General features: G+C 45.5%; 4 pseudogenes; all 4 read left to right on the top strand.

The window, feature by feature from the left end:
• The first annotated feature begins 8,952 nt into the window (after positions 1–8,952).
• Positions 8,953–10,129, top strand: LOC128070931 (zinc finger protein 280B-like; annotated as a pseudogene).
• A 2,094-nt stretch (positions 10,130–12,223) lies between these two features.
• Positions 12,224–24,147, top strand: LOC128070932 (melanoma antigen preferentially expressed in tumors-like; annotated as a pseudogene).
• Positions 24,148–35,962: 11,815 nt separating this feature from the next.
• On the top strand, positions 35,963–37,651 carry LOC128070889 (zinc finger protein 280A-like; annotated as a pseudogene).
• Positions 37,652–44,557: 6,906 nt separating this feature from the next.
• LOC128070933 (testis-specific Y-encoded protein 1-like) lies at positions 44,558–56,464 on the top strand (annotated as a pseudogene).
• The last annotated feature ends 15,625 nt before the right edge of the window (positions 56,465–72,089 follow it).

Consider the following 72,089-nt stretch of genomic DNA (forward strand, 5'->3'; position numbering starts at 1 on the left):
GAAAGATAAAGAGTAAAAGCACCATGGGTTTTAAGCAGTGTCGAGCTGACTCCTACCACTTGGTGAGGCTAAAATAGGGCAATGCACATATCCTAAGGTTTTAGCTACAAAATCAAAGTAATGAAGGTGTGGGAGTTCCCTGGTGGCCTGATGATTAGGATTCTGGGCTTTCATTGCAGTGATCTAGGTTCCATCTCTGGTCAGGGAATTGGGATCCCACAAGCCAAGCAGCATGGCCAAATGAATAAATGAAAAAAGTGGTTTATTCAGAGAAAATATGTTGTGATTTAACAAGTTTACATGGGATTACTTGCTTATTTCTGCACCCTTAAGGGCTTCATTTCATTAAGTAATTGAACTCTACTGGGTGGGGGCCGGGTACCATCTGAGTTCATTTCATGCCAGTAAAGAAACGCATAGGTAGCTCTATGCCCAGCAACTTGTGCCTACAGCTCTGTTGTATAGTTATCTATTCCTGGTACAGCTTTGAACTTCACAGCATATCAATGTTCCCATGTTTTGTTTTGGTCCCGCCATGTAGCTTCATAGGGTATTAGTTCCCCAACCAGGGATCAAACCCAGGATCCTGGCAGTGACAGGGCTGAGTCCTAAACACTGGACTGCCAGGCAACTCCTGTTTTTAGGTGTTTTGGTTTGTTTTGTGTTTTTAAATTTTTGCCATGTTTATAGGAGAACTCTTCTGTGTGTGTGTATGATGTAAATGATATTATAACTCGAAATGTTTGTGTTGAATATATTATCTCAAAATTGAATAGTCTGAAAGAACTTACATTTGTTATCTCTTGGCCTAGAATCCAGTTGGGTAGTTTAGCCTCAGGGTCTCTGCTGAGGTTTTAGTCAAGCTTTTACCTGGTTTGTCAACCTCTGAAGTCTTGGCTTGTTGAATCTAAGCTCTCTCACTTGACTGTACTCATGAGGCCTCAGGAGGCCTCAGTTCCTCCCTCTGTCAGCCTCTGCAAGGGGCTGCTCCTGTGTAGGCTGCTGTTTTTTTTGTTGTTGTTGTTTTTTGTGTGTGTGTGTGTTTTTTTTTTTTTCCCAGAATGAGTGATTTAGGAAAGAGCTTGCACCCATGATAAAGTGCAGAGTCTTTTCTCAGATGTTACACATCTTCATTTTTGTATTTGCTTAGTCTCACAGGTCAACCCTGTGATAGATTGAGAGAGAACTACACAGGGGTGGGAATATCAGAAGATGCAATTCACTTGGGGTCATCTTGAAGGCTGGCTACCATACCCATTAATCCACCATGCCAACCTTTCTTCGTATGATCTCACTTCTGTTACTGTGAGTGAATTATTTGGCTTGTGTACACTTCTTGTGTGCTGCTGCTGCTGCTGGTAAGTTGCTTCAGTCATGTCTGACACTGGGCGACCCCATAGACTGCAGCCTACCAGTTCCCCATCCCTGGGATTCTCTGGGTAAGAACACTGGAATGGGTTGCCATTTCCTTCTCCAGTGCCTCAAAGTGAAAAGTGAAAGTGAAGTCACCCAGTCATGTCCAACGCTTCACAACCCCATGGACTGCAGCCTACCAGGCTCCTCCGTCCAGGGGATTTTTCCAGGCAAGAGTACTGGATCTACTCAGTTCTTGTTTATTCAGTGATATTCTAACAAGTCTCTTCTTTTTCCTGGATTAAGTTTTCTGTTTATCTGGACAGGTCCCATCAGCAAACAGACTGACTGTAATGTCACCTCACATGAAAAATTATGTTTTGGTGACACATACTGCTTCTGCTTCTTTTATTTCATATTTGCTTATTATAGTCTGCTACACAGTTGTTTGTAGAATTTGTTATCTCCAATTCTTTCATTTTCCTTTAAATCCACTCTTGTCAATGTCACCAGTGAATTCCAAATGTTTAACTCAGGGGTCAATTTTTAGTTTTTATTTAATTTAATTTTTTGGCAGCCTTTATCAGAGTATTTCATTTCCTCCTCCCCGAAAAAAATGTTTCATTTGGATTACAGAATGCTTCTCTTTTCTGCTTCTCTTCTACTTAACAGTTCTCCCACATACAATGTGTGACCTTTGTGTCTGGCTTTACTCAGATATCATATTTTCTTTTAAAATATTTATTTATTTAGCTATGTGGCATGTGGGATCTTACTTTCCAGCCCAGAGATGGAAACTGTGCAGAGTCTTAAACACTGGATCTCCAGGGAAGTCCCCTAGTTTGTGTATTTTCAAGACTCATCCATTTCATGGATGTATAGCAGTGCATGTTTTGTTTTTGGTTTTTTTTTTTTTTTTTTTTTTTTTTTTGGCTAAATATGTTATATGGGTTACAAGTAGTCCATTGTGAGCATATACTGCAGTTGATTTATCCATTCATCACATAATGGGTAATATTTGGATGGTGTACTCTTTGTGGCTATTGTGAGTAATGTTTCTGTGAACATTGTTTTTTCATGGACTTAACATTTTCGTTTTTAAGGATATATAAAAAACAGTGAAATTGCTGAATCATATGGCTACTCTATATTTAATTTTTGAGGTACTGACAAACCCCTTATAGAAGTGGTCATACCTTTTTACAGCAATTACATCAACAATATATGAAGATTCCTTTTCTCCATATCCTCCACAGCACTTGTTATTATTCCTCTTTTTGATTATAGCCAAGCTAATGAGTGTGAAATAATATCTCACTGAGACTGATTTATATTCTCCTTATCATGTTAAGTAGTATTGTTTGTGATTGTTGGTCATTTGTATATCATCTTTGGTGAAATGTCTATTCAAATACTTTTCCTCATTGTTAAAAGTATTTTTTTTAAATTGTTGTAAAAATCATGTAACTAAATTTTACCGTTGTAACCATTTTTACATGCTAAGTATTTCACATACTTTCATAAGCCTTTTTGGAAAAGGAAATCACAACCCACACCAGTATTCTGTCCTGGAGAATCCATGGACAAAGGAGCTTGGTGGGTTACAGTCCATGGGGATGCAAAGAGTCAGACAGGACCGAGCCACTGATACACACACATAGTCACAGTGTTGTTTTATTGTTGTTGTCATTGTTTTAGCTGTGCTATGCAGCTTGCATGATATAGTTCTTTGGTTGGGGATCATACCCAGGCCCCTGATAGGAAACCGTGGAGTCCTAACCTCTGAACTACCAGGGAATTCCTTATCACATTGTTATGAAACAGATCTCTACACCTTTTCATCTTGCAAAATTGAAACTCTATACTCATCAGTGGCCCCTACTCCAAAAGCCTGCTCAGCAACCAAGACCCAGCATTAAAAAAAAAAAAAAAAAAAACAAATAAATTATTTTAAAAATTGTTCAAAAAATAAAAAATAAAAATAAATAAAAATAAAAAAACAACTCCTCTTTTCTTCCCTGTTTCCCTAGACCCTGGATCCATCGTTCTACTTTGCTTCCTTTCTATTACTTGACTATATTAGATATTTCATATAAGTGGAAACAGAGTACTTGTGTTTTTTATGACTGGCTTATTTCATTTAGCTTGACGTCTTGAAGGATCATGCATGTTGTAGTATGTGACAGAATTTCCTTTATATGGCTAAATGTTTCATTATATGTATATATCACATTTGATGGACATTTAGATGTTTCCATGTCTTAGTTGTTGTGATTAGTGCTGCGGTGAGCATGGCTGTGCAAATATCTCAAGACACCATGTTAACTTCTTTTGAATTTATATCCAGAAGTGGAATTGCTGATTCATTTTGTGGTAGTTCTATTTTTAATCTCTTGAGGAGCCTTTATACTATTTTCTATAGCAGTTGCACCATTTTAAAATCTAGCCATATCACACAAGGATCCAGTTTCAGTACATGCTTTCCAACAGTTGTCTTTTCCTTTCCTTCCCTTTACCTTTCCTTTCTTTCATATGTATACACACACACACACATATGCACGCACAATGTTTTTCACATCTTTTTCCATTATTGTTTATCACAAGATATAAGTATAGTTCCTTGTTCTATACAGTAGGATTTTGTTTATGTATTCTATGTATTAATACTATAGTTTGCCTCTGCTAATCACCAGCTCCCAATCTATGCATCCCCTACCCTTCCCCTCTTGGTAATCACATAGTCTGCTCTCTATGTCTGTGAGCCTCTTTCTATTTCCTAGATAAATTCATTTGTGTCATATTTTAGATTCCACACATAAGTGATACCACATGATATTTTTCTTTCTCTTTCTGACTGGACATAACTGAGCAACTGAACTGAACTGAACCGAAGTATTCTTTTTAATGCTAGTGTAGATTGAAATGTTTACTTAACTTCATTTTCAGAACATTTGTTTCCACTGTATAGAAATGTGATTGGTTTTTAAAAATATTTACCATGTATTCTTCAAGATTTTTTTTAGCTGTAATACTTGTAGTTTCATCAGGATTTTCTCTATATAAAAGTATGTTATCTTCAATATACTTTGACTTTTTTCCTTTCCATTCTGAATGCTGATTTTTTTTTTTTTTTTTTTTTTAACAACAGCAACTCCTTTTTCTTACCTGATTGCCCTGGCTATAGCACTGCCAGTATAATATTGAGCCAAAGTGTGGAATAGACATCCTTGTGTTGTTCCCAGTCTTAGAGGGAAAGCTTTCAGTTCTTCATTATTAAATAGGATGCTAGCTGTGGGTCTTTCACAGGTATCCTATGATTGACAAAGTTCTCTTCTGTTCTCAGTTATTAAGTGTTTTTTTGTTGTTGTTTTTTTTTAACCCCTATTATGAAAAGGTGCTGGTTTGGGGAAATGCTTTTTATGCAGGCAGATGTGTTTTTTGTCTTTATTCTATTAAAATGGCATAATGTTGATTGACTTTCTTCTAATGAACCAACTTTGCATACCTCCATATCCCGTGGATCATGGTGTATAATCTTTTTTATATGTTGTTAGATTTTGTTTGCCAGTATTTTTTGAGGATTCTTGCCTCTATATTCATAAGGCATATCATGTGTGTGTGTGTGTGTGTGTGTGTGTGTGTGTGTGTGTGTGTGTCTGATGTCTCTGGGTGATACTGGTATTAGAGAAATACGGGCATCACTTTGCCTGCTATGTGGGGAAGAGACATGTGGAGTAAAGGATGAAGCACTGTTGGATTTAAGTTTATTCAGGATTAGAGGGAGAAATTTAGGATATATCAGTGTGGAATTGGGGTGAGATTATCAAGAGGGTTCACTCTCAATTTGCTATCTGTCTTAAGTGCTTGACATTGAATTATGCTGTTTGTGAACTATGTATAGATACTTTATACTTTGAATTTGCTACCTATTTTCTGTATTAACATTTATGAATTATGTATTAACATTTATGAAATGTATGTGTGAATCAGTTGTAATGTGCATTTAAGATATGTTTTCTTCCAATTTTACTACAAAACAAGATGCCATTGAATAGCTGATGCTTTTTAAAAAGAGCTGTTAACCTTAAGTCTTATAAATAAGCATTTTTGTCTGTAAGATACTGAAACACATTTGAAAGTTATAAATTTGCCCCAGAAGTTGCAGATGCTGTGTGGCTAACTTAGAATTTCAGCTCAATCTTCGTTGACTCTGAAGCTAACTTAGAATCCCAGCTCAATCTTCATTGACTCTGAAGTCCATGTTTCCAAACACTGTACAATAGTGCTTTTGTAAAAATACTCGTCCTTTACATGTGATTTCACCTAATGACCAGTGTTTTTTTTTTTTTTAACCTTTCTTTTTTTAATTAGAAGAGATCAACATGGGACAAATCTATGATTCTAGAGTCATGTAGACTTGTAGTCATATGTGTTTCAGCTGTCATTTAGTCTCTTTGAAGCTCAGTGTCTTATCTGTAAGATAAGGGTGCTTATAACTACCCTAGAGTTTTGGAGATAATCAAATAGTGCATTTTTCTGTACTTAACTAATATGTAATATGTTTATACATCAGTTCCATTCAGTCACTCAGTCATGTCTGACTATTTGCAGCCCCATGAATCGCAGTGAGCCATGACTCCCAGTCCATCACCAACTCCTGGAGTTCACTCACATTCACGTCCATCGAGTTAGTGATGCTATTCAGCCATCTCATCCTCTGCCAGCCCCTTCTCTTCCTGCCCCCAATCCCTCCCAGCATCAAAGTCTTTTCCAGAGAGTCAACTCTTCGCATGAGGTGGCCAAAATACTGGAGTTTCACCTTTAGCATTATTCCTTCCAAAGAAATCCCAGGGCGGAAATAGATGGGGAAACAGTGTCAGAGTTTATTTTGGGGGGGCTCCAAAATCATTGCACATGTTGAATGCAGCCATGAAATTAAAAGACACTTACTCCTTGGAAGAAAAGATATAAGCAACCTAGATAGCATATTCAAAAGCAGAGACATTACTTTGCCGACTAAGGTCCGTCTAGTCAAGGCTATGGTTTTTCCAGTAGTCATGTATGGAAGTGAGAGTTGGACTGTGAAGAAGGTTGAGCGCTGAAGAATTGATGCGTTTAAACTGTGGTGTAGGAGAAGACTCTTGCTAGTCCCTTGGACTGCAAGGAGATCCAACCAGTCCATTCTGAAGGAGATCAACCCTGGGATTACTTTGGAAGGAATAACGCTAAAGCTGAAACTCCAATACTTTGGCCACCTCATGCGAAGAGTTGACTCATTGGAAAAGACTTTGATGCTGGGAGGGATTGGGGGCAGTAGGAGATGGGGACGACAGAGGATGAGATGGCTGGATGGCATCACTGACACAATGGACGTGAGTCTGAGTGAACTCCTGGAGTTGGTGATGGACAGGGAGGCCTGGCGTGCCGCGATTCATGGGGTCGCAAAGAGTCGGACACGACTGAGCGACTGAACTGAACTGAACTCAACTGAATGGATGTCCTTCAGAATGGATTGGTTGGGTCTCCTTGCAGTCCAAAGGACTCTGAAGAGTGTTCTCCGATACCACAATTCAAAAGCATCAATTCTTCCGCTGTCAGCCTTCTTCACTGTCCAACTCTCCCATCCATACATGACCATACTGGAAAAACTATAGCCTTGACTAGACAGAACTTAGTCGGAAAAGTAATGTCTCTGCTTTTGAATATGCTGTCTAGGTTGATCATAGCCTTCCTTCCAAGGAATAAGCATCATTTAATTTCTTGGCTGCAGTCACCAAGTGCAGTGATTTTGGAACCCCAAAAAATAAAGTCTGACACCGTTTTTACTGTTTCCCCATCTATTTCCCATGAAGTGATGGGATTGGATGCCATGATCTTCAATTTCTGAATGTTGAGCTTAAAGGCAACATTTTCACTCTCCTCTTTCCCTTCATCAAGAGGCTTTTTATTTCCTCTTCACTTTCTGCCATAAGGGTGGTGTCATCTGCATATCTGAGGTTGTTGATATTTCTCCTGGAAATCTTGATTCCAGCTTGTGTTTCTTCCAGTCCAGCATTTCTCATGATGTACTCTGCATATAAGTTAAATAAGCAGTGTGACAACATACAGCCTTGATGTACTCCTTTTCCTATTTTGAAGCAGTCTCTTGTCCCATGTCCAGTTCTAACTGTTGCTTCCTGACCTACATACAGATTTCTCAAGATGCAGGTCAGGTGGTCTGGTATTCCCATCTCTCTTAGAATTTTCCACAGTTTATTGTGATCCACACAGTCAAAGGCTTTGGCATTGTCAATAAAGCAGAAATAGATGTTTTCCTGGAACTCTCTTGCTTTTTCCACAATCCAGCAGATGCTGGCGATTTGATCTCTGGTTCCTCTGCCTTTTCTAAAACCAGCTTGAACATCAGGAAGTTCATGGTACATGTATTGCTGAGGCCGGGCTTGGAGAATTTTGAGCATTACTTTACCAGCATGTGAGATGAGTCCGGTAGTTTGAGCATTCTTTGGCATTTCCTTTCTTTGGGATTGGAATGAAAACTGACTTTTTCCAGTCCTGTGGCCACTGCTGAGTTTTCCAAATTTGCTGGCATATTGAGAGCAGCACTTTCACAGCATCATCTTTCAGGATTTGAAATAGCTCCACTGGAATTCCATCACCTCCACTAGCTTTGTTCATAGTGATGTTTTCTAAGGCCCACTTGACTTCACATTCCATGACGTCTTGCTCTAGATTAGTGATTACAACATCGTAATTATTTGGGTTGTGAAGCTCTTTTTTGGACAGTTCTTCTGTGTATTCTTGCCACCTCTTCTTAATATCTTCTGCTTCTGTTAGGTCCATACCATTTCTGTCCTTTACCGAGCCCATCTTTGCATGAAATGTTCTCTTGGTATCTTTAATTTTCTTGAAGAGATCTCTATGTTTCCCATTCTGTTATTTTCCTCTATTTATTTGCATTGATCACTGAAGAAGACTTTCTTGTCTCTTCCTGCTATTCTTTGGAATTCTGCATTCAGATGCTTATATCTTTCCTTTTCTTCTTTGCTTTTTTGCTTCTCTTCTTTCCACAGCTATTTGTAAGGCCTCCCCAGATAGCCATTTTGCTTTTTAGCATTTCTTTTCCATGGGGATGGTCTTGATCCCTCTCTCCTGTACAATTTCATAAACCTCATTCTATAGTTCATCAGGCACTCTATCTATCAGATCTAGGCCCTTAAATCTATTTCTCACTTCTGCTGTATAACCATAAGGTTTTGATTTAGGTCATACCTGAATGGTCTAGCGGTTTTCCCTACTTTCTTCTATTTAAGTCTGAATTTGGTAATAAGGAGTTCATGATCTGAGCCACAGTCAGCTCCTGGTCTTGTTTTTGTTGTCTGTATAGAGCTTCTCCATCTTTAGCTGCAAAGAATATGATCTATCTGATTTCGGTGCTCACCATCTAGTGATGTGGCAGTTTATATACAGAAATTGCTGGGAGTTGTGGCCACACTCTTCACGAATAAAAAAAGTATTTAAAATATGGAACTGCCATATATGTTATGTGAAGTACAAGAACCAGAACCACAGAGAAGCATGGGACAACCAAACAAGTAGATGATGGAAGATGCTGAACTGATCTTTCTTGAAGTGGAACATGTAAATGTAGACAGTGATGTGATCTTTGGTAGGATGACCTCAAATTCCAAACCAGTTGTTTCAAATATATAGAACAGAGTTACCCCAGGTTCATATTCAAGGAGAAAAAGGTATGGTCACTTCAGTAAGGATAATGCTCACAAACTATAGCCTGTTAGTTATGTGACTCCTACATCAGAAGCAAAGAGTGTCTTGCCAGTTTCTGACTATGAATCAACATCAACAGATAGTCCTATTACTATTGAGCCTTTGTCTGAAGCTGATTATAAAAATATTTCACCACAAATAGTGCCTAATAGCTTTTCAGAGTTATGTTCTCCTTAGATTACCGTCACAAGTTCGTTGCAGCATCCAGTAGAAACAGCAGTTTCTGCAGGAGAAATGAATAAAACTCCTCTTGTATCAAAGTGACTTTCCGCTTCCGAAACAAACAGCAAAAATCCCAAAAGGCCTAAACTCAGTGATGGAATTATAGGGGAACTCTTTAGCTTTGTCCCCTTCAGGTACTTTTCAAACAGTGACTACTCAGCAAAGCACCCCAGTCAGTGTTCATACCTCATTAAGCTATGTTCAGAATGGAGGACTTTTTCCAACAGCTTTTCCAAAGGACAGTATTCATTGCAAGCCTGTAAGTCCTTCAGGGGAAAATGGACTGACAAAAATGGACTTTCCAAGTTTAGCAAGTCAAAACAAAATTGGTGATCCCACAGAAGGAAATCTGATTGTGTTACTTAGTGGCTTCTACTATGGATAGCATATAAGAGATGGACAGCTAGAGCCAAAGACTCACACAGCCTTTAAATGCCTCAGCTGCTTGAAAGTTCTAAAAAATGTCAAGTTTATGAATCACATGAAGCACCATTTGGAAGTTGAGAGGCAGAGAGGTGACAGCTGGAAAAACCACACCACCTGCCAGCACTGCCTCCGCCAGTTTCCTACTCCCTTCCAGCTGCAGTGTCACATTGAAAGTGTCCACACTCCCCAGGGGCCCTCCGCAGTCTGTCACATCTGTGAGTTGTCCTTTGAGACAGATCAGTTTCTCTTACAGCACATGAAAGACAATCATAAGCCTGGTGAAATGCCCTATGTATGCCAGGTTTGCAATTACAAATTATCAGTCTTTGCAACAAGCTTCTAGGGGGCCTCAGCTTGCCTCCCAGGCAGGCATTAACAGCTTCCACGACGCCTCTCCAAAGTCTCACAGAGCAGGAACATGGATAATATGATCCTCCCACCCCCCATCAGGTCCCATAACCACCCGTCTTTCAGAAATGAGGCATGCTCTGCTGGCATATAGAAACTCCCTGAAACTTGTGCAAACACCGGCCATTGAAATGTTAAGGACAACTCCCTATTAAGTTCCATGACTCACTGGTGCTGGAAACATGCACGTCTGCCCATTTACCCCATCGAAGCCCTTTCAAAGTGGTTCTGTTCTCCATGTGAAAAAACTCATCCCAGCCTACCTGGTCACCCAAGCCTGTGGGTATGGGAGCAGCAAGAGGATCAAGCTAAGTCATCCATTCTATAGTCCTGATACCCAATATATGCATTCTACAAAGAGTACAAAGAGTGATACTTCAAACTGGAAGACTCTGCAGGTAGCAGGTGCTATGCTGCAGTGATGGTCCATCTCTGAAACCACACAAAAAAGTCAAGGTGTGCTCATGTTCATGGCAAAGTCAGGGAAAGAGTGCCTGGCACTTGAGGATGACGTAAACACCCTTTTATTGTTCTCCAAGGGGCTGTGGGTCACCCACCGTGGCTTTTGTGTGTCAGATTGCAGCTCGTTCTGTCTCGGATCCTCTGCACTCTCACTAGTCACCCCCAGGCACTTTCCTCCTGCCTCTCCTTTCTGCCAGGCATCCTGGGCGCACCACTGAGATTGCACTTAGAAATTACTCTCTCAGTGACATAACGGGGACCAGTACCTTGGCTTCAATGCTTTTGCTGGCCAGAGTCTATGCACCTTTCCCTGTGACCTTCATGTTTTCGCTATCTAACTTTCATCCCCTGGCTAGGTCAGTTCAGACAGCTCATACTCACTAGCATACTGGCAGGCACTTCTGCACTCACATATGCACACACACACATCTACAGACTAACATCTCTGAGAGGAAGCTTGCACATATGCAGAAGTACAAGCTTTCTTTTCCAGGAACATGAATTTTGGTAAGCACCCGACTTTATTTGTCCTGGTTAAATTCTTTCACTTGCTCATGGATCATGTCAGGTTGTACTTCTAACTCCGTAACTTATCCTCAAAGGTTACAAAAAGGCATTTGCTCCTGATAGGGACTGACCTGCAAAGCATCGGGAAGGGTTGGAAGCACTCTCCCTGGGCTGCTGAGTGGCACGCACCTGCCTTCTGCATTCTCCCATCACCTTGGACAGCTTCACAGTACCAGTCACATTGCCCTGATCTAGTGTCTGGGCATTCCTTCAGGGAACCAGAAAACAAGGACCTCTGGGTTCAGCTGACTTGGAGAACCACTTTCTCGGTGTGCACCTATCTAGGTCATTCCTTGTCAATGCTGTGCCCCTGTTGCTAGCCTACCACCCCTTAGGGCCCACAACATTCTGAGTGAGGTGCCCTTTTCTTCCTATCTGTGTAGTTTCTGTGTGCACCTGTCTGCCTGTGCCCCCCAAATGTCCCTTGGACACCCAGCTACAAGGGCCTCTTCCCACTTTCCCCACCCCACACCTCTACTCCCAATCCCACCCCACACCCCTGCCCACACCCCAGCCACCACCCCACACTCCCACCCCACCCCTACTCCACTGCCCCTCCATCCCACCCCCACCCAGCTCTACCCCCACCCTAAAGCTCCTCTCACTGCCATTCTGGTGGGCATGGCCACAGGCATCACCCCTCCTCGCCTCTTGAAATAAGCCGCTTCTGGACTCCCTGGGAGACCGCACTCATGATCCCAAGATGTCGTGAGATTTGGTCCGGGAGGAATCAGGAGCTGGGATTGGTTTGGCTGCTTGGTTTCCAGACACTGCTGAGTCACAGCCTCTCTCCTCAGCGTTTAGCAGGAACCACGTGGCGAGGTGTGGCTGCACAAACTGTAAGGTTCTGGCTTGGGTCTCCTGCTTTCCCACAAAGTGACCTTGAGCTAGTCCCTGGTTCGCCCCCACAGACCCCAAATTCTATTTGCCACACTAAAACAAGTTTTTGGGGCCGGGAGATGGACTGAAGGCCAGCACGGGTGAAGAGCCAGCCGGGGCCATGTGCTCCAGAAAGAGGATGTGGAGCTGTGGTCGCAATAATCCAGTGAACCAGGGTGTGCTGACACTTGGCACGGGACGTGGGGTCCCGGCTGGAGGTGCCTGGGCATGGTCGGCTGAGAAAGGGACCAAAATGGAGCTGCGGGCCGGTGGTCAGTGACCTTAGAGGAAGGGCCCTTATTTCCGAGCATGAGCCCTGCACCTTGTCTGCTGGTCTAGACATTGAGAAATGGCTTAGGCTTGGAGATAAGAGGAGAGTCACATTCACATGGTGGGGTTGGCTCTCCAGTTTTCACTTTATCTCCGGCTTTTTAAATACACATGTTAATATACCATCTTCTTGTTTTTGGAGCGTTTTGATTCTTGCTGTCAGGCTTGAGTGGACACAGGTGATTGAGAGAATAAGGAGACCAGGTAAACCAGGTGTTTGAGGACCTGAGGCCACTGTGAGCTGAACCAGTGCAGGTGGAAGTCATCTTCAGGTAAGTTGGTCCCCTTTGCCACCTCTGGTGCCCCCTCCATGCTAGTCATTGTGGAGCTGAGTAGCGTCTGCCGCCTGAGATCCTCAGGGCAGGAGGAGAATGAGCACCCTTTAGTTTCCCAAGTCATTTTCCTATGAGAGGTTTGGTCCTGCTATTATCTTAGAAGAAACAGCTGCAGCGTGTTCGGGACTCATTCCTGAAACCACGGTTAGGTTCAGAATCTGTGCTTGGGAGGCTGATTTCAGAACCCAGACACTCGACACCTGTGTGGTATTGGGCAAGGGCTGGGTGGTGAACCCAGGGAAGTTTTTCTTTCCATAAGTGTAGGGCCCCTAGAGGTGACATGTTCCTGGAAAGAAAGTACTCAGGCAACACAGTGAGTCTTCTGGCTGCAGCTGGAGGAGGCCAGGGAGGCCATATGGCCAGAGGTAAAATGGAGAGAGGCCCCAAGGGCAAGGACGATATTATGCACTGGGGGTCCTGGGTACCCCATTGCCACTGCTGATCCCAGCACACCTGACTGTAACCCCCAGTATCACTGCTGTCTCCAGAGCAAAATATGTGGATCCTCTGTCCCAGAGCTGTAGACTTTTGAGTGTCTGTGTCAGGACCAACTGGGGCCAGGAACCTGAAAGGAGGAAGATGTGCAAAGAGGAGACATCAAGGTCATGAATCCAGGAGAGTTCAGGGCAGAGGGAGAAAAGAGTCATCCTGGGGCTGCCAGCCAGTCCCCTTCCTGTGTAGAGTGTGGTCAGAGCCCAGGCATGATGGAGATTCCCAGAGCTCTGCTTCTGCAGTCATGGCACCGGACCAGGGTCCCCACACCCTTCATGTCTCCTGCCTCACCTGTGGGAGGGGCCTCTGTGCACAGCTGCTCCCCAGATTGTGCTGGTGACACCCCATCAGTGAATTTACCTACTTGCCCCTGTGGAGGGCATGCAGTACTGGGAGGTGTCCTCCTGGGAGATGGCCTGACCCTGATCCCATGGAGGACAGCTGTTGAATTGAGGTGAGGTGTAAATCTAGGCCTTTCTGGATTTCTCCCTGAATATTGCACTGTTTCCCCATCCTCCTGGATGATCTGGCAGTACCCACAGACCTGCTTAGTCACTAGACTGTGGTGGGTGGTATCCCCTGAAAGGAGGCTCCTGTGCTGTGCTCTAGTACCTAATTTTTTCACTTCCCTCAAACAGAGTAGGGTATTCCAGTCCTCAGAGACTTTCCTGGGCACACTGCTGTACCAGACTGGCCCAGTGATGGCTTAGGGAGACCTGCACCTGTCCAGAGTCATCATTCCCATGTCACTCTCCATGATCCCCTCTATGACACTCTCTTGAGCCCATGCCTGTGAAAAGGAAAAAGCACGGTAAGGCCCCTGCTGGCGTGATGATATTTCAGTTTTTGAGGAAGAAACTGAGATGAAGAAAGTGAAACACTTGGTGATTTAATTCTGCCAAATACGAGGTACTGTCATTTTGATTTAGAATCCATATTCAGGCTCTCACTCTCCATCCCCTGGAAAAAGTTGAATAAAGAGCATGTTTGACAAAAGAAATGAAGATGTCACAGAGGCAATGATGCCAACAAGTGTTACTTCACTTGATACTGATAAAGAAACAGTGAAAGACAGGGAATCCTGGTGTGCTAACGTTCATGGCGCCTCAAAGAGTCAGACAAGACTGAGTGAATGAAAACAACAAACATTTACAACAGTTAGTGTAACAAGGTTTCTTAACTTGAAGTATGGAGCTGTGGAAAAATATGAAATTATGCCTTAGATTATGAAGGTTGGCTTTGCAGTTTAAGTAGGAGTAGTCACCCTGGTGGCCTTGCTCCACCAAACAGATCAGGTTTGCCTGTCATTATTTTTGAGGCTTGCATGCTTTTCGTTTGTTCAGACACCTTGAGTGGAAGATGACTTTTTTGTTTTCTTTTCAGTCTTACTGAGATATTAATAGAGTTGACATATAGCCCTGTGTGAGTTTAAGGGGTTCAGCATCATGAGTCCACTTACATCCATTCTGCAGTGATGAGTACTGTAAGTCTAGTGAACATTCATCCTTTCATATGGGTATAAAATTAAATAAAGTATTTTCATTTTGATGAGAACTCATAGGGTTTATTAACTTTCATATCTAATATAAAACAACATTAGTTATACTTGCATTGTATGTCACCTAACAGAAAAGTTTTTGTTATGTTTGTGTTGCATGTCACCTCCCTCATACATACTTCTAACTAGAAGATAGTTAGATAGTTTCATGAGGTGTCCATCATGGTCACTGAGAATGATGCCCCTCCAGCCACTTTGTAAATATTAGAAACATCTCATCCCAGGCTGCCCCCACCCACTTCCCTCTGAGCCTCTCTCATCTATGTGTCCAGTCTCAGTGCTCCTTCTGTGGGCCCTTGGAATTAGGAAGGGGGAACAGCCACTGGCATCTGCCCTAGGCAAACAGAAACCAAGTGGGACCCCGTGAAACCATTAGGTGTTGTTTCCTGGGCTCCCAAGAGCTCTGACACCACAGTCTTTTATGTTTTATGATGGAACAAATAGCCCCAGGTGATTCACCTTAAAACCTACATAAATGAACAATTGGCCAAGAAGAGGTATAAAATTGGTATAAAATTTAAAGACTCAAGAGGCAGTTTTCTGTAACAGGTTCACCAGGAGTATCCTCAACTGCATATTAGTGAAGTCTCCATTATGTACAGTTGGGAAGGTACCCTGGAGTCAGAAATGATAACACACTCCAGTATTTTTGCCTAAAGAATTCCATGGACAGAGGAGCCTTCTGGGCTACAGTCCGTGGGGTCATCAAATGTCAGACATGACTGAGAGACTACTACTTAATAATAGAAAGAAAGTAGGCGAGAAGTGAAGTGCTAGAAAAGAAGTGATTTATTAGAGTAGGACGCTTGGAGGGTTCACAAGTATTATGTTGCCCTAAGTATGCAGTTACATTTTCACAATCAGAGGAAGAGGGGAGGGTGGAAAGATCTTTTTCTTGAGTAGACAGCACGTTTCCATCATCAATGCCACCCCAGTTAGGGCAGGGGAGTTTACTTGTACTGCTGTATATGGTCAAGCTAGGACTATCATAGTTCAGTTCAGTTCAGTTGCTCAGTCATATCAACTTCTTTGAAACCCCATGGACTGCAGTAAACTAGACTTCCCTGCCATATTACTTGGAAAAACTATTTTCAGGTCTCAGTACAATGCAGGTGTTTCATTTTAAAAGGTCACCTTTTCATAAGTGATTGTGTTTTGTATGCACAGAGCCTGTTTTGGGGAACCATTAGCTTGATAACCACTGGGCAGGTTATAGGTCTTGTTTTCTGCTATTATCTTATTGTTTGGGGGCACATTCTGGAAAGAAGGTGTCTTCGGGGCCAAAGAGCATGTTTTGGGGGTTATTAACTTATGGAGCTCACTAGGCAGGTTATAAGTCTCATGCCACCACTGTTGCATTGTTTTGGGCCATGTCTCATGCTTCTGTTGCATGGTTTTATTGCTAAGCAAGTAAGCTTGATTGAAGCAAGCCAACCTGGCTTTGATGCTAACTTGTTTTGCTTTATGAATTGAGCATGCCTACGTGTTTCAGAATTTTCCCATTTCTTTGTTGAATGTCATTAGTCTTATTGTGGTTTTCCAAAACCCTGTAAATTTCTTCTCTATCTACAGTTCCCTAATAGAATATCATGCTGTTTGATCATTCTGTTCTCTTATTCGGTCCTTACCACCTAGAGACACTCCCAGCCCCCAAGTGCAGGCTGCAGTGCCCTCAGTAATCCTGACACCGCTCCAGCAAGTTAGATGCAGCTCTGAAAGCCAGGAGACCAGGCCTCTAGTTCTGCTGTCATTTCCTTCCTCCCCGTTGTTCTGGGCTGCCAAGTTATGCTGTCCTACCTGCCTGGAATGGACCCTCAACCTCCAACCCCCTGCCCACTCCACCCTACTGCTACTTTGCCTTTCGAAGAACCACCCTCAGTAGTAACTGGCTAGGGTTAGAGTGACCTGGACAGCTGGCAAGTCTTCAGTGAGGAGGAAGAAAGATAGAGCCTCTTTTGTTTAGGTCTAGATGCCATTGAATCTGCCTTGCCAAGCACAGGAAGAGGCAGAGCGGACTCATAGAGAGGGTAGAATATTCTAGGGTAAGAAGAGATCTCACTCCAGACTGGAGGGAGGACAGACCTACTGGAACTCCAAGTTGAATCTTGTCTGCTGGAGGCTGGGTCCCCAGGGTTTCTTCTCAGTCTGGGGCCTCTGAGGACCAGTCAGGCTGTGGTCTTCCTCCAGATGCCAGGGATGGTCAGCTTCCAGCATTTCTAGTGCCTTTTTGGGCACAGATGCTTTCCAAAGACCCCCAGAAAGGCCCTGGGGAGCAGATGCTTTGAATTCACAGAAGGAATTCTGCCATTAGAGAGGGTGAACTCTTACCACCCCAAAACAAACTCACAGGTGGCACCAGTCTGTGCAACACAAAAACAGGTAGAACTAACCCCCAGGTTGACTCACTCCTGTGTCCTAGGAGTAGTCCTGGGCCAAACTGACACAGGCAGGAAGAACGTGTCTTCATGCAGATGAGCCCCTAGTGCTTCGGTGCCCACTGAGTCCCTTGCAAAAACAGACTCTGCAGAGCTGTAGGTGGACAGAGGCCTGTCCCCTGCCTCACTCAAAAAGACTTTTTGGCTGATACTTCCCATTTTTAGATCATTTGAAGAAAGTGGTCCCTCCCGCATCCTTAGATTTCCTGGATGCTGAGTTCCTGTGGAAACATCCCAAGCATAGACTTCTGCTGTTTCCTGTTTCCCCAAGCCCACGTGAAGTTGGCTAGTTCTTCCTAATGTTCAGTGGGGCAGATCCATTCATCCATCCATCTTTGCCCATGTGGGTCTTCCGGTTCCTCCTTTGTGGAGCATGACAGCATACTGTCTTGGCTGTTTTGCATTAACCAGGCTGGAAGGGAAACCAGGGGTAAACTTCAGCTTCTCTCTTAAAGTTATTTGAGATGTGGGTGGAAAGTACTGATGTCATCATGGCTGCTCCCTAATCAGGGACTTGATGATTATTTTTCTTGAGAATTCTGAGCTACTGCAGCTGATTGCTCAAGGTGATTGCCAGAAGTGAAAATGCCCACAATGCACATTCCAGCTTAACCCTATTTTAGGGTTTTAACTCTATTTAAGGGACACCCACGTCTATGGCTGCTGATGGGGATGGTAGGAATTTGAGTATCCTTCAGGAGAGGCCACCTTCTCGCCCTCCAAATAGAAGAACGATTAGGGCATCACAATGCCAAGGGTGGAGCATTTATGTCCATCTGTGTTCTGAGGCCGTAGGAGAACCAGCGTGTCAGCCAGGCCAGCAGAGACTTCAACCCAAACCCTTAGATGCAGGCTTTGCACCTACTCAGGGAGAAAGTCCATGCGGCTACCTGCACTTAATGCAGAGCAAAGAAAAAACTGAATTGTATTTGTGAGTTTATAGTTGAGCTCCCATCTATATTTGTGTAAGTGAGAGCCTTAGGGGAGGGAGAAGGGTGGGGGGTGGGGGTTTCGAAGGAACTTTGCATTCCTTGTTAACTGGCACTGAGGGAACTTCAGGTTACCCAGCTACACTTGAGAAGGAGCCTTGAAAGATCATGGTGATGGTACAGGTCACTGGACAGAGCCCAGACTGGAATGTGCAGGGGAAGCCCAAGCCTCCTGTTGCAGCCATTTGCTGACACAGATTTGTGTTCTTGGCCCATGTTTATTTCCCTTCAGGAGAGCCCATGGCCCTAAGCCCTCAGTAGCTTTCAGACAGAACAAGGTGTGTCCCAGATTTGGCCAACCGAAACAGTTCCATCCTCTTCTAACCCACATTCCTAAATTTAATCTCCTAGCTTCTGCAAGGAAGTGCCCTTGCCTCCAGGGAGGGAGGAGACATGGATCTTGGGTTTGCCTTGGGTATAAGGGATACACCTGGTCCCTTTTTAGCCACTCCTGCTTGCAATTTCTCAAGCCTAGCCTAAGAAAAGTCTTTGAATTCCTCCATACAAAATGCACTTATCTTTGGTACTTTCCTTGGTTTCATTAAAAATATCTGGTCCCTCTGTTCTCCTGGCCAGCTCCTAGGTGTCATTTTGACCTGATGAATTCCAGGGAAGCCTGGACCCTCAAAATCTGGAGGACCCACCATCCCTCCATTACACCTCAGTTCCCCTGTGAATGGGCACATGTTTTGGTGTCTGATGTAATGTGTAAACAACAGTGTGATACTTGGGAAACATACTTTGTTTCTTTCTCTTCTGGGTCTGAAAGTAAACATTTGGGTGATTTTGATGTGGCCCATACTCCGTCAATGAACGTACCTTCAGATTGACTTTCTTCTTTTATATTTTGCTTTTGGGAATGCACATAGGATCCCATCAGTTGTATGTAGTGAGAAAATAAAAAAGCTACTCAGCCTTAGCTGGGTGGAGATCTAGTAGTAAGATAGCACTTTAGATAGACATGGAAATTTTAGCCAGAATCTGAAAAGTGTGTCCTGCAAGAAGAGGGACTCAGGCCTAAGCACACTGCTCCACACTGGAGCTTCTGGCTCAAAGAGCTGTACTTGCCGAGGTCTTCATGGAACAGGTCACACAGGCCACGATCCTGTAGAGAATTTTCTTTGCCTTTCCATTCACGTTGGCAGTTGCATGCTTTGCTTCTGCTTCTACATGCAGTTTTACCCTTCCACCAGACAGTTTGGTTTCTTCTCTGATTTTTGCACTTTTACGGTCTGCTGGAATATATCTTAACCAAATAAAATTTGGGGGAAGTGGGTGGGGGAGAGTGTTGTAGGGTGGGATGAGTGAGGGGATGGGACCACACTGAACAGCAACTGGGGTTGTAGTTCCCTGATGGGGATAGAACTCATGCCCCTGCAATGAAAGCACAGAGTCCCCCCTCACTGAACTGCTAGGGAAGTTCCTGGAATTGATTTAATGGAAGACATCTAATTAGGAGGCTTTTTTGGGTGACATTTTAAATTTTAGTTTGTGACCAGTGATTAAAGTTCATATCATTTTATAGTTTTGTGATTTTACTAGCTTAAATGGTTTTGGGGGTTTCTTTTTGTTTTTAAAGCTAAAAACTTTTTTAATTCCATGGAATATAAACAAACAAAAAACAGGTATAATATTTGAAAGAGTGGAGGCTTTGTTCTGAATGGGAGCCTTTGCTCCACTGAACCGAATGGTAATATTTATAAATGAGACATACAGTGAAAGGTACATCTTTTTATGAAGTGATATAACAGAACCCATTGCCTGAGTTATTGGTTGGAGTTTAGAGACAGGTTGTGTTGGGCTAAACTCCTTATTCCTATTTTCAGCCCTGAGTAATAATCAGAAGCTTGAAGAGAGTGGGGTGAGCTGTCAGACTCCTAGGTATCTACCAGCCAAAAGGGCTGGGATGAAATACAGCAGCCAGTAGATATGGGATGGGGCAAGAGGTTACGTTGTTTCTTTGTTGCTGCCTGGAGAGATGCTTGTCCACTTGCCAGTGGGGCCAAAGCTGTGACTTTGTGGCCAGAAAATGTCTCTGATCCTGCCTTAGGTTCCCTGAGGGTGGAAGGAGAGCAGGGTCTCCCTGGTTGCTTGGCCAAAGAAGGACACCCCCACCCCTTGCTCTCTGACATCCGCACAGGACTTGTTGCAGAATGGGTTGTTCAGGATGGGTGTCCAGGCCCCACCCTGATTCCTGTGGCCAGCCAGAGCCTGCTATGGAATGAAGCCTTGGCCCTTGTGGCCCTGGAGGAGCTGCCCATGGAGCTCTTCCCGCTACTTTACAGCAGCCTTTGCTGGGAGATACATCCAGGTGCAGGCCTGTCCATCCCCTGCCTCCCGCTGGGGTCCCTGATGAAGGACCACCAGCCTCATTTGGTCACCTTCCAGGCTGCACTCGACAGCCTGGATCTCCTGCTTGCTCAGGAGTTCTGCCCCAGGTAATGTCGACCTGACAGACTGATGGGCCTGGGTGTGTAAGCAATCTGCAGCCATGGCAGGAGGATGAGTGGTCACTTGGAAACAGGCGTTCAGGTGTATAGGACTGGTTGAGGGGTAGAAGGCACAAAATGGTCGTGTGCACCCCGTCCCCAGTGTCCCTTAAAATGGGGACCAAGGGGGGTCTGGAAGCCGGAGGAGCTGTGGTGTGTGGAGTGCAGAGCAATTGCAGGATCCTGGTGCCCATTTTGGTCTACACATCTCAAGATGTCCCCCATGACTCCACAGGTGGTGAAGGCTGCAGGAGCTGGACATGGCGCTGGAATGCCCCCCAGGACTTCTGGACCCTGTGGTATGGCATCAAGGTCAGCATTTGCTCACTGCTGGAGACTGAGCTGGCCCAGCCAATGCAGAATAGGTACAGGGTAGAGACACAGGCGTAACTGAAGCAAGCACGGGCCCCTGGGGAGGTGCTGGTGGACCTGTGCCTCAAGAAGGACACCCTGGATGAGACACTCAGCTGCCTGCTGAAGAAGGCCAAGCAGAGGAGGAGCCTGCTGCACCTGCGCTGCCAGAAACTGAGTATCTTTGGCATGCCCATGAAGAGCATCAGGAGTATCCTGAACGTGGTGGAGCTGGACTCCTTCCAGGACCTGGAGGTAAACTGCACCTGGAAGCTGGCCACACTGGGCAGGTACATGCCACACCTGGGCTGGATGGGCAACCTGCTCTGGCTGCTGCTGTCGAGAGGGTAACCGGCAGGAAAGCCAGGGGTCTCCAAAGGGAGGAAATAGCCTGCAAGTGTCAGACATTTTTATCTCTCTTAAGTGGCAGGAGGAAACAAACTAGCAATATTTTTTCCTTCTCTATACAAATTTGAAAGGTTTCTCTTAAAATACTGTGTTGCATAATGACACCTAGTTTCACCTGAAGTTAACTATTCTCACACCTAGAGATAACTGATGCATTTCTCTTATGGAAATGTTTATCTTAAGCTATGCTAATGTACTATGTATTTACCCCAAACTCTGTCTTCAAGTCAGTTCCGCCTCTTGGTTCAAAACTATTTGACAAACCAGTATGTTATACTCAGATATTGTTCACCTAATCTATGTAAATGAAGCTATTTGTATGGTGATCTGCCCTTCTTCAAGATTCAAGTTAATCATTTTATGGCCCAGGATGAACCGTTTGATGCCAAGATTATTCCAAAATGCATGTTATGGATGAGGGGCCTGGTACCATTCTGAGTTTTAAGGCATTCCTTTCTTTTATTAACAGACTGCTAGTGACTATATAACATCCAGCTTAAGACTAGCAGGGGGGTACTCTTTCTGCCACCTTCTGATGCCTATGTCGGAAGCTTTCTCTGTCTCCTTTATACTTTAATAAAATTTTATTACGCAAAAGCTCTGAGTGATCAAGCCTCATCTCTGGCCAGGGATTGAATTTTTCTCCACCAGGGGCCAACAATCCTGGTGTCTTTGTGTGATTCAACAACAACCCTTCACTGTCGTACATCCACATGTTGCCCCACACCACCCCTGACCAGGAGGAGCCCTGCATCAGCCAGCTCACCACCCAGTTCCTGAACCTACCCAACCTGCAGGAGTTCTACATGGACTCCATCTCCTTCTTGGAGGGCCACATGCACCAGGTGCTCAGGTGAGGCATGGCGTCAACTCTGCAGACCAGAACCGGCCTCTCACCTTTTGTTACCCTCAGGGCGTCTACTTTGTGCCCTTTGGGGCATTGCCAGGGTGCACAGGCTGCTCGGAAATCTTCATGATGCTGCCACTCTGTCACCGGGCGTCTTGTCAGGTTATCTCCCTGGTTAGGGTCAGAGGCATGGCCTAGGTTAAATGTTTTCAAATAGGACTTCTTGCTGGGAACCCACATAGTGGGGGTCAGGTATGATGCCCTTGGGAATTCTTTCGGAGAAAGTGATGACTTAGCTGAGATGATAACAGATATCTGAGAGAAGGTCATTGGTCCATCAGCCATGAGGTTTGAAGCCCGAAGCTCTGTCTCTCCCCTCCCTCCTGCTGCTTCTGTCCTGAGCTGTTTTAGGCTCCAGGTGAGCTGTTGGAAGTGGGTGATTCTGGAGATGACAAGGAGGGTTCAGGAGGGGAAAACTGTGGCTCCTAAGCAGTCCAGAGAAAAGAAAAAGTCAAATAAGCATCATTGTTGAAGTGGCTCCAAACCCTTTAAGTCCAAATTACAATTACTATTTTCCTCTAAGACTTCTGGATACATAGGAAATCCTCAGTAAGAGGTTATTGCTCTGCCTTGAACACAGTGATCAAAACTGAGAGGATGCAGCCTAGTCTGTCTATATGAATGAGTTGCATTTATTCCATTTTTGGCAGATGCAAACTCCAAGCATTAAGAATAAATATGTTCACTGAGACTCCAGAAGAAAAATGAAAAAAAAAAAAAAAAAAAAGTAGATGTTAATGGACAGTTTGCATCCCCCGAATATCTGGGGCATATTCACTGAGGGATCGTCTGTAATTGCTGGGAATCACTAGCCCATGTCCACTGCATCCAGCCTGCCTTTGAATTCAACTAGTCATATCTTGTAAAAACACCTTAATTCCTGCAAAGCAAATACTACTAAGCTGAAATAGTCAAATGATATTTGTTTACTGTTTGTTTCCCACATTGATAATAGTTCATTATTTTGTGCAGGGGGAGGTCATACCCACGTGATCATGACCTTCCCCCCCCCCCCCCCCCCCCGGAATACTCTCCTGCCTTCCTGTCAAGAAGGTGAGAGACTAGCTCCAAGCCAGTGAGATGTCCTGTGTTCCGGTGAAATAGGCCTCTCCTTCCCCTATCCCTCTGCCCGCCAACTCTGCCCCTGTGACTGAACGCTCTGTCTCTCCCCAGGTGTCTGAAGACACCTCTGGAGACCCTGTCAATTACCAACTGTTTGATTTCAGAGTCAGACCTGACGTACTTGTTGTAGTACCTGAGCGTCAGCCTGCTGAAGGACCTGGGCCTCAGTGGGGTCCACCTGAGAAGCCTCAGTTTGGAGCCCCTGCAGGTCCTGATTGAGAGGACTTTGGCCACCCTGCAGGACCTGGACCCAGACAAGTGAGGCATCATGGACTACCAGTTTAAGGCCCTGCCAGCACCCTCTGAGCCATTGCTCCCAGCTTCCCACCTTCAGCTTCTTCAGCAACCCCATCTCAATGGCAATGCTGGAAAACCTGCTGCACCACACCACGGGGCTGAGCAAGCTGAGTCACGTGCTGTACCCCACACACGTGGAGAGCTATTAGGATTCTCACAGCAAGCTGCACTTGGGCCTCCTGGCTCAGCTGCCCAACCGGCTCAAGCAGCTGCTGTGTGAGTCTGGACAGCCCAGCATGGACTGCTCCAGCACAAACCCCTGTCCACACTGCAGTGACCAGATCATCTATGACACCGAGCCCATCCTGTGCCACCGCCACATGCACACCTAGCCAGTTCACAAGTTGCAGGCTTTGTCCCTGGCACTGGGACACTGCCACCCAGACCCCAGTGCACCTAGAAGGAACACAAACCACAGTTCAAATAATTTTTCAGCGGATGCGGGAAAAGAAAAGGTGATTTAGAGTGGGCAGTGTGGGAAGGGTTGCTGGGATTTTTGGAGAGATGTGTTCCCAAAAAGTTAGAAATGTGAATCTGAATTTTGGAGGGGGGATTTTGGGCTTGGGACGTTGATGGGGTTGTTACTCCTGCGATGGTTTGTTACAAAGAAATAAAGAGAATTTCAGTGTCGATCATTTGGTGTCCTCTGTGATCTGTGACCATGATTCTCCCTTTTAAATTAATGACTCTCCTTTTAGTGGTTAAATAAAAGGGCCTGAACGTGAGTGGGGCCTAGATGCTCTCTGATAGGCAAGGATCAGCTACAGGACTTCAGGGCTCCATTTACCCATCCCTGTGGCTCTCATTTCCAGGGCATCCACCTCCTCACTTATTTCTGAGGCTGTTCAATCTGTCATCATATACAAGGTGCGTCCTCAGAGCCTGGAACTAAATAAATGTCCAGCAGTGAGCACTGCTGGAGGAAACCTTCTTCAAATGGAACCTTGCTACTAACCCAACCCAGGCCCTGGACTTGAGCATTTTCCCCAGTGGCTCCAGCAGATGCAAATCCTCCATTTCAGACCCTGGGCAGTGCCAAGACGGGTTCACTGAGCAAAATCAGGCCAGGAGTCCTGGGGCATATTCACCAGCACACCGTCTGAAGTTTCTGGGACCCACCACCCCGTGCCCACTTTCCCACTGCTCAGCCGGATCTGACTCTTTGGGACTCAATGGAGTGCAGCTTGCCAGGCTTCTCTGCCCATGGCAGGTGAGAATACTGCAGTAGGTAGCTATTCTCTTTTCCAGGAGATCTTCCCAACCCAGGGATTGAACTTGGGTCTCATGCATTGTAGGCAGATTCTTTACCATCTGAGCTCTCAGGGAAGCCTCCAGTTTCTAAGAGACAACCAAACAGCCCTGAATCCATTGTATAAAGGTGCTTTTATGCCACTAATATATCCACAGGTTTTATTTTGTTTTTACATTAATAAAAACTTTTTCACATAATTATTTCTTCAAAGGCTGACAGAAACCCATTCCCAATCGTCAAAAAAAAAAAAAAAAAAAAAAAAAAAGTCACTCCTGAGTTTAGTATTTTAGTGTTGAGTATAACGTGGCATTTTTCTCCTTGATGTGATTCACGTTTAACTTTTTTAAAAACGTTAATCCTTAAGTTTTTATGTTAAGCCCCAGGGTAAAGATAAAATGGCCTCCAAATCCTGGTTCTCTGCCAACCTGACAGCACTAAGGCTTTTACCTAATTCTCTTTGCCCATCAGAGCTCTTTGCTGAGACCAAGTTCTCTAAGATTCAGAGAAGATTTAGCAATTAAACAAAATAAGAACATCCCTTCAGAGTGGAGGGCAGCAACTGTACCCCTTTTTGTGACCGAATTAGCTAGGGCCAGTATGGATACCATAATTTTGATCTAAGAATGTCCTGGAAATGAGCATCGCCTTGATTTGAGCTTTCCTGGTGGCTCAGATAGTAAAGAATCCACCTGCAATGCAGTAGACTGAGGCTTAGTCTGTGAATTGGGAGATCCCCTGGAGAAGGGAGTGGCTACCCACTCCATTATTCTTTCATGGAGAATTCTATAGTGGAGCCTGCCAGGCTACAGTATGTTGAGTCACAAAGAATCAGACAGGACTAACACTTTCACTTCACCTTTAATTCTGTGGGTAAGCAGGCGGTCCAAGTTGTCCTTGATTGCATTTTTCAATGTGTCATGTTTCCTTATGTTTTTGTCCCTCTCTGTCCCACCCTTGCATTTGAGCTGTGAAAACATCATTTTATGATTTCTTACTCAGGGAATTAGACCTGAGAGCAGAAGCATCAAGAAGCCAGATGCTCTGCACTGACTAGATGAGGATGAAGGAGGAGAGTGAAAGAGCTGGCTTAAAACTAAGTATTATAAAAACTAAGATCATGGCATCTGGCCCCATTATTCCATGGCAGATATAAGGGGGAAAGGTGGAAGTACTGACAGATTTCCACTTCTTGGGCTGTGCAGTCACTGCAATGGTGATTACAACCATGCAATCAAAATATGGTTGCTTCTTAGCAGGAAAGCTATGACAAACCTAGACAGTGTGTTGAAAAGCAGAGACATTACTCTGCCGACTTCCTAATGGTCATGTGTGGTTGCAAGAGCTGGAGCACAAAGAAGGCAGAGGACCAAAGAATTGTGGCCTTCGAGTTGTGGTGCTGGTGAAGACTCCTGAAAATCCCTTGGATAGCAAGGATATCAAATCAGTCAATTTTAAGGGAGATCAATCCTGAATACTTATTAGAAGGACTGATGCTTACGCTGAAGGTCCACTATATAGTTCATATGATGTGAACAGCTGACTCACTGGAAAAGTCTCTGATGCTAGGCAAGATTGAGGGCAGAAGGAGAAGAGGGCAAAAGAGAATGAGATGGCTGGATGGCATCACCAACGCAATGGTCATGAACTTGGGCAAACTTGAGGAGATGGTGAGGGACAGGGAGGTTTGGCCTACTGCAGTCCATAAGGTTGCAGATACAAGTGGGAAAATGAACACCACAATCTTTTAAGATAAATCTTTCCCAGGGAGAATAGAAGAGGAAAAGGTTTGTGAGAACAATGGAAGCTCCAAGCTCTCCCCTAGAGACCGAGGAAGTGGGTAGAGGCTGGCCACCTGGATTAGTGCCCTTTTGAAAAGTGTACCTTCTGGTCACCTTGAAAAGTCCGCTTCTCACATAGCCCTGATCTATAGGTTAGCAGGCACCAGCCTGTGTCCTGAGGGCCTGATCTCCTTAGTACCAGGTTCCCAGTTGGTGTGAGGTGCCCAGCCCTGTTGGCGGACACTCAGTCTAACCACATGACACTCCATGGCCACAGGCCCCAAGGAGCTTCCTCCTTGACCACAGCAATGGACCTAGACTGGAGTTGGCCTTGGGGTTGTCCATCGAAAAAAAGTTGGGAACAAGCCATGTCTGTCTTTCTTTTTTGTTTCTTTTGTTGGCCAGCCAATGCAGCTTGCAGTATCCTAGTCCCCCAACTAAGGATAGAATCCATTCCCTCAGCAGTGAAAATGCAGAGCCCTAACAACTCCATGACTACCAGAGATTTCCCAGTATGTCATTTCTTGAGTCTGGTAGATGGCCCAGAAGTCTGATGTTGGGTGCTGAGAGACAGCCTTCTATGGGTCAGGCTTTGATGAAGTCACCAAACATTCCTCCCTCCCTGACCTCTGGGAGCCCTGTGACCATGGCTCATATCACAGAAACTTCTGGAGGTAGAATGAACTGAAGGACAACCTTCCCCCTCTCCAGTCATATTTCTTTCCTGGCTACAGATCCAATGCCTTCCAATAAATTTATGTGCTCTCAACCCATCTACAGAAAGCATGCTATCCTCCTTCCTGGAAATCTTCGCTGCAGAAGATGTTGAAGTCCTGTCCTTTTCTTCTTCCAAATGTAACATCTGAAGGCATTTCTGTACATCTTGTGATAAGCTTCAGTGTATTCTGCTGGACAGCTGTGTTGTTGTTGGTTTTTGTTTTTTTTTTTTTTTTTTTTTTTTTTTGGTTTGTTTGTTTGTTTGCTTTGGTTAAAAGACATACTCCCCTTCACATCCAGGATGGTTTGAGCACAGGCTTCACTCTGTTCTCAAGTTTCTGTCCCTCACAGTCTAGGAGAGAAGTAAAAGAAGTTGGGGATGGAAAGAGAGTTGGGTGGGGAACTTTAGCAGCAGTGGTCTGAAAGAAGTGATCCACAGGAGCAGGCTGCACCCTGGAAAATCTGGGTGGGTGGGCATTTGTCAATGGGTGGGAGTCACCTGGGAGCTGAGTCATCACCCTACCCATCCTTGAGTGAGCCCTCTGTAAGGTGTTAAAGTACTAAAGTGGCCACCAGAAATACCACAGACTTAAACAACAGGAAATTGTTTTCTCCCAGTTCTGGAGGCTAGAAGTTCAGAATCAAGTTGTTGACAGTGTGGTGTCTCTGGAGTTCTCTTTCCTTGATGTGCAGACAGCAGCATTCTCCTGGTATAATGTACCTTATTTCCAATCATACTTGATGTCTTGTGTGTCCTAATTTTCTCTCTCTCTCTCTCTCTCTCTCTCTTTTTTTTTCCTGGCTGTGCTGCTTCTCTTCTGGGTCTTAGTGTCCAGAAAAGGGATTGAAATTGGGCCCTTGAAACTGAAAGCTCTGAGTCCTAATCATTGGCCTTTCAGGGAATTCCCCTCTCTCTTTTTATATGGAAAACCATCATATTGGACTAGGGCCCACCCTAGTGACCTCGTTTTAACTTAATCACTTCGTTAAAGGTATTATCTCCAAATATGGTTACATTCCAACGTGTTGGGTTTTAGAACTTCTAAAGATAATTTTAAAAATAATTAAGTTATTTGCACCAGGTCTTAGTTGTGGCACCTGGGGTCTACAGTCTTCCTGGCAGTACGTGAGATCTAGTTCCCTGCCCAGGGACCGAAGCCCCCCCGGAACTGGGAGTGCAAAGTCTTAGCCAATGGGCCATTGTGAAACTCCCCTCAACATATGGGTTTTGAAGGACACATTGAAGCCCAAAACAGGGTTGATGGTAGGGTAATTTGCCTGGCTACACATTTGCACCCTACATGCTCCTTAGAAATATCTGAGACCTTTATTAACGTTGACTCCCTGGTCCCATTCCTGGAGATGCTGATTCTGTGAGTATGGAGTAAGATCCACAGAATCAACCAGAACATCAATACTTTTCATAAGCTCTCTAGTACTCACTGTTTAATATGGACACCTTAAGCAGCCTGGGCAACACCTGGAGCTTGTGAGAAACTCAGACCCTCATGTCCCACCCACAACTTTTGGATGAGAATGTGTTTTTGAACAAGACACGTAAGCAATTCCTTAGATTCACTGAGGTTTAAGAAGCAGAGCCCAGGAAATTTGAAAGAGTGGCCCAAACTGAGAAGTTTGGATCCAGATCTCTGGTCTTTGCTTATACAGTAAATTCCTTCAATAAGAAGGACATCCAGAAGCACCAAGAGAGGGTGTGGGAGTCCTAGAATCTCTGAAGGGTGGTGGGGAGGATAAATAACCAATAACCTGCTCCTCCCAATGCAGGTGCTCAGTGTGTCACATGATGAAAAAATGAATTATTGACCCTCAACCCTCAGGGTCTCCTGAAGGAATGTATTCTCGGCTATTTAAAACAAGTTCTCGTTGTTTGGGCTCCCCTGTAGCTCAGCTGGTAAAGAATCTGCGTGCAATGTGAGAGACCTGGGTTTGATCCCTGGGTTGGGAAGAACTCCTGAAGAAGGGAAAGGCTACCCAATCCAATATTCTAGCCTGGAAGATTCCATGGGCTGTATAGTCCAAGGGGTCTGGAAGGGTCAGACACAACTGAGCAACCTTCACTGTTGTGGTTTAGTTGCCAAGTTGTTTCTGACTCTTTTGTGACCCCATAGTCTGTAGCCTACCAGGCTCCTCTGCCCATGGGATTTCCCAGTCAAGAATACTGGAGTGGGTTGCCATTTCTTCCTCCTAGGGATCTTTCTGTTCCAGAGATTGAACCCAGGTCTCCTGTATTAACAGGTGGATTCTTTCCAGCTGAGCCACCAGAGATCAATCCAAAGCATTAGAGGATTTTACACCCTGGGATTCAGTTCACTTCAGAATCAAGTGAGGCAAACATTGAATTTTCAGATTCCCAGGTTCTGTCCTCTGGGAATTTGAGTTTCTTAGGTGTGATATGCAGCCTTGGAATCTCTATGTTTAACAATGTCCCAGGTGATTCTGAGATTTGAGCAATCATTAGAAGCATATCAAAATGAAAGTGTCATCCAGTTGTGTTCCATTATTTGTAAATCCATGGATAGTAGCTCCCCAGACTCCTCTACCCATGGAATTCTCCAGGCAAGCAAACTGGAGTGGATAGCCATTCCCTTCTCCAGGAGATCTTCCTGACTCAGGGATCAAACCCTGGTCTCTTGTACTGAAGGCAGATATTTTAGTCTCTGACCCAACAGTGAAGCCTAGAAGCAAAAATCGGTAGTCAAATTTTCCTTCCTTTCCCCTAAGTTTTTGCAAATATTTTAAAATTGACATCCAAAAGGTTTATGTCATCAGCATAAACACTGCAAAGGATGTAGACTTGGCATACAATAAAATTAAACCCTTTAATTAAATCAAACTAGGAATCAAACAAATGGTTAGTGCTCAATGCTTTCACTCTGGTGATCTGGGTTCAAGCCCTGGTCAGGAAACTAAGATACTGCAGGAAGTCTCATGGTGGGCCCGTAAATAAATAAAACTGTTAATAACATGCTTTCAAATATATCCATAAGAATGTAAATAGCATAGAGTTTTTAAAAATAAATATTTTTATTTACTTATTTGGCTGCCTCAGGTCTTAGTTGTGGCATGGAAGATCCTTCATCAGTTCTACTGCCCTCTGGCCTGTGGGGCCTTAGCTCCCCAACCATGGGCCAAACCCACATTCCCTGCATTGGAAGGCAGATACTCAACCATTGGACCATCATGGAAGTCCTTAGCCTTGGGTTTTGATACTCAACTTGAGAGAACGACAACGCAACCCATGCCAGTATTTTTGCCTGGATAATTCCATGGATAGAGGAGCCTGGCTGGCTACAGTCCATGGGGTCGAAAAGAGTCAGACAGGACTGAGCAGCTAGGCACAGCACTCACCATCAACCGTCTTAAAAGAATGTAAAACCAGCTCTTTCTAATGGTCAGGGTTTTTTTTTTGTTTTTTTTTTTCCTGCTTCATTGAGATATAATGGACATATATTGTATAAATTTAAGGTAATCATATGTTGATTTGATAAGAAAGGTATTTTTTATGTTATATCTGGTTACAGCAGCTGAGATCATGTTTATTAGTAAACTTCATTTTTGTTTTAATTCACTGACTGTTACCTTATAAGGAATGGAAATACACATATTTCTTCTTTGAAACCTTCCATACCCCTAAGAATCTGTGTGCAGTGGGCTGTAAAGGCAGTGGGAGGGAAGGCTTGAGATATAATCTAGGTGGTGCAGAGAGGAGAAGAAGAGAAGGAGGAGAAGAGAGAAGGGGGAGTGAGGGAGGAAGGGAGAAGGAGGAGGATGAGGGTGTGACCTGACACCCCTGAGGTAGATTAAGAAACATGAGCTCCTGCCTAGAAAAAGCTCCTGGAGTTCAGCACGGAGATCCACAGTGAGGACCCCAGGAATCCAGCGGGTGCTGAGTCTTTAGGTGCAGATCACTTGGGAGTAAGCTTGTTTCCTGCCCCCCCTCATCCTGCCCCCCCTTCCCCCCAACCCTCCCCACTTTCTCCCGAAAGAGAATAGGGGTTTTCTCTTTGCAGCTGGAGAATTTTTTGGCATTGGTAGAAGACCCCTCCCTTTCTAGGTTCTAGAAATCAGCCCAAGTTGGAAGAGCTATGTGGATCACCTTCCTCTGCCCTTAAGCTATTGAACCCCAAATAACTAAAGATGCAAATCAATTGGAGATAAGGTGGTGGGCCTATGGATACCAGAGAGGGAAGGTGGGTCTCTCAACACACTGAGAACTGGAAAACAGCCCTTGGGCGGGGCCCTGAAGCCCTACCCACATTCTTTCCTCTCTCTAGCAATTCAGTAGTAATATTCTAGCAACTAGAATCTTTCCAGTTGAGAGATCCTATGGGGAAAAAACTGGTTCAGAAACCCGATTGGAACCCAGTTTGGATACTATGGATTGGATTAGAATGGACTTTAAAAGGTTTGGAATCTCCTTATTCAGCCTCACTGGGAAGAGGATTTTGGAAAGCCAGGTAGGAGTTCAAAGGACACAGGACACAGGAAGTGATGCTGGTATTTCAAAAGAAATCTCTCTGGGACACGGAGACAGACACTCCAGCTTCACCTTCCACTGAGGCTCAGAGTGGGAAGTGTTTAGCTATACTGAGTCAACAGGAGCTGGTGAGCCATGGGGTTTGGAATTCTTCATTTTGTTATCCATTGCCATGAGTCTGTAAAATTTCTCTGTAGTTGTCTAGAGAGTAACCAGGCATTAACAGCCATGCAATGTCTGCCATTAGCAGTGTGAAACAGCCTTGGACAGCGACAAATGATCACAGCTGTATTCCAATAAAATTTTGTGACACTGAAATTTAGATATCATATAATTTTCACATGTCACAAAATATTCATTTCCTGCCAAACTAAAAGAAGTGTAAAAATATTAAATGTACTTTAAAAGTTAAAAATAAAAAAAAGTTAAAAATAAAAATCATTCTTAGCTTGCTGGTTGGGAGAAAAAAAATAAATAGGAGGCAAGCCAATTTGTCAATCCCTGTCTAAACCATTTGCCTATATAATGCAGCTAGCATCCCAAACCATTTGCTATATAATGCAGCTATCATCCCATTAGCGACTTGTGACATGAATTTAGTAGGCTCGATTCTGCTTATGAAAAATAGAAATTTTCATTAAATCTAAGATGACATCAGCCATAAAGTACAAGAATTTATTATTATTTTTTTTGGCCACACCCTATGGAATGTGGGCTCATAGGTCCCTAACCAGGGGTCAAATCCATGCCCCCCTGGAGTGGACGTGAGGAGTCTTATGTACTGGATCTCCAGGAAGTCCCACAGCATTATTTTTAATACCACTATAAAATATATATTTATATATATTTGCACGCATGTGTGCTCAGTTGCTTCAGTCATGTTTGACTCTCTGCAACCCTATGGAATATAGCCCACCAGGCTCCACTGTCCATAGGATTCTTCTGGCAGGAATACAGGAGCGGCTTGCCATGCCCTCCTCCAGGGGGTCTTCGTGACCCAGAGAGGGAACCTGCATCTCTTATGTTTTCTGCATTGGCAGGAAGGTCCTTTACCGCTAGGGCCACAGTTTATGCACAGCTAAACAAACTATGATATGCTACTGATGAAATGTGATCTGGTATCAGAAATGGTCAAATGTAATTTTTATAATGTCCCTTAAGGTCAATGAAATGCATTAATGTCGTGGAAGCTATCAACAAATGTATTATAAAGAGAGAAATTGTGTTCAGTTCAGTTTAGTTGCTCAGTCATGTCCGACTAATTGCGACCCCATGAATTGCAGCATGCCCGGTCTCCCTGTCCATCACCAACTCCAACAGTTCACTCAGACTCCCATCCATTGAGTCAGTGACACCATCCAGCCATCTCATCATCTTCCGTCCCCTTCTCCTCTTGCCCCCAATCCCTCCCAGCATCAGAGTCTTTTCCAATGAGTCAGATCTTCACATGAGGTGGCCAAAGTGCTGGAGTTTCAGCTTTAGTATCATTCCTTCCAAAGAAATCCCAGGGCTGATCTCTTTCAGAAATTGTGTTACAAACCTTTTATTTCAATGAGTACCACTGCCCCTGTCAGCATCCAGCTACGTACTGGCTGACTTTCTCCCTTACATGATAGTTTTAAATCATTAAGATTTGGATTTCATGACATGCTTGGAGAAATAGATTCTAAGCCTTTTGGCTAAGATCAAATGGAAATACTTGTGGGGCCAGGAATTAACGGGTCGAGCGTGTGGTACAGATAAATGATTGCATTAATAACACTTACTGTTTATTTTTGCAGCAGATATGTAGCACTGACAGATGCCACATATTATAGAAACAAAAATACAGCAACCCAATAGCTCTGGAGGTGAATATGGCATGTGAGTTGGGGGAGGCTATGATTTCTGACATCATGGTTAGGGAAGCCTGGCAGAGAAACTGTGGACTGAGGCACATTTGGAGCTGGGTGGTGGTACTTGAGACAGCATCCAAGGCAGGGGGAATGGCAGAAGTCCTGAGAAGACTCCGTCCTCTCTCCTTGGTACCCTTGCAAGATTAAGTTGGGAACCCTTCACCCGCAGATACCAAAATCCATGGATGCTCAAGTCCCTTATATAAAATGGTGTAATCTTTGCATGTAACTAAAGGGGATGTTCCTGCATACTTAAAATCATCTTCACATTCCTTATAATACCTAATACAATGTTGATGCTATGTAAATAGTTTCAATACAGTGTAAATGCTATATATTTGTATATGGTTGCCAGCATGAGGCAGGTTTAAGTTTTGCTATTAGAACTTTCTGGATTATACACACACAATTTATATAATTTATATATATACACATATATATATATATACACACATATATATATACAATTTATATACAATTTATATATATATATATATATATATATATATATATATATATATATATATAAATTTTTTTTTGATCCATGTATAGAGTCTGGTGCCTTCTTGACTCACAGACTGGAGGGAGTGAGGGGTACCCCCAAGGGACAGCTGGAGGCTTTTTTGGACATTTTATGTTGTTCAGCATTTCTGATTGAGATTGGAGATCTGTAAGCAAAATGGTGCCCAGGAGCTCTCCTTTAGAGATTAACAGGAGCAGTGGGGTCACCATGGCAAAACAAGGCAAAAGTGGGGGCTGGAGAAGTAAATTTAAAATGGGCGTGTCATTTAAACGAATTTGAGATGTTTCCTTATGTATAAAATAAGGGTGTGAATAGTTATCTCAATGTTTCATATGATGATTAAATCAGGTACTAATTTTGCCTTTTGAAAGAAATAGAATCATCACCACTCATCTGCAGAAAATAAGTTCCAAGTCCCCCAGCGGACATCTCTAGCCTCATATATTATCAAACCCTATGCACACAACGTTTTTTCTATACAAACATACCTGTGATGCAGTTTATTTTGTAAAAGCACAGTAAGAGATTGGCAACTAACTAATATTAACAGGAAAGTGAAAGTGAAGGCTCTCAGTCATGTTCGACTGTTTGCAACCCCATGGACTGCAGTTTACCACCCTCCTCTGTCCATAGGATTTCCCAGGGAAGAATTCTGAAGTGGGTTCCCATTTCCTTCTCCAGAGGATCTTTCTGACCCAGGGATCAAACCCGGATCTCCCAAATTGTAGGGAGACACTTTTTCTTCTGAGCCACCAGTGAAGGTGTAAGAATAACAGAACAATTATAACAATATACTTTTATAAAGTTTTGTGAAGGTAGTCTCTTATGTAAAAAAAAAAAAAAAAATTACTCTACTAATTTAGTGGGTTTTTTTCGCACCCAAACTAAGCACTTACTACGCTCTGTGGCCATAACTTTTGCATTTTGAGGTTTGACAGCTGAACTAACCCAGATTTATTTTCTCTTCTTCACATTAACCTTAGATCTTAGCAACCTCAGTATACAATTATTTCTCTTTTTATATCAAATTGAGAACTATCATCTTTTGACTTTAAGGTAGCACTTAATGGATTCCCTCTGACATATCTAAATGGCCAACAACACTCCACTTATGCTTTGGGACCATTATTGAATAAAATAAGGGTGACTTGATCGCAAGCCCTGTGACATCTCAACAGTCATTGTGGTAACCGAGTGACAAATGGGTGGGATGTGTAGGACTAAGGAACGAATTACATCTGGGCAAGAGGATGCAGGATGGTGTGAGATTCCAGTCACACTGCACAAAATTACATGCAATTTAGGACTTGTGAGTTATTTGTTTCTGGACTTTTCCATTTAATATTTTCAGTGAACAACTGAAGGTTAACTGAAACCACAGAGAGTGACACCTGAGTTCAGAGGGGATGACCTTGTCCTGCGGTTGCCTTTAGGGAGAAAAAGCACTAGAAGAAGGGGCCACTTGAAGCCAAAAGTACTATAAAATGGCCCATCTCTTCCCATGTGAGAAAGCACAAGCACCATCACAAGCCAAGTAAAAGATCGGGGGGTCCAAATCCAGAGATGAGGATGATGACTATGCTGAGGTCATCTTTGTTGGAGTGGAGCACGTCAGTGAGGATGCTGAAGCCCTCTTTGTCAGAGTGAGTTCACGTTCAAAGCCAGTTATTTCTAACGTTTTGAACAGAGTGACCAGGGACTCGTCTTCCAGAGGAAAGAAGGGCCACGTGAGTCCAGATCCCTCCTGCAGGTAGCAACCTAAAAATCTCAGGAACCCAGCATCAGAGCCACTGATCATGCCACCAACTTTTCAGTCTGAATGTGAAGGAAGAGACAGTCACGTTATGTTTGAGCCTTCGTCTAAACCTGATTATGAACGAGCTCTCTGCCAGCTCTGCTTCACAATTCAGAATTGCTCTCTCTGTGGCCTCATTGTCTATTTGGAGGTGTTCTCTCATTAGGAGGCAAGGATGAAAGTTGTCTTAATTCAAAGCAATGTCCCACTTCAGATGTGAATGTTAAGCGTGGTATCCCGAAAGACCTAAACTCAGCAATGGAATCCCAGGGGGACCAGCCTGCACCATGGCCCCTCCAGGATTCTGTCCTACAAAGAACACAGTTATGACCTTGAAAGACCTCCCGACCTCACCGAGCCATGTTCAAGGTGGGGCCTCACTTTCACAGACTCATGCAAATGACCAGGCATGCTTCAGTCTTATGGATCCAGACAGAACATGCAGTTTGGAAGGGCTGGAGAAAACAGACTTTTGGACTCCAGCATGTCAGAGCAAGACTGTTGATCCTGTGAAAGGATGTCTGATCATGTTACTTGATGACTTTTACTGTGGACAGCATATAAGAAATGGGCAGCCAGAAGAGGAGACTCACATAGCCTTTAAATGCCTCAGCTGCTTGAGAGTTCTAAAAAATGTCAAGGTTATGATCCACGTGAAGAACCATCTGAAGCTTGAGAAGCAGAAGGGTGACAGCTGGGAATGCATTCTACCTGCCAGCACTGCCATCGCTTGTTTCCCACCCCCTTCCAGCTGCAGTGTCACATTGAAAGTGTCCACAGTTCCCAAGAGCCCTCCACGGTCTGTAAAATTTATGAATTGTCCATCAAAAACAGATCAGGTTCTCTTACAGCACATGAAGGACAGTCACGAACCTGGTGAAATGCCCTATGTGTGTTGCATTTTCAATTACAGATCTTCTGCATTTGGCAATGTAGAGGCACATTTTAGAATGTGGCATGGAAACATGAACAATTTGCTTTGTCTGTTTTGCCTCAAAATTCTCAGACTGGTGACATCCTTCGTAAATCACTCTTGCAGGCACTGGAACAGGAGGGTCTTTACATGTTGCAAGCACTGGCTACAGTTTCTGAAGCTGAAGGAAAAGAGAGAGCGCAAAACCAAGTATCATCATTCATTCAAAAAGCCAGAGCAATTGTTCAGGATTGCCTCCTGAAACAGAGGTCATGATCTGAACTTTAGTTCCGCTGGGACTGAGAGAGACAGCATCCATCATTGTGAGGAAATCCCAAGTGCCACCCAGAAAAACTACAAAGGTGATTGACTACCAACACAAAGCATTGCAGACATGTCTCAGCAAGGGATTTGAGTAATAATTATGTTCTACCCAGCTCCAGAGATTCACAAAAGTCCTTTTAATGTTCAGCCAGCTTTACATAAAGACCCTGTCTAGCTTTTGTTGTTCAGTTGCTCAGTCATTTCGGACCCCCTGTGACCATATGAACTTCAGCACGCCAGACTTCCCCGTCAATCACTATCACCTAAAGCTTGCTCAAACTCATTCCATCGGGTTGCTGATGCCATCCAACCATCTCATCCTCTGTCACCACTTCTCCTGTCTTCAATATTTCCCCAGCATCAAGTTGTTGTTGTCGTTGTTGTTTTCCCCCAGTGGGTTGACTCTTCCCATCAGGTAGCCAAAATATTAGAGCTTCAGCATCAGTTCTTCCACTGAATATTCAGGGTTGATTTCCGTTAGGATTGACTGGTTGGATCTCTTAGCAGTCTAAGGGACTCTCAAGATTCTTCTCTATTTTCCAGTACCACAGTTCAAAAAAAGTCAGTTCTTCAGCACTCAGTCTTCTTTATGGTCCAGCTCTTACATCTTTATCTGACGACTGAGAAAACCATAGCTTTGACTTTATGGACATTAGTTGGCAAAGTAATGTCTCTGTCTTTTACTATGCCCTCTAGTTTTGTCACAGCTTTTCTTCCAAGGAGTGAGCGTCTTTTAATTTCATGGCCTCAGTAACCATCCACAGTTATTTTGGAGCCCAAGCAAATAAAGTCTTGCTTGGCTTGTAACTGAAATTGTACTTGCTCCATCTCTCCACCAGCAAGTAGCTTTGAAATCTCCATGTTCCTTCCTGGCCACTCTCTGCTCCCCAAAGTAAACATTTCTCTGACCTCTAGCACTAGGGGTTCATTTTCTTTGTTTCAAATTTTAAATTAAAATAACCTCACAATAGAGTTTCTGTTCCCCTGGTCTTGGTTTTCTTTCAGATAAGTGAGATGCATTCTTATTGTATGTAGCTGTGGAACGTTCCTTTTGATTGCTGGTTAGAATCCCCGTGGATGAATGCACATAGTCTTATAGGTCCATTTTACTGTGCCTGAAATTTGAGGCTCTTATTTTGCCTTTTTGAATAAGCTGCCTATGAACCCATGTGTGTGTTTCATAGTAAGTTTTCTAGGATAGCTGTTTATATATGTAGACATGAGATTTTCTGGTAATGCATGTCACAGTGGGTTAGTTGCTAAGTGGTATTTGACTTTTGCAACGCCATAGATTCTAGCCTACCAGGCTCCACTATCCATGGGATTTCCCAGGCAAAATACCACAATAGGTTAGAATTTCCTTCTCCAGGGCATTTTCTTGACCCAGGGTTCAAACCTGGGTCTCCTGCATTGCAGGCAGATTTGATACTGACTGTTCCATTCTAATATGCAGGTAGAGTCAAATGCTTTTGCAAAGTGATTGAAGTAATGTGTATTTCCACTAACAGTATTGGAATTTCCATTTATAACAAAACTTGGCACTGTCAGTCTGTTTCATCATATAACTGAGCAGGACCCTGCAAGGCTTTCCCAAGCCCGCCCCGCGCCCCCAACCCCTCCCCCCCCCCCACACCAATGTACCTTGCCTCTTATTTGTAGAAAAACTTTAGGTCCTAGACCTTCCATGAGTTTCAAAGAACAATTTTAATTAGAAGTGAAAAACTGAAGAAACAAGAAAAAAAGCAAACAAGACAGCCAATAACTTGTTTTTGTGCAGTCGTGTTCACTCTTTGCAACACCATGGATTGCAGCACACCAGGATTCTCTGTCTTTCACCATCTCCCAGAACTTGCTCAAGTTGAAGTCCATTGAGCCTGTGATGCCATCCAACCATCCCATTCTTCTCCTCCTGCCTTCAATCTTTTCCAGCATGAGGGTGTATTCTAATGAGTCGGCTCTTCCCATAAGGTGGCCAAAGCATTGGAGCTTCACTTTCAGCATCTGTCCTTCCAGTGAATATTCAGAGTGGATTTCCTATAAGACTGACTGGCTTGATCTCCTTGCAGTCTAAGGGACTGTGTACGTGTGTGTGTGTGTGTGTGTGTGTGTGTGTGTGTGTGTGTGTGACTTCCATGTCTCAGCTATTTCCCGGGATTATCCACATTTACAACTGTCTGCTGAGGCTGCTCTGGAGTACTGTCTGTGGTCATTCCTGACTTAGAGATCTCAGGTGCTGCTCCTCCTCGTATACAGGCCTGAAGGAGACATTCAAAGTCATAGCTATAACACTTACAGGTGTGGCCCTGCCAGGACTCTACTCAGTTGTGCCTTTGGAGCCTGCCAATTGCACAGGACCAAATTTCCTTCATCGGCCTCCAGTGCCCTTCCTGTGCCCTTGACCCCACCCCTCCTGCTCCTGCTCCTGCTCCTGCCCCTCCTGAGAAGCGGACCCTAAGGGGAAACAGAAAGGATACAGTATTGGGCCAAAAACCAGGGATGCCCTGGATGATGGTGCTTCTCCGAGCCAAGGGATGCTTCCTCCTTTGATGGTTCTTGCACATGAATCGAACATAGGCCCTGAGGTTTTTCTCCTCAAAACTCAGTTCCACTTGCAGGGCGGCCAGTGCCTGCAGCGCATCTAGTACCAGATGCTCACATGGGCCTCCAGGCTTTCCTGGCCTTGCTCCTCCACCATCTTCTCCCCCAGTTCCTGGGAGGACCCCTGTTTCTGCTCCTCAACTGCCATAAACTGCACCTCTTCCATGATGTCTTCCACCAGCTGCTACAACTCCCACCTGTTTCCCGCCATGTCTCTGTCCACCAGGGCCTCGCCATCCTCCACCACCTCCACCCTAAAGAGCGTGGCCTCTTCACGTGACGTGACAACTGGTGGCTGCAAGGTCACAGCTATGCACAGCATTACAACAGCCGTCCACGTGGCCCCTGTCCCCTGAGCACCCAGGCTCACAACTAAGGAGGTTCGGGGATCCTGGATGCTCCCGCCTTCCTCTGACTACCTCTCACGCTCCTTTTGGCCCTGGCCATGAACCCAAGCTAAAGCTGAAACTCCATTACTTTGGCCACCTCATGAGAAGAGTTGACTCATTGGAAAAGACTCTGGTGCTGGGAGGGATTGGCGGCAGGAGGAGATGGGGACGACAGAGAATGAGATGCCTGGATGGCATCACTGACTCAATGGATGTGAGTCTGGGTAAACTCCAGGAGTTGGTGATGGACAGGGAGGCCTGGCTTGCTGAGATTCATGGGATCGCAAAGAGTCAGACACGACTGAGTGACTGAACTGAACTGATGATCCCAAGCTTAGGCAAATGCAAAGACATGGGACATAATAGCACCACATCAAGTGGTGCACAATGGCGGCCCAGGGTCCAGTAAACCTATGGGACCCACTAGGTTTTTGTGGGCGGGGAGTGACGGAGATAGTCGGGAGGCGGGGGCTGGTGTGTTGGGGGTGGCTGGAGGCAGAAGAAAGGGGTGGTGGACAGGCCAAGACAGGGTGAACAGATCCTGGGAGATCAGTGAAACAGGAAAGGCCCTAGGCTGTGAACCACGCACAGGCTACTGGCTCAAATCTAGACCAGTGGCCAAGAGGGTAGTGGGCAGCACACTTATAGACACACCCCTAAACCAGAGGGCGTCTTCTGTGGTTCCCGGGCTTCAGCATCCCCACGGGGCCACATTCTGCTCCAAGGAGGCAGCTGGTTTTGTGTCTGCCGCTACCCCAGGTGGAAATTCCAACCACGGGTTCCTGCTCTGCAGTCCGAACAGCAGACTCCTGTGTCCCACGCGTCTTTCAATAACTGGGAGCTCTCCCTGCGTAGAAAGCGTAAATCCACATAGGAAGCGTGGATCTTGGGTTTGCCTTGGGTGTAAGGGATCCACCTGGTCCCTTTATAGCCACTCCCTCTGCTAGCAATTTTTCAAGCCTAGACTAAGAAAGTCTTTGATCTCCTCCAAACGAAACACACTTGTCTTGGGTACTTTCCTTGGTTTCAATACAAATGTCTGGTCCCTTTGTTCTTCTAGCCAGGTCCTGGGTGTCATTTTGACCTGACCAGCATGCCCAATGAGGTGTGGTTGCCACAGAAGCTGAAGATGGTGAGCTGGGAGCAGCAGCAGAGGCAGGGCAGGAGGGCACTGGACTGAGAGTCCATGATGCTGCACTTGTCCAGGTCCTGCAAGTATGGCCAAGGTCCTCTTGATCAGTACCTGCAGGGGCTCCAAGCTGAGGCTGGTCAAGTTGACTCCGCTGAGGCCCAGGTCCTTTAGCAGGCTGACATTCAAGAACTGTGACAGGTACATCACATCCGGCTCCAAAATCAGGCAGTTGGTGGTCAACAGGGTCTCTAGAGTGGTCTTCAGGCACCTGGGGAGAGACAGGGCATTCAGTCCCAGGGTCAGAGGTGGTGGGTGGAGAGATGTGGAGAGGAGAGGCGTGTTTCGGCGGAACACAAGGCATCTCCCTGGCTTGGAGCTTACCTCTCACCTTCTTGACAGGAAGGCAGGGGGTCTTCATGGGGAAAGGTCGTGCTCACATGGGTATGACCTCCCCATGCACAAAATGATAAACTATTTTCAATGTGGGAATCAAACAGTAACCAAATGTTATTTCCTATTTCAGCTTACTAGTATTTGCTTGGCAGGAATTAAGATGTTTTTATAGGATATGACTAGTTGAATTAAACAGCTGGATGCAGTGGACATGGGCTGATGGGTCCCTGTAGTTATAGATGATCCCTGGGTGAATATCCCCCAGATATTCGGGGGACACAATCTGTCCATCACCACCTACAGTTCTTTCTTTCTTCTTCTGGTTTCTAAGTGAATATATTTATTCCTAATGCTTAGAGTTTGCATCTGCCAAAAAGGGAATCAATGCAACTCATCCATACAGACAGTCTAGGCTGCATCCTCTCAGTTTTGATCACTGTGTTCAAGGCAGAGTAATAACCTCTTACTGAGGATTTCCTATGTATCCAGAAGTCTTAGAAGAAAATGATTGTAATTTGGACTTAAAGACTTTGGAGATATTTCAACAATGATGCTCTTTTCACTTTTTCTTTTCTCTGGACTACGTAGGAGCCACAGTTTTCCCCTCCTGACCCCTCCTTGTCATCTCCAGAATCACCCACTTCCCACAGCTCATCTGGTGCCTAAAACAGCTCAGGACCGAAGTGGCAGGTAGGAGGGGACAGACAGAGTTTCAGTCTTCAAACCTCATGCCTGATAGGCCAATGTCCTTCTCACAGTTATCTGTCATCATCTCAGCTAAGACATCACCCTCTCGGAAAGAATACACAAGGGCATCACACCTGACCCCCACTGTGTGAACGCCCAGTAACAAGTCCCCTTTGACAGCATCTAACCTAGGCCATGCCTCTGACCCTAACCAGGGAGATGACCTGACAAGACACCAGGGGACAGATCAGTGGCATTGTGAGGACTTCCGAGCGGCCCGTGCACTCTGGCAATGTATCCAGCGGGCACAGAGAAGACGCCCTGAGGGTAATGAAATGAGAGAGGTCTGTTCTGGTCTGTGGAGCGGTCTGCTGAGCTGGCACCACGCCTCACCTGAGCACCTGGTGCAGGCGGCTCTCGAGGAAGGAGATGGTGTTCAGGTAGAGCTCCTGCAGGTGCAGCAGGTTCAGGAACTAGGCAGTGAGCTGGCCCATGCAGTGCTTCTCCTGGTCTGGGGTGGTGTGCAGCAGCATGTGGATTCGAGACAGGGCCTGGGTGTGCCTCCCGGAAAAGGCTGCCTTCAACAGCAGCAGGAAAAGCTCAATCGGGAGCTCCTCCAGGGCTGCACTGGCCAAGGCCTCATTCCACAGCAGGCTCTGGCCAGCCAGCTCCATGAGTCTGGGTGGGGCCCGAATGCCCATCCTGAAGAACCTACTCTGGAACGAGTCCTGGGGGAATTTCAGAGAGCAAGGCCGGGGGTGGGGGTGCAGGGGTGGTGGTGGTGGTGGTCTTTCTCTGGCCAAAGAACCGATGTGCTGTCCCTCCACCTTCAGGGAACCCAAGGCAGAGTCAGAGACATCCTCTGGCCACAAAGTCACAGCTTTGGCCCCACTGGCACATGGACAAGCATCTCTCCAGGCAGCAACAAACAGACAAGGTGACCTCTTGCCCCATCCTATATCTACCAGCTGCTGCATTTAATTCCAGCCCTGCTGGCTGGTAGATACCTAGGAGTCTGACAACTGACCCCACTCTCTTCAGATAAAGTTTCTGATTATTACTCAAGGGCTGAAAACAGGAATAAGGAGTTTAGCCCAACATGGCCTGTCTCTAAACTCCAATCAATAATTCACGCATTGGGTGCTGTTATGTCACTTAATACAAAGACGTACCTTTCCCTGTGTGTCTCTTCTACAAATGTTATTAACATTCAGTTCAGTAGAGCAAAGTGCCAATAATCAGAACAAAGCCTCCACTCTTTAAAATATTATACAGGTTTTAATTTTTTTGTATTCAATGGAATTAAGAAACAGTTTTTTGCTTTTAAAATAAAAAGAATCACCGCAAAACCTTTAAGCTGGTAAAATCACAAAACTATAAAATCAGGTGAACTATAATCACTGTTCACAAACGAAAATGTAAAATGTCACCCAAAAATTCCTCCTAATTAGATGTCTTTCTTTAAATTAATTCCAGGAAATTAATTCCCTGGCAGTTCACTGAGGAGGCCTCTGTGCTTTCACTACAGGGGCATGAGTTCTATTACCATTAGGGAACTATGGCCCTAGATGTTGTTCGGTGTGGCCCCATCCCCTCACTCTCACCCCACTCTACCCCCCCATCCCGCCCCCCGCCCCCCCCCCCCCCCCCTACCAAATTCTGTTTGGTTAAGAAACGGTTATTGCAATGGTTTGGTTATTGTAAACGTCTGTACAAGTGGGGAAGATCAGAGAAGGAAGCAAACTGTCTGGAATAAAGGTAAAACTGCATGTACCAGCAAAAGCAAAGCATGCAATTGCCAATGTGAATGGAAAGGGAAAGAAAATTCTCTACAGGATCGTGGCCTTCATGGCCTGTCCCATGAAGAGCCTGGCAGGTACAGCTGTCAAAGCCTGAGGTACCTGAGTACCAAAGGCAAGTGTGTTTTGTTTGGAGGAATTCAAACACATTTCTTAGGCTAGGCTTAAGAAATTGCCAACAGAGGGAGTGGCTAAAAAGGGACGGGGTCAATCCCTTGAACCCAAGGCAAACCCAAGATCCATGCTTCCTCCCTCCCTGGAAACAAAGAGCATTTCCTCCGAGAAACTAGGAGATTAAATTTAGGAATGTGGATTAGGAGAGGATGGAACCCTTTTGGCTGGCCAAACCTGGGACATGCCTTGTTCTGCCTGAAAGCCACTGAGGGCTTAGGGCCAAAGGCCCTCCTGAAGGGAAATAAACATGGGCCAAGGACACAAATCTGTGTCAGCATGTGGCTGCAAATCAGAGGCACAGGCGTCGCCCTGCACATCCCAGTCTGGGCTCTGTCCAGGGACCTGCACTCTCACCATGACTTTCAATGGCTCCTGCTCAAGTGCAGCTGGGGAACATACGTTCCTTCTGTGCCAGTGATCAAAGAATGCAAAGCACCTTCAAAACCCCCATACCCAACACCTCTCCCTCCCATAAGGTTCTCATTTACACAGATTCTCGTGGGAGCTCAACTTTAAGCCCACAAATACAATTCAGTATTTCCTTGCTCTGAATTAAGCACAGGTTGTGACATGGACTTTCTCCCTGGGGAGGTGCAAAACCTGCATCAAAGTATCTGGGGTGGAGCCCCTGCTGGGCTGGCTGACATGCTGGTTTGACTGCTGTCTCAGAACACAGACAGATAGAACCTCTCCACCACCGGGAATGTGATGCCCCAATAGTTCTACTATTGGAAGGGCGAGAAGGTGGCCTTCCCTGAAGGTTACTCTACAGTTTGGTAACTTCCTAAGAGATGGCATTCACATAATTCCTACCATCCCATCCCCATCAGCAGCCAGACATGTGGGTGCCCCTTCAGTTCAGTCACTCAGTTGTGTCAGGCTCTTTGCGACCCCATGAATCGCAGCACACCAGGCCTCCCTGTCCATCGCCAACTACGGGAGTTCACCCAGACTCACGTCCATCGAGTCAGTGATGCCATCCAGCCATCTCATCCTCTGTCGTCCCCTTCTCCTCCTGCCCCCAATCCCTCCCAAAATCAGAGTCTTTTCCAATGAGTCAACACTTCACATGAGGTGGCCAAAGTACTGGAGTTTCAGCTTTAGCATCATTCCTTCCATAGAAATCCCAGGGCTGATCTCCTTCAGAATGGACTGGTTGGATCTCCTTGCAGTCCAAGGGACTCTCAAGAGTCTTCTCCAACACCACAGTTCAAAAGCATCAATTCTTCGGCACTCAGCCTTCTTCACAGTCCAACTCTCACATCCATACATGACCACAGGAAAAAACATAGCCTTGACTAGATGGATCTTAGTCAGCAAAGTAATGTCTCTGTTTTTGAATATGCTGTCTAGGTTGGTCATAACCTTTCTTCCAAGGAGTAAGCGTCTTTTAATTTCATGGCTGCAATCGCCATCTGCAGTGATTTTGGAGCCCCAAAAATAAAGTCTGACACTGTTTCCACTGTTTTCCCGTCTATTTCCCATGAAGTGATGGGACCGGAGGCCATGATCTTCGTTTTCTGAATGTTCAGCTTTAAGCCAATTTTTTCACTCTTCAGTTTCACTTTCACTTTCATCAAGAGGCTTTTTAGTTCCTCTTCACTTTCTGCCATAAGGGTGGTGTCATCTGCATATCTGAGGTTATTGATATTTCTCCCGGAAATCTTGATTTCAGCTTGTGTTTCTTCCAGTCCAGCATTTCTCATGATGTACTCTGCATAGAAGTTAAATAAGCAATGTGACAATATACAGCCTTGACTTACTCTTTTCCCTGTTTGGAACCAGTCTGTTGTTTCATGTCCAGTTCTAACTGTTGCTTCCTGACCTGCATACAGAGTTCTCAAGAGGCAGGTCAGGTGGTCTGGTATTACCGTCTCTCTCAGAATTTTCCGCAATTTATTGTGATCCACACAGTCAAAGTCTTTGACATAGTCAATAAAGCAGCAGGAAGTTCACAGTTCACGTATTGCTGAAGCCTGGCTTGGAGAATTTTGAGCATTACCTTAAATAGCATTAAAACCATAAAATAGTGTTAAGCTGGAATGTTCCTTGTGGGCCTTTTCACCTCTGGCAGTCACCTTGACCAGTCAGCTGGAGGAGTTGAAGATTTGCAACAAATATAATCATCAAGCCCCTGATTAAGATGCACCATGCTGACACTGGCACTTTCCACAAGTACCTCAAATAACTTTCAGAGGGAGGCTGTTGTTCACCCCGGTTTCCTTTCCAGCCTGGTGAGCCCAAGACAGCCAAGGAAGGACGCTGTCATGCTGCATGAAGGGGGAAGCCGAAGAGCCACTTGGGCGAAGATGGATGGATGGACAGATCTGCCCCCATTGAACATTAGGAAGAGTTAACCAACTTCACAGCGACTTCCTGGGAAAACAGCAAACAGCAGAGGTCTAAGTTTTGGATGTTTCCATGGGAACTCAGGATCCAGGAGATCTAAGGATGCAGGAGGGACCACTGTCTTCAAATGTTCTAAAAATGGGAAGCATCAGCCAAAAAGTCTTTCCAAGTGAGGCAGGGGACAGGCCTCTGTCCACCTCCAGCTCCACAGAGTCTGTTTGTGCAGGGGACTCACTGGACACAGAAGCATTATGGGATCATCTGCATGAAGACGTGTTCTTCCTGCCCAGGATGACTCCCAGGACCCAGGTGTGAGTCATCCTGGGGGACATTTCTAACTGTTAATTTGTTGCACAGGCTGGTGCAGCCTATGAGCTTATTTAGGGGTGGGAAGAGCTGATTCCCTCTCTAGTGGCATAATTCCATCTGCGACTGCAAAGCATCTTCTCCCCAGGGCTTCCTTGGGGGTCTTTGGAATGCCCAAACACGCACTAGAAATGCTGGAAGATAAACCTCCTTTGCTTCTGGAGGAAGACCACAGCCTGGCTGGTCCTTAGAGGCCCCAGACTGAGAAGAAGCTTTGGGGACCCAGCCTCCAGCAGACAAGATCTCACCTAGAGTTCCACTATGTCTGTCCTCCCTCCACTCTGGAGTCAGATCTCTTCTTACCCTGGAATAGTCCGCCCTCTTTATGAGCACACTCTTCCTCTTCCTGTGGCTGGCAACACAGGTTCAATGACATCTTGACCTAAGCAAAGTGGCTCCCTCCTTCTTCCTCCCCTGTGAAGACTTGCCAGATATCCAAATCACCCTAGCTCTAGCCAGCTATGACTGATGATGGTGCTTCTAGAGGTAAAGCAGCAGTAGGGTGGAGTGGGTAGTGAGTGGGGGGTTGAGGGTCCACTCTAGGCAGATAGGACTGCAGAACTTGTCAGAAGGTGGCCCAGGACAAGAGGGAGGAGGAAATGACAGCAGAACTAGAGGCTTGGTCTCCTGGCTCTCAGAGGTGCATCTCATTTGCTGGAGCGGTTTCAGAATCACTGAGGGCACTGCAGCCTGCACTTGGGGACTGGGAGTGTCCCCAGGTGGTAGGAACAGAAAACAGAACAGAAAAATCAAGCAGTTAGCTCGATACTCCATTAGGGAACTGTAGATAAAGAAGAAACATTACGGGGATTTGGGAGAACACAATAAGACTAAGGACACTCAAGAAAGTAACAGGACATTTCTGGAACATGTAGGCTTGCTTGATTCATAAAGCAAAACAAGTTACTTAGCATCAAAGCCAGGTTGACTTGGTTAAATCAAGCTAACTTGCTTAGCAATAAAATCATGCAACAGAAGCATGAGACATGGCCCAAAACAATACAACAGTGGTGGCATGAGACTTACATCCTGCCTAGTGAGCTAGTTAATAACCCCCCAAACAGGCTCGATGGCCCCTAAGTCACATTCTTTCCAGAATGTGCCCTCAAACAATAACAATAGCAAAAAACAAGACCTACAACCTGTCCAGTGGCCATCAAGTTAACGACTCCCCAAAACAGGCTCTGTGCATTAAAAAAGACAATCACTTATGGAAAAGCGAGTTTTCAAAATGAAACACCTGCATTGTACTGAGACCTAAAATTAGTTTTCCCAAGTAATATGACAGGGAAGTTTAGTGTGCTGCAGTCCATGGGTTTGCAGAGAGTGGGACACGACTGAGCAACTGAACTGAACTGAACTGTGATAGTCTTAGCCTGACCATATACAGCAGGAAAAGTAAACTTGCCTACCCTACCTGGGGGAGGCAGTGGTGCTGGAAATGTACTATCTGCTCAAGAAAAAGAAGATCTTTCCCCCCTCCCTTCTTCCTCTGATTGTGAAAATGTAACTGTGTACTTAGGGAAACACAATGCTTGTGAACCTTCCAAGTGTCCCACTCTAAAAATCGCTTCTTTTCTAGCACTTCACTTCTTGCCTAATTTCTTTCTAGTATTAACTATTAGTCTCTCAGTGGTGTCTGACTTTTTGTGACCCCTTGGACTGTAGTTCACCAGGTTCCTCTGTCCATAGAGTTCTTTAGACGAAAAAACAGGAGGGGGTTGCCATTTCCGACTCCAGGGGCCTTCCCAACTGTACATGAAGGAGACATCATTAATGTGCAGTAGAGGATACCCCTGGTTAACCTGTTACAGAAAACTGCCTCTTGAGTCTTTAAATGCTATACCAATTCTTACCTCTCCTGGCCAAATGTTTATTTATGTAGGTTTTAAGGTGAATGACCCGACGCTATTTTTTCCATCATGACACATAAACAACGGTGGTGCCAGAGCTCTTGGGAGCCCTGGAAACAACACCTATTGGTTTTACAGGGTCCGAATTCATTTCTCTTTGCCTAGGGGAGATACCAGTGGCTGTCCCCTCTTCCTACTTCCAAAGGCCCATGGAGGGAGCACTTCGATTGGACACATAGATGAGAGAGGCACGGAGAGATGTGGGTGGGAGCAGCCTGGGAGGGGATGTTTCTAATATTTACAAAGTGGCTGGCGGGGTGGGGGGTGGGGGGTGGGGATCATTTTCAGTGACCGGGACAGACATCTCACAAAACTATCAGGTTCATCTTCTAATTAGAGATATGTGTGAGAGAGGTGACATCCTGACCACTCGGGGGTATTCAGGGGCTAGCTTGCCTGCCAATGGACCAGACCCAGTGGCCGCAACTGGGACCCTTTTGTCCCTGGTCTCCTCCTGACGTGGACAACTGGCCAGAGTGCCCCAATCGGTAAGGAACAAGAGATTTTATTGACCTCTCTTCGCTTCCCTCTCTCTTTTATCTCCTTAACCCTTTCTATCCTTCCCTGTTTTTCTAGTCCCCCAGTCCTGGGTGCAGGAATCTGGTCAAAGGGCCCTCATCCTGAGCTGAGGATTGGAAACTGATCACCTCCTCTTGGCAGAGAACTCAAATTCTGGTTCTGGTCTGGTCTGATTTCTGGTAGGGCCAAGTTCCAGTCCTCCCTTCTCTGGAGGCCCAGGGAAAAGTCCCATTGTGCCTGGGCATCTGTAGGTGGCAGGAGATGTCTGTAAGTCCACCCCTTTGGCGCCCCCCGCCTCGCATCCTGCCCCTTCTTCTTTCAACCTGGCTTCATTTCCTCCCTTTAAATCTTTGATGTTAATACTTAGATTCTTGTATTTCGGGGCTTCCCTGGGGGTACCGAGGTTAAAGCATCTGCCTGCAATGTGGGAGACCTGGGTTCAATCCCTGGGTTGGCAAGATCCCCTGGAGAAGGAAATGGCAACCTACTCCAGTATTCTTGCCTGGAGAATTCCATGGATGGAGGAGCTTGGTGGGCTACAGCCCACAGGTCCCAAAGAGTCAGATACGACTGAGCGACTTCACTATGAGAAAGGTGACATACAGTGCAAATATAACTAACACTCTTTTGTTAGGTGACATACAACACAAGTATAACTAATGCTGTTTTACATTAGATATAAAAGTTAACAGGGTAACCCCTAAGAGTTCTCATCAAAATGAAATTGTTTTTTTCTATTTAGTTTCGTATTCATATGAAATGATGAATGTTCACTAGACTTAACGGCAATCATTACTGCAGGATAGATGTAAGTGGACTTATGATGCTGAATCCCTTAAACTCACACAGAACTATATGTCAAATCTATTGTTATCTCAGTAAAACTGAGAAGAAAAAAAAAATCATGATCTTTCAGTCAGGGTGACTGAACAAATGAAAAGCAAGCAAGTCTCAAAAATAATGACAAGGAAACCTGATCTGTACGGTGGAGCAGGGCCACCAGGGTGACCACTCATGCTGAAACTGCAAAGCCAACCTTCATACTATAAGACACAATTATATTTTTCCATGGCCATTCCATATTTTTCTAAAGTCAAGAACCCTGTTATACCCAATGTTGCAAATGTTTGTTGTTGTTCAGTCACTCAGTCCTGTCTCACTCTTTGAAATCCCATAAACCTTAGCGCATCAGGATTCCCTGTCCTTCAGTCTCCGAGTTTGCTCAAATTCATGTCTATTGGACAGTGATGCCATCCATCCATTTTGTCCTCTGTCATCCCCTTCTCCTCCTGTCTTCCATCTTTCCCAACATCAGAGTCCTTTCCAAGGAGCCAGCTCTTTGCATCAGGTGGCCAAAGTTTTGGAGCTTCAGCTTCAACATCAGCCCTTCCAGTGAATATTCAGGACTGACTTCCTTTAAAATTGACTGGTTGTAAAGGTTTAGAGAAATAAAAATAGTAAAGCTATATATATATATATATATATATATATATATATATATATATATATATATATATTAGTACTCTGTAATCTTAAGCACTGAAAATTAAACTGTTTCATTTCATTGCAAAAAAAGTCAGCAGGGAGTCCTCTCAACTCTGCTTCCTTCCTTCTCAGCATATAACTTTCAACTGGGGATGAGGATCTTTCCTATGCACAACCTGGCCAACTGTTGCCCTACTTCCTAACCCTGGATCTGCTTCCAGTGTCTCATTATTTGCACTTTCTGGCCTGATACTATCTCCAAGTTTCTTTGTCACTACAAAGGGAAGTTATATTTGATGGCATCATTACCTCTGACACATCTTCACTTCTTTTGTCACAAACAGGCTCTTTATTCAAGTTTTTCCAGGGGATGGGGAATGAGATCCTGAAGCTGGGTTCTAAATCAACATGACAATACCTCCTATTTGGCAGAATTTAAATCACCAAGCGTTTCACTTTCCTCATCTCAGGTTCTTCCTCAAAAACTGAAATATGATCAGCAAGGGCCTTACCATGCTTTTTCTTTTTCACAGGCAAGGGCTGAGGCTCAAGAGAGTGTCACAGAGTGGGGCACAGAGAGTGACACAGGAACAATGCCTCTGTCCAGGTCCAATTCTCCCTAAGCCATCCCTGGGCCAGTCTGGTACAGCAGTGTGCCCAGGAAAGTCTCTGAGGACTGGAATACCCTACTCTGTTTGTGGATAGTGAAAAACTTAGGGACTACTAGAGCACAGAACAGGAGCCTCCTTCCAGGGGACACCATCCACCAGAGTCTAGGGACTCAGCAGATCTGTGGGTACTGCCAGGTCATCCAGGAGGATGAGAAAACTGCAATATTCAGGGAGAAATCCAGAAAGGCCTAGATTTACACCTTACCTCAGGTCAACAGCTGTGCCCAAAGCTTCAGGCTCAGGCCATCTCCCAGGAGGAAACCTCCCAATACTGCCGGCCCTCCACAGGGGCAAGTAGGCAGGTTCGCTGATGGGGTGTCACCAGCAAGATCTGAGATGCAGCTTTGCACAGAGGCCTGTCCCATAGGTGAGGCATGCAGGGTGTGGGGACACTGGTCCAGTGCCATGACTGCAGAAGCAGAGCTCTGGGACTCTCCACCTTGGCCTGGGCTCTAATCACAATCTGTCTGCATTCTTTCCCTGACCTTGCCATGAGTATGAGCACCCCTTGCCTTTTTTGTGAGGTTTCAGAGATGGACCAGCACTGCAGCATAAGCACTTGCTATCTACAGAGTCTTGCAGTTTGAAATGTCACTCTTTGTACTCTTTGCAGAATGCATATATTGGGTATCAGGACTATAGGATGAATGGCTTAGCTTGATCCTCTTGCTGTTCCCAGCCGCACAAGCCTGGGAGACCGGGCAGGCTGGGATGTGTTCTCACATGGAGAACAGAACAACTTTGAAAGGGCCTCGATAGGGTAAATGGGCCGACGTGCATGTCTCCAGCAATGGTGACTCATGGAACTTAATGGGGAGCTGTCCTTAGCGTCTCCTTGGAAGACATTAAAACAAGGTTAAGGGAGTTCCCTCATGCCAGCAGAGCATGCCCCATTTCTCCTTCTTGCAAAGTGTGGTCAAGCTGCCTCAGGTCTGTGCACTGTTCACGTCTGTCTAGCGAGGGACGGAGGGCCAACCATCCCCTTCTGCGGTTCAGCAGTGACCGCCCACTGTTGGCTTTCGAGTTTGAGAAAGCTCTCTCCAAATGTGTGCAATAAAACAGTCTGATCTCCCATTGTTGGAATTCAATCAGGAGGAGAAGGGCTTACCTTTGCACCAAGGATAAGTGTCTCTTCCGAGTGCTAGTGTCCAGAGAGTGTCAGAAAGCAAGAGCACCACTTAGAGAGATGGAGACACAGAGACACCAAACCCTGGTGCCCACACACAGAAGGATTGCCCAAAACAGGGCTATGCATGAAGCAGAGATAAAGAGACACAGAGAGAGCTCTGTACCCCAAGGCTCTGGTGTCCCTGAACAGTGGAGATGAACTGTAGCAAACAGTGGGGGTACTTCCCTACTCCTATACCATCTGGACAGTAACAGGCTCTCTGTCCCACGGAGAAAAGTATCCAGCCACTTGGCACCCCAGTGAATCCTCTGGATACTCAGGGAGAGCTCCCAGTTATTGACGGTCCCATGAGACACAAGAGTGTGCTGTTCGGATTGCGGAGCGGGAATCCGTGGTTGGAATTTCCGGAGCCAGGTCAAAGACAGCACCTGGGTCTACCCCAGGCAGATGCAAAACCCTCTACCTGCCTGCAATAGAATCTGGCCACGTGGGGGCACTGGAGCACAGGAAACGCGGAAGATTCCCTCCGGTCCAGGGGTGCCGTCCACTACCCTCTCGGACATTGGTCTAGATTTGTACCAGCAGCATGTGCGTGGCTCACAGCCTAGGGCCCCGCCTGTTCAGCTGATCTTCCAGGGCCCATTCACGCTGTCCTGGGCTTACCGGCACTCCTTTCTTCGGCATCAGGCCATCCGCAAAACACCAGCTCCCGCCTTCCCATCATCCCCCTCACACCTTGCCCTCAAAGTGCTAGTGGGTCCCACAGGTTTACTGCAGCCTGGGCCGCCATTACGCACGACTTGCTGTGCTCCTAAATCGCGTCCCTTTGCACCTGCCCCAGCTCAGGGTCACGGGCAAGGCCAAGGGGAGCGTGAGAGGCGGTCAGAGGAAGGCGGGAGCGTCCCAGGACCCCCGACCTTCTTAGTTGTGAGCCCGGGTGCTCAGGGGATGAAAAGGCATGGCTGCATCACTTAGATGTGTGGCCCTTCCCAGACTCTACTCAGCTGTACCATTGGAGCCTGACAATTGCCCGGAACCACACTTCCTTCAGGGGCCTCTGGTGCCCTTCCTGTGCCCTCGCCTCCACTCCTCCTTCTCCTTCTGCTCTTGCCCTTCCTCCTCCTTCTCCTCCTGAGCAGTGGACCGCAAAGTACAGCAGAAAGGATACGGCTTTGGCCCAGAAGTCAGGGATGCCCTGGATGATGGCACTCTTCTGAACTAAGTCATGCTTCCTCCTCTTCCTCCTCTGTGGCGGGCTGTCGTGATGCTGTGCACGGCTGGGACCTTGCAGCCACCAGTTGTCACAAGGCGCAGAGGCCACCCTCTTCAGGGTGGTGGTGGTGGTGGAGGATGGTGAGACGCTGGTGAATGGAGACATGGTGGGTATCGGGCGGGAGTTCCAGCTGCTTGCGAAGACATCATGGAGGAGGTGGAGGTTGTGGTGGGTGAGGAGCAGGAACAGCAGCCCTCCCAGGAGCTGGGGGAAAAGACGGCGGAGGAGCAAGGCCAGAAAAGGCCAGGAGGCCCAAGTGAGCCTCTGGCACTGAGGCTCAGGTACTGCAGGCACTGGCCACCCTGCAGGTGAAACTGAGCCCTGAGCATGAGAAAAACCACAGGACCAGGAGCCAGGAGCATCAGCCCTAGTCTGGGGTGGAAGAAGGTTCTGGAGTGGCAGAGAACGTTCGGGTTCTTGCTCAAGAAACATCAGAAGAGGAAGCATCACTTAGTTCAGAGGAGTGCCATCATCCAGGGCATCCCTGGCTTCTGGGCCAAAGCCGTATCCTTTCTGCTGTACCTTGGGGTCCACTGCTCAGGAGGAGGAGGAGGAGAAGGGGCAAGAGCAGAAGGAGAAGGAGGAGTAGGGGTGAGGGCACAGGAAGGGTGCCAGAGCCCCTGAAGGAAGTGTGGTTCTGGGCAATTGGTAGGCTCCAAAGGTACAGCTGAGTAGAGTCTGGGCAGGGCCACACTTCCAAGTGTCGCAGCCATGCCTTTGCATGTCCCTTCAGGCCTGCATCTGAGGAGGAGCAGCGCCCGAGGCCTCTAAATCAGGAATGATCAGAGACAGTACACCAGAGCAGCCCCAGCAGACAGTTATTGTTGTAAATGTGGATGATCCCGGAATACAGCTGAGACATAGGAGTAACACACACACACACACACACACACACACACACACACACGTACACATACACACCACACCCCTTTGCTTTCAGACAAGGTTTGGCACAAGGACTGCAAGTCTGACCATGTAAGCAGTGACACACAGCATACACAGGTCTGGAGGAGAACAATAGCTGTCAGAAACAGCCCCTGCCTGGGGAATGCAGACCACCGCAGATGCACAACACCACAAGGAACCCAGAGCCATGAGCATGTGTGATGGTATGGCAGGGCCTGAGGACATCAGTGATGGCCGGGCAAGCGGCAATGCTGAGCATCCTTGCAGATGCCTGTTCCAGTGTTCTTCCACCCCAGACTAGGGCTGATGCTCCTGGCTCTTCTTGGCTGAGCATGTGGCCTGAATGGCCCATTGACCTATAGCAGATTATGAACTACCCTCAAGTTTCCGTTATGATTAGCGACCAAGATAAAGACTTTCTTGGCTACATGATTGACTTGAAGGTCAGTGAGGGAGACTGAGGATGGGTGGGTATGGGACCTGGCAGGGATTGGGTGGATCATGTTTTCCATGTTCCTGCACTGTGAGACTTCGAAGAGGCATCATGGAAGATGTTAATGCCTTCCTGGGAGGCAAGCTGAGGCCCCTAGAAGCTTGCAATTTTTCCCTCCTCCATATCCTGGCAGATGTATGTGAGGGTACATCACGGTTCTGCTGCCAGCTGATCTTTTCCTTTCAGGACAACTCCTACTTCTTGAACACGGTGATCATTAAGGGGTATTACCTTGACATCACTGGTAGAACATGGCTCCTGGGGTGATGAGTGTGGGTGTGCAAGAGTGTGGATGATCCACCTGAGGGATCCACCTCAGTCTCCCCTGTCTTTCTGCAGCGTATAGGGCACATTGTTCCACTCCAGTCCACTGGATTTGGGACTTGAACTGGGAACACCTAGCAGCAGGCTGGACACCAGGAGCCTTAACTTTCTCAGCTGGTTGTCAGGCCACAACTGCCCAGAATCGAACAGCATTGCTGAGGTGGGGTTGCTTTGGGACTGCACACAGTTGGTGATTGATGTTGGAGGTCTTGGCTGCTCACAGGAGGGCTCAGGGCCTGGTCAGCCCTGGGCTGACTTTGCTCTTGTTGCCAGTAGATCATCGGTGAGGACATGTGGGATGATCCCCTGAACTACTACCCCAGGGAGGAAGGTTCTTCCATGAGAGGTAACTGAAAGAAACACATGTGGTGAGGGGGTCTAGAGGTGGGCCCTGAAGGGACAGCCGTGTAATAGCTGGGACACTGTCCTTTCCCAAAAGATGAAGCTCAGTCTCATGCAAGCTGGCTGCAGAGCCTGAATTTGGGTCATGCATGTAACCGGTGACCTGCTGAGACTGGGGTCTTGGGGACTCGGTGTGTCCATGAGTGAAGCAAGTCTCCCTCAATTCAGCTATGGATGCAGTGCAAGAGTCCTAAGTGATACTACTAGAGGCAGGGTGAATTAAGTATCTTTGTCAGAATCATCCTTCCGTGGGTCCTGCCTTCCCCCAGCCTACTGGTGCTCACTGAGTTTGAGATTGCCTGGGCCTTTCACTCCTGCTCCTTACCCTGGGAAGTCCTATCATTGAAGGGGTCCCAGTGTGCCTGCGTGCTGACTTTGGGATATTCTGTGAATTTCCACATCCACCACTCAGTGTCTCACCACCACCGCACATGCACTGGAAATGGCTTCAATCTTCCTTAGGAAAATACAGAAGAACTCGGGGAGGAGGTGGACATAGTGCCACAAGGGCAGGACTTGATGCCAACTGATGCCATCTCTGACATTGCTGGACATGTCTTCAGCTCCTGAAACACCTGTGTTCCCTGTTTGCGATTGTGTCTCCACGTTGAGCATGGGTGTATACACATGTTTGCTTGGGATGCCTGTGTTATGTGGGGGTGTGTGTGTGTCTGGCCCAGGGCAGAAGCAGAGATGAAGGCGACAGGAGAGGAGGTGCCGAGCAACCAGAAGAAGAGGCATGAGGCGTCCTCTGTCTGAGGATGGTTGGTTGCCTAATCCTGCAGTGACCATGTCCAGGATGGAAATGAGAGGATGGCCAGTGATAACTCTGGACCATGGCTCAAGAAATCTTCAATTAGACTAAACACATAACTCGCTCAGCATTTCTCCCACGTTGTTGTGTGTGTTTGGACCGGGAGGAGGGGGTGCATGGTCTGAGGATTCAGCCAGGGCAAATCAGGTGGGGTGGGACTTCAAAACCACTACCTGCGGAGCCCTAGGTCTGTGGGGGCATGGGCTGGCCTGTGGAAATGCTGAACGTGGCTTTGGAAGGACCCAGGATGGTGAGGAGGCTAAGGTCTTGCAGAGAAGAGCAGAGACCCGAAGGAGAAAGAGGCACAGATAGCCTGCTGCACTGGAGATTTATTCCACATGTAAGGAGACCCAGGAAGTTCCTGGGCCTGTGTTACCCAGGGTCAGCGCATCAGCCAGCACACTGTCTCCATGATGGTGGCCCACACTGGCACAATGTGACACAAAATGCAAGACGTGCTAAGGTAGGCTGTGCATGCAAAACCACAGGCATGCTAGGAGAGATAGAGTGTGGGTTTGGCATGTCGCCAGGCACTTCCAGCTTTGCTGGCAGTGCAGAAAGGCAGGGAAAACACAGGTGTCTGCCGGGTGTCCCTGTGAGGGAGGGAACAGGGAAGAAGCAAGGATGGTGGGGTAATTTCATGTCCCGAGGGACCGTGGGTGAGTAGGAGACAGGAAAGGCCCTGGGGGCAGCTCAGAGCCTGCTGGTTTTCAGGGTCCAGGGGCTAGGCAATAGCTTTCCTGCCAAAGATACCCCATGGCCCGTGCTGAAAGTCCTGACGTGTATTCCTTCCTTCCTCTGGGGTCTTTCCCCTGGCTGTGGGTCCAGAGGGGCAAAGTTGTGCATCTGCACGTGAGAGAGGATTCTTGCAGTCTCACTGGAGCAGAATCTCTGATTTTGTCATAGGGGATCTGCACCAGATGACACTGAGAAGGACACTGCCTTCCAGGGGACTGTCTTGGATGTCCCTGGGCCCAACCAGGAACTGACTTCCTTGGCACGTGAGCTGTGTAGGCAGGCAGGGATGCCTGACTATAGGGAGTCCTACCTGGGCCTACAGAGAGCAACTGAAAGAGAATCTTGGAATTTAGCAAGTCAGTGAGGCCTGGGTGATTCAAGGCCTCTTGGTACATTTGACATAGAAAAGCTGCTTTCTGCCCAAGGGAGGCATGAGCTATGACCCCAGAAAGGGCAGATTTCCCAGGGCATGATCTATTTGGGGACTTCGTGTGTCTGGGTAGTGTTGAACAGAAGGGACGACATGTAGGGATGCCACCTTACCTCTATGGCTTCGGGTTCCATACCTAGTATTGGAAGAGAGCACGTATCCATATGCAGGTTCTTCACAACACCGGATCAGACTCAGGCCTGTCACAGTCTCTGGGGGCTCTTGGAGGCTCGGGAATCTCTGTCATTTTCCTGCCACAGAGAGACAGCACTTTGGGGCACAGGTAGACAGGTGCACACAGAAAGCTACATTGATAGGGAGAACAGGGGCCTCACTGAGAATGTTGTGGGCCCTAAAGGGTGCTGGGCTAGCAACAGTGGCACAACATTGACAAGGAATGACCTCCATAGGTGCATACCGAGAAAGTGGTTCTCCAAGTCAGCTGAGCCCAGAGGTCCTTGTTTCCTGGTTCCCTGAAGGAATGCACAGACAATGGATCAGGACAACATGACTAGAACTGTGAAGCTGTCCAAGGTGATGAGAGAATGCAGAACACAGGCACGTGTCACTCAGCAGTCCAGTGGGAGCACTTCCAACCCTGCCCACTGCTCTGCAGGTCGGTCCCTGTCACGATCAGATGCTAAGATTTTGTAACCTTTGAGGATAAGTCACAGAGTTAGAAGTGCAACCTGACATGATCGATGAGCAAGTGAAAGAAAATAACCAGGACAAAGAAGGTCAGGTGCTTACAAAAGTTGATGTTGGAGAAGAAAGCTTGTAAATCGGCATATGTGCAAGTTTCCTCAGGGATTTTAGTGTGTACATGCACATGTATGTGAGTAGGCACATAAGCAACTTCTAGTAGGCTTGTGAGTATGAAATGTTGGACTGACCTAGCCAGGTGATGGAAGTTGGATAATGAAAACATGTAGGTCATAGGGAAAGGTATGTAGACTCATAGGGAAAGGTATGTAGAAAGGTATGGCCAGCAGAAGCAATGAAGCCAGGGAATTGATCCTCATTATCACACTGAGCAAGCAAGCCTAAGTGGAATCACAGTGGTTCACCCAGTTTGCCTGGCAGAAAGGAGGGAAAGGTGATAGCACCTGCGGGCAATCGGTGAGAGTGCAGAGGAGCCAAAACACAGACAAGGCTGTAATCCAGACACAGAAACTTCTCTGGGGGACCCTACAGCCACTTAAACATCTAGCTACAAGGGCCTTTCCATCCTTCTAGAGTGTCGGGCATTTTTTCACTGACATTGTCATGAGCGTGAGAACCCCTTGCCTTTTTTGTGACATGGTAGACATCGACCAGCACTGCAGCATAAGCACCTGCTACCTGCAGAGTCTCCCAGATTGAAACATCACTCTTTATACTCTTTGCAGAACACACATATCGGGTATTAGGACTATAGGATAGATAGCTAAGCTGATCCTCTTACTGCTGTCGGCCACACAGGCTTGGACAAATGGGCAGGCAGGGATGTGTTCTCACATGAAGAACAGAACCGCTTTGAAAGGGCCTCGATAAAGTAAATGGCAGAGGTGCATGTCTCCAACACAGATGAGTCATGGAACTTAACCTGGAGCTGTCCTTAGCATCTCCCTGGCAGGTATTCGAACAAGGTTCAGGGAGTACCCTCATGCCAGCAGAGCATGCTCCATTTCTCCCTCTGTGAAAACTGTAGCCAAGCCGCCTCAGGCCTGTGGACCATTCACATCTGTCCAGAGAGTGAGGGAGGGTCGCCAGTCCCCTTCTGTAGTTCAGCAGTAACCGGCAGCTGTTGCCTTTCAAGTTTGAAAAAGCACTCTCTGAATGTGTGCACTAAAACAGTCTGATGTCCCATTGGTGCAACTCACTTAGGAGAAGGACCTGACTTTATGTCAAGGAAAAGTGTATATTCTGAACGCTGGTGTCCAGAAAGTGGCAGATGGCAACAACTCCACTTAGACATACGAGACACACAGACACCATCCCCTGGTACACATACGGAAATATTGCCCAGAACAGTGCTATGCCAGAAGTCGAGATAAACAGACTCCGAGCAAGCTCTGTAACCTATGGTTCTATTGTTCCTGAACAGTGGAGGTCAACTGTAGCAAACGGTGGGTATTTTCCCTACTCCCCTAGTATCTGGACAGCAACAGGCTCTCTGTCCAATGGAGAAAATTATCCAGCCACTTGGCGCCCCTGCATGTCCTTTGGATACTCAGGGAGAGATCACAGTTACTGACAGTTCTGGGGGACACAGGAGTGTACTTTTTGGATTCTGGAGCAGGAAAATGTTGCAGTAATTTCCAGAGCCAGGTCAATGACAGAACCTGAGGTAGCTGCAGATGCAAAACCCGTTATCTACCTGAAGCAGAATCTGGCTACTTGGGGGTGCTGGAGCCCAGGAACCTGGTAAGATGCCCTCTGGTCTAGGGTCGTTTCCATAAGAGTGCTGCCCACTACCCTCTTGGCCATTGGTCTAGATTTGGGCCTGCAGCATGTGCGTGGCTCACAGCCTAGGGCCTCGCCTGTTCAGCTTATATCTCCCAGGGCCCATTCACCCTGTCACGGGCTGTCTGGCACCCCTTCCTTCAGCCTCTGGTGACCCCAAACACACCAGCCCCCACCTCCCGACCATCTCCCTCACTACCCAACCCCAAAGAGCTAGTGGTCCCACAGGTTTACCGCAGCCTGGGATGCCATTAAGCAGCAGTTGCTGTGCTATTATGTCGAATCCTTTCACATATGCCCCAGCTCGGGGTCATGGCCAGGGCCAAGAGGAGCATGAGAGGTGGTCAGAGGAAGGCAGGAGTCCCGGGTCCCTGGCCTTCTTAGTTGTGAGCCCGGGTGCTCAGGGAGCAGGGGCCCCGTGGCCTGTCGTGCTGATGCTGTGTGCAGCTGGAACTTTGCAGCCACCAGTTTTCATGCCAGGCATAGAGGCAATCCTCTTCAGGATGGAGGCAGTGGAGGATGGCGAGGCCCTGGTGGACGGAGACGTGGCAGGGATGGGGCAGGAGTTCCAGCTGCTGGCAGAAGACATCATGAACGAGATGGAGGTTATGGTGGATGAGGAGCAGAAACAGTGGCCCTCCCAGGAGCCTGAGCAGAAGACGGTGGAGGAGCAGGGCCCAGAACGACCCAGAGGCCCGAGTAAGCATCGAGCTAAATGCCCTGCAAGCACTGGAGGCCCTGCAGGTTGAACTGAGCTGTGAGTAAGAGAAAAACCACAGGGCCTATGTTCAGTTCAAGTGCAAGAACCATCAGAGGAGAAGCTTCACTTGGCTCAGAGGAGCACCATCATCCGGGGCATCAGTGTATTCCGAGCGAAGGCTGTATCCTTTCTGCTGCTCTTTGGAGTCCCCTGCTCAGGAGGAGGAGGAGGAGGAGGAGGAGGAGGGGCAGGAGCAGGAGGAGGGGTGGGGTGGGGGCACAGGAAATGCGCTGGAGGTCCCTGAAGGAAATGTAGCCCTGGACAATTGTCAGGCTACAAAGGCACACCAGAGTAGAGTCTGGGCAGGGCTACACCTGTAAGTGTCACAGCCATGACTGTGAGTGTCTCCTTCAGGCCTGCATCTGAGGAGGAGCAGCTCCGAGGCCTCTAAGTCAAGAATGACCAGAGACAGTACATCAGAGCAGCCTCAGCAGACAGTTATTGTTTTAAATGTGGATGATCCCAGAAATAGCTGAGACATGGGTGTCACACACACAAACACACACACGTGTACACAGACACACACACATCAACCACTTTGCTTTCAGACACGGTTTGGCCCAAAGCCTGCAAATCTGACCATGTAAGCCGTGACATGCATACACAGCATACAAAAGGTCTGGAGTAGAACAGTAGAGGTAAGAAACATCCCCTCCTTGGGGAATGCAGACCACCTTAGATGCAGAACACCACAAGCAACCCAGAGCCATGAGAGTGTCTGATGATATCACAGGGCCTGAGGACATCAGTGTTGGTCGGGCAAGGGGAAGTGCCCAGCATCCTTGCAGATGCCTGTTCCAGTGTCCTTCTTCCACCCCAGCCTAGGGCTGATACTACTGGCTCTTCTTTGCCCAGCATGTGGCCTGAATGGCTCCTTGACCTAAAACAGATTATGAACCACCCTCAAGTTTCCATCATGAAAAGCAACCAAGATAAAGACTGTAGCTGGCCCGGACAGTAGCCTGGATTTTGACAGGCCCGCCTGGTTCGTGGACTGGCTGAGCTGTTCCCAATACCCAGGTTTGAGGGAGGAATAAGGGATGTTTCCAAGTGGTGTATAAGAGCAAGGATCTTACATTTCTGGGTGACATACAGAGGGTATGAATAGCCTCTGTTTCCACTGTTTCCCCATCTATTTGCCATGAAGTGATGGGTCAGGATGCCATGATCTTAGTTTTCTGAATGTTGAGCTTTAAGCCGACTATTTCACTCTCCTCATTCACTTTCATTAAGAGGATCTTTAATTTTTCTTCACTTTCTGCCATAAGGGTGGTGTCATCTGCATATCTGAGGTTATTGACATTTACCCCATCAGTCTTGATTCCAGCTTGTGCTTCATCCAGCCCAGTATTTCTCATGATATAAACTGCATAGAAGTTGAATATGCCTGTTGACAATAGACAGGCTTGACGTACTACTTTTCCTATTTGGAACCAGTCTATTGTTCAATTTCCTGTTCTAACAGTTGCTTCCTGACCTGCATACAGATTTCTCAAGAGGCAGGTCAAGTGGTCTGGTAATCCCATCTCTTTGTTAATTTTCCACAGTTTATTGTGATTTTCTGGGCTCCAAAGTCACTGCAGATGGTGACTGTAGCCATGAAATTAAATGACGCTTACTCCTTGGAAGAAAAATTATGACCAACCGAGATAGCATATACAAAAGCAGAGACATTACTTTGCTAACAAAGGTCCATTTAGTAAAGGCTATGGTTTTTCCAGTGGTCACGTATGGATGCGAGAGTTGGATTGTGAAGAAAGCTGAGCGCCGAAGAATTGATGGGTTTGAACTGTGGTGTTGGAGAAGACTCTTGAGAGTCCCTTGGACTGCAAGGAGATCCAATCAGTCTATTCTGAAGGAGATCAGCCCTGGGAATTCTTTGGAAGGAATGATGTTAAAGCTGAAACTCCAGTACTTTGGCCACCTCATGTGAAGAGTTGACTCACTGGAAAAGACTCTGATGCTGGGGAGGATTGGGAGCAGGGAGGAAAGGGGATGACAGAGGATGAGATGGCTGGATGGCATCATGGACTCGATGGACGTTAGTCTGAGTGAACTCCAGCATATGGTGATGGACAGGGAGGCCTGGGGTGCTGCGATTCATGGGGTTACAAAGAGTTGGACATGACTGGGTGACTGAACTGAACCGATTGTGATCCACACAGTCAAAGGCTTTGCCACAGTCAATAAAGCAGAGATAGATTGTTTTTTCTTTTTTTTCTGGGACTTTCTTACTTTTTTGATGATCCTTCAGATGTTGGCAACTTGATCTCTGGTTTCTCTGAGTTTTGAAAACTAGCATGAACATCTGGAAGTCATGGTTGATGTATTACTGAAGCCTGGCTTGCAGAATTTTAAGCATTACTTTCCTAGTGTGTGAGATGAATGCAATTGTATGGTAGTTTGAGAGTTTCTGCCATTGCCTTTCCTTTGGGATTGGAATGAAAACTGACCTTTTCCAGTCCCCTGGCCACTGCTGAGTTTTCCAACTTTTCTGGCATATTGAGTGCAGCACTTTCATAGCATCATCTTTTAGGATTTGAAATAGCTTAATGGGAATTCCATCACCTCCACTAGCTTTGTTCGTAGTGATGTTTCCTAAGGCCCATCTCATTCCAGGATGTCTGCCTCTCGGTGAGTCAACATTCTATCGTGATTACCTGAGTCATGAAGATCTTTTTTTGTACAGTTCTTCTGTGTATTCTTGCCTCCTCTTAACATCTGCTTCTCTTAGGTCCATATGATCTCTATCCTTTATTGTTCACATCTTTGCATGAAATGTTCCCTTGGTATCTCTAATATTCTTGAATAGATCTTTAGTCTTTTCCATTCTATTGTTTTCCTCTATTTCTTTGCACTCATCCCTGAGGGAGTCTTTCTTTTCTCTCGTTGCTATTCTTTGGAACTCTGAATTCAGATGTTAATATCTGTCATTTTCCCCTTTGTTTTCTAATTTCCTTCCTTCCACCGTTTTGTAAGGCCTCCTCAGACAGCAGTTTTGCTTTTTCCCATTTCTTTTTCATGCGGATGGTCTTGATTACTGTCTCTTGTACAATGTCACAAAACCCCATAGTTCATCATGCACTGCGTCTATCCGATCTAGTCACTTAAATTTATTTCTCACTTCCACTGTATAATCATCAGGGATTTGATTTAGGTCGTACCTTAATGGTCAAGGAGCAGGCACCTTTTACTCATGGCTTCAGTGGCTATCACTTTGATGTTAGTCCTTAGTAAAAACTGAGTAATGTAGAGGATTTATATTAACTACCTGTTTCTTTCTCTTTATTCATTTAACGGCCTTTGTCATTTAAATCAAGAAGAATCATCTTATACTGGCTACTGCTTCTGTTGGTATTTTCTAGTGACAGAATCAGGTGGCCTCTTGAAAATTAAATATAATTGTTCTTAAACATTCGATGCTTTATCTTGAAACACGACTTTAAGAAAATTGGAATAAGCATGAACGTGTTCTCAAGCAAAATTTGTTAATGATCAACCTACATGAGGGAAAGGAGAGCCACGATTTGATGAATATTCAGAGTGAGAGGTTGCTAAGTCAGCCTTTAGGGTGCAATTTGAAATGAGTCACTTTGATGTTCAAAGGTAGAGCTTGCGCTCATGAAGTCTAAGACTGAATTTTTTTTCTCAAATTAGTGGATAACTTAAATATTCCCAGCAGCAGATAGCTTTTCATGATAATAACATTTGTGATTTTGAATTAACAGCTTCACTTTTGTTGATTTTTACTTACTGTAACAGTAAGGGCATAAATACATAAATGTAGCTGGAAGAGAATATATACAATGTCTGAGAGATTAAGAGTCCTCTCATTTTCATGGAGAAAATTAGTATATGTCACCTTGAGAAAGCTCTCATTTGTTATAATACTTGACCTTTTTTTCTTTCTTTTTTTTTTTTTAATCGTGGTTTGGTCTAAGTTCAGTTCAGTTCAGTTCCGTCGCTCAGTCGTGTATGACTCTTTGCGACCCCATGAATCGCAGCACGCCAGGCCTCCCTGTTCATCACCATCTCCCGGAGTTCACTCAGACTCACGTCCATCGAGTCAGTGATGCCATCCAGCCATCTCATCCTCGGTCGGCCCCTTCTCCTCCTGACCCCAATCCCTCCCAAAATCAGAGTCTTTCCCAATGAGTCAACTCTTCTCATGTGGTGGCCAAAGTACTGGAGTTTCAGCTTTAACATCATTCCTTCCAAAGAAATCCCAGGGTTGATCTCCTTCAGAATGGGCTGGTTGGATCTCCTTGCAGTCCAAGGGACCCTCAAGAGTCTTCTCCAACACCAGAGTTCAAAAGCATCAATTCTTCAGCGCTCAGCCTTCTTCACAGTCCAACTCTCACATCCATACATGACCACAGGAAAAACCATAGCCTTGACTAGACGAACCTTAGCCGGCAAAGTAATGTTTCTGCTTTTAAATATGCTATCTAGGTTGATCATAACTTTTCTTCCAAGGAGTAAGCGTCTTTTAATTTCATGGCTGCAGTCACCATCTGCAGTGATTTTGGTGCCCCCCAAAATAAAGTCTGACACTGGATCCACTGTTTGGTCTAAAAGTAGCACTGAAACTGAAGTTAACTACCTAATAAAAAATGTTACATTTTAAGAAATATTGAACAGTATCTTACAATTTTTTTTTTCCTTTTTTCCCTTCAGAAGAATATGCTCAGGTAACTAAGAAATGCATGATTGGAAACAATGTGTTTTGATCATGTGACAAGGATATGTCATATCCGAGAAAGCTTGAGACAAAAGCTCAGTGTGGAGATACATTTTACTTTAGTACAAAAGTTGCCTTCAAAAAGTTAACCTGTACTTCCAAGTGACTGACGTTGTAAATTCTTGAAGACTTCAAAAATAGTGATTTACGTGGCAATGAAAATGAATAAAATAAGAAAATCCTTCATAACATTCATAATAAGATTTATATTAAGAAAGAATGATTTGTGACATCAAGGCTGGACTTACGCCAGATATGTTTGCATTCGAGGAAACAGACAAATTCTGTGTACGAAACAAATGGCTTAGACACTTCACAAAAATATTAAGCCATGAAAGAAAGACAGAAAGAAGGAAAAAAAAAATCTGAAAATTATTTTTAAGATAAAGGAGTCTAATGGCTAATTAAATATAGTGTGTGCTCCTAGGTATGACTTTGATTCGTGAGAACACCTGTAGGAGGTGTTAGGCACATTTGAAACTGGAACATGATAGACTACCTTATTTAGTAATTTTGGCACATTTTTTTTTTAATCATATTGTTTAAAAGTTCCCTCAACCCTAATATTTTGGATTAAAAGATAGTTTTTTTCTCTTGAGTCATTCTTTTCCAGTTAGTGATTCGGGGCCTGAATTGACATAGATTTGTAACAGTTCTGTTCAGTTGCTCAGTTGTGTCTGACTCTTTGCGACCCCATGGATCACAGCACACCAGGCCTCTCTGTTCATCACCATCTCCCGGAGTTCACTCAAACTCATGTTCATTGAGTCAGTGATGCCATCCAGCCATCTCATCCTCGGTCATCCCCTTCTCCTCCTGACCCCAATCCCCCCCAGCATCAGAGTCTTTTCCAATGAGTCCGGTCTTTGCATAAGGTGGCCAAAGTACTGGAGTTTCAGCTTCAGCATCATGCCTTCCAAAGAAATCCCAGGGCTGATCTCATTCAGAATGGACTGGTTGGATCTCCTTGCAGTGCAAGAGGCTTTCAAGAGTCTTCTCCAACACCACAGTTCAAACGCATCAGTTTTTCAGCACTCAGCTTTCTTCACAGTCCAACTCTCACATCCATACATGACCACTGGGAAAACCATAGCCTTGACTAAATGGACCTTTGTTGGCAAAGCTTTGTTGTCTCAGCTTTTCAATATGCTGTCTAGGTTGGTCATAACTTTTCTTCCAAGGAGTAAGTGTCTTTTAATTTCATGGCTGCAATCACCATCTGCAGTGATTTTGGAGCCCAGAAAAGTTAATTCTGACCCTGTTTCGACTGTTTCCCCATCTATTTCCCCGGAACTGATGGGACTGGATGCCATGATCTTCGTTTTCTGAATGTTGAGCTTTAAGCCAACTTTTTCACTCTCCTCTTTCACTTCCATCAATAGTCTTTTTAGTTCCTCTTCACTTTTTGCCATAAGATTTGTAACTAGGTGGGCATATTTGTGTAGATGACTTATTTTCATTTGTTTAAAATAACTAAAAATTCCCAGAGCGATTTGTGAACAAAATAATTTATGTGACAAAGAACTATGCTTTTGTAATTTTAAAAGCCTTTAGTTGAAATAAGATTATTGTATACTTTAACTAACTAGAAAATTTGACCCAAACTGTACTGCCTAAATTTAGTTTTTGCTTAATATGCTGTAACTATCTATAAGTAGTTGTCTCCTAGGCATGTGCACACACCCACATCATACACACGTACCTGCACATTGCTACACAAGACATACACACATACACACATACACTCATGTGTAGTTTCCCCCTAATTCTTAGCAGATACTTTTCACACACTGAGTGAATTGTATTTCTTGTATCACGTTAAGTATGGCTTAACATCAAAAACTATTGTTTGTTTGCATTTTAAATAGAATATACTGTGAGTTTTCTTTTATCGATTTGGATAAATACTTCAGATATAATTTTGGTTGGTCTTCGAGACTATCAGGTAAAAATTACACTTAAATTTATAATGTTCTTGAATTTAGGAATCATTAATATCAGTATTTCAATGATGCAACAAATGCATTTGACCTGTTCTAGCCAGTTATCATTCTCATCCTTCTGGCATTAAAATTTGTTATGATCCACTTATGTTTAAGATGATAGAAGTCAGTAAAGACTGAAATAATGCCCCATGTTGAGTTGCTTAATTCTGAAATATGATAATTATCATTGAGGTAAAATAATTCTATTAACTAGAAGATCACAAAATGTACCCATCGTATTTTTAAGGGAAGATAGTTCTTTTCTCTGGGGCAAATAGGTTAAATTATATCATATGGTAATTACATTTAGGTTCTAAAGAAAAGAATCTGTGGAGAAATCTATGCAATATATAATTTGTCCCGATTAGTTTTCATTTGGGGATAGAAGTTCTGAAATATCCCCAATGCAGTTTACTTGTCAATTCAGACTCCTCCAAAAATGGAACTAACTATTGGGAAACCGTGGGATGTGGGGTGGAAAAGAAAAGCTCCCTCAGTTTTTTGGAGGGAATAACTTTAAAAATACTTAAATAGCTATGTTTACTTGGTGCGGTTAAGATTTAAACTTGTTGATTTTAACATTGCTGTTACATCTGAAAATAAACTTATGTGATATTCTGGTTAAAAAAAAAATAAGATGATAGGATTCTGGCTGAGTGATGTTATATGTGTTCTGTGCGAAGACTGGTTGTTTCTTTTTTTTATTTTAAATATAATATGCAATAAATATTCTCTTATACATTTGGATAAATACTACAGCTCATCCTTCTGTCCTTTTTTAAAGTCCAGGTGTATTCAAGTCTCTATGCTAGGTTTTCAGGGATTATGCTGCAGCCTGACATTTTCAATGTTGTGTACTAAAATGAAAATATATCTTCATATTTTATCATATATACTTCACAGAGCTAGATTATTCATTTTCCTTTCTTTCTTTCTTTTCTTTTTTTTTTTTTTTCCTTTAACTTTTGATGACACTGCAGGATGTGGGATCTTAGATCCCCAGTCAGGTATTGAACCCAGAACACTCCTGTGAATGCCCTGAGTCCTAGTCATTGGACCATCAGAGGACTCCCTCCAGTTTTGCTTTTTAAATTTTTTTTTTAATGACCTTTGCTGAAACAAGAATAGTAGTATATGATAGTGATTTTCATGAGTATTCTCACTCATCAAAAGAAAATATTTAGTAAGTTTATATTGGGTTCTCAGATCCAAGTCTGAGAAACAACTGCTATAGATGATGCAATTAAATAAGGCAAAACCTCTATCTCCAAAAAAGGTTTTTTTGTTTTGTTTTGTTTTTATTTCTTCTTTCTTTCTTTCTTTGTTTTTTTTTTTTTTTTTTTTTTTGGCTTATAGGAGAAAATTAAGACATAGGCTAGGTCTTTTAAAGTGTAAGTTATAAATCTGAGATGAATACTTACAGAACTACTTGATAGTTGCCCACTATGATCTCAATGTTTGGAATATGACTTGTGAGACAGAAATCCTTTTGATTTCTGTGTCAAACACATTGCTTGTGTTTCATTAAATTTTGAGTGAAATAATGGCTGTCTCTCTCTATTCAATTATCAGGTCATGTTTTCTGTAAATATTTACGACTTTCTTATTTGTAAAATTTCAGTCTTCTATTTCCTTGTTGATTTTTTGGTGTGATTGTTCTACTAATGACTTAAAGAGACAGTTTGAAGTCAGCTGCTCCACTCTTCATCCCCACTGGTTTTCTCTTAAGTAATCTGTATGTCTTGATTCTCTAGTGAAATATCCTTGGCAATTTAAAAAAAAATTATACACATTGTTTCTTGTATCGTTATCTATCTATCATTTTTACCTGTTGTAAAGTCTCTGTTAAGTCCAGCTTCTAGGCTTTCTGAGCTTTGCTTTAACTACTTATTTCCTTATATGTGATCAGACACCTACTCCTATTTCTTTGTGTGTTTGTGTTTTTGTTGTTGTTGAAAACTAGAAAATGCAGATATAAAATGCTGGTTTGTCCACACTCCCCTACCATATGGACAGTAACAGGCTGTTTGTTACATGGAGGAAACCATCCAGTCACTTTGCACCCCTGTGTATTCTTTGAGTGCTCAGGGAGAGCTCCCAGGGATTGAAGGTAACATGCGACACAAGAGTGTGCTTGGGTTGTGGAGCAGGAACACATGGATCAAATTTCCAGAGGTCAATTCAATGACAGCGCCTGGGATAGCCCCAGATGCAAACCCCGCAAATTCCATGTAGCAGAGCCAGGACACATGGGGGCGCTGGAGCCCAGGAACCCCGAAAGATGCCCACTGGTCTAGGGGCGTGTCCACAAGGGTGCCCCCAACTGCTCTCTCTGCCATTGGTCTAGATTTGGCCCAGCAGACAAAGCATGGCTTACAGCCTAGGGATCCCGAGGGTTAGGTTGATCTCCCAGGGCCCATGCACCTTGTCTTGGGCTGTGGGACACCACTTTGTTTCAGCCTCAGGCCACCCCCACACACCACTCCCTGTCTCTCGACCATCCCCCTCACTCTCCACCCCTAAAGAGCTCGTGGGCCCCATAGGTTTGCTACATGCTGGGCTGCAACTGTGTACCACTTGCTGTCTATTATGTTTGGTCCCTTCACATCTGCCCCAGGTTGGGGTTATGGTCAGGGCCAAAAAAGAGTATGAGAGGTGGCCAGAGGAAGACAGGAGCATCCTGGTACTCTGGACCATCTTAGTTGTGAGCTGGGGTGCTCAAGAGACAGGGGCCACGTATCCTGAAATCGTGATTCTGTGCGAAGTTGGGATGCTGCAGTGCGAGTTGGCATGCCTGGTGAAGAGGCCACCTGCTTCAGGGTTGAGGTGGTGGACAATGGTGAGGCCCTAGTGGATAGTAAAGTGGTGGGGATCGGGCAGGAGTTCCAGCTGCTGGCCGAGGACATTATGGAAGAGGTGGATGTTGTGGCAGATTAGGAGCAGGAAGAGGGGTCCTCCCAGGAGCTGGAGGAGAAGAGGGTGAAGGAGCATGACCAGGAAAGGCCCTGAGGCCTGAGTGAGTGGCCAGTGCTAGATGTGCTGCAGACACTGGCTGGCCTACAGCTGGAACTGAGCTCTGAGCATGAGAAAAACTGTAGGGCCTAAGTTCGTTTTGCACGCAAGAACCACGAGAAGACAAAGAGTTACATGACTCAGAGAAGCATCATCATCTAGGGCATCCCTGGCTTCTGTGCCACAGCTCTATCCTTTCTGCTCTTCCTTGGGGCCCACTGCTCAGGAGGAGGAGGGGTGGAAGCAAGAGGAGGAGAGGGCATAGGGGCAAGGGCACATGTGTCCTGGAGGCCCCTGAAGGAAGTGTAGTCCTGGGCAATTGATAGGCTCCAAAGGCAGAGCAGAGTAGAGTCTGTGCAAGGCCACACCTGTAAGGGTTGTAGCCATGACTTTGGTTGTCTCTTGTGAGCCTGCATCTGAGAACGAACAGCACCTGAGGCCTCTAGGTCAGGAATGACCAGAGACAGTACATCAGAGCAGCTTCTGCTGACAGTTATTGTTGTAAATGTGGATGATCCCGGGAAACAGCTGAACCATAGGAGTCACACACACACACATACACACACAGACTGCCCCCTTGCTTTCAGACACGGTTTTTCACAAGGACTGCAATTCCTGACCATTTAAGCAGTGACATGCCACTACCCAGCTC

Source organism: Budorcas taxicolor, chromosome Y, assembly GCF_023091745.1.
Source record: "Budorcas taxicolor isolate Tak-1 chromosome Y, Takin1.1, whole genome shotgun sequence".
Classification (NCBI taxonomy): domain Eukaryota; kingdom Metazoa; phylum Chordata; class Mammalia; order Artiodactyla; family Bovidae; genus Budorcas; species Budorcas taxicolor.